The 72089-nt window shown below is 48.0% G+C and overlaps 1 pseudogene; it reads left to right on the top strand.

Annotated features, from left to right (window-relative positions):
- The first annotated feature begins 28777 nt into the window (after window positions 1-28777).
- Window positions 28778-29992, top strand: LOC144160746 (uncharacterized; annotated as a pseudogene).
- Window positions 29993-72089: the final 42097 nt, after the last annotated feature.

Here is a 72089-nt window from a genome sequence, read left to right on the forward strand (position 1 = left end):
TACAATGTGCTTGATTTTATCCCACTCTGCACAGGTCGCCTGCACAGGTCAACGACGTCTTCTATTTAGCTTGTGTATGTCTCGTTTTCTTGCTGGCCTCGCGTGCGTAGGAGTTGCTCAGCGTGAAGCTTGCGGACAGCGGGTCGAGCGAACGCTGCCAAGAATCGGGCCTTGAAATCCGACCAAGTTTGCGTATCGGTTGTATGGTTACGCAACCACATTCAGGCTAATTCGTCCAGATACAAGTCGACGTTGTTCAGCTTCGTGGCGCCATCTCATTTATTATGAACGCTCACCCTTTCGTAGGGGGACAACCAATCCTCTGCCTCGGTATCATCTTTGCCGCTTAAGTGGGGAGGTTCGCGTTGGGGCAGAACACAGGAGCACATGATGGGCGCGGGCGGCGGCGACGCCATTTCCTGGTCGAGTCCTCCAGCTGCGGGTGTAAGCACTCCCTTGCTGCGTAATTCCAGGTTGGGGTTCTTGTAAGGTGTACGACATCCACGAAAATATAGTGAGTTTATGGGCAGGAAGGTATAGCAAGGCCTTACTATCGCGTAGTCCAAACGCGTCCAAGCGAGCTCTCGGGTGTGGTCACCAGTCTCGCGCACAGCGCTCTCGAAAGGGCTGTCTAGCCCAGATCTCAGCAAACACCGAGTTGTGGTGGATTGTCCCATATCCAAGCACATACATTGTCTGACGCGAGACCTGCATGGCACACACCCATTTAAGGAAGTGGCCGTTATACCTTCATTACAAAATATATATATATAAATATATATATATATATATATATATATATATATATATATATATATATATATATATATATATATATATATATATATATATATATATATATATATTTATATATATTTATACCTATATATTTATAAAAAAGTTTCTGCGTTTTTGCAGTTAGTGGCAAGCCGGTATTCAGTGCTGACCATTGATTTCGGTGTTGGCAGGTGAGATAGTCACGCCACCGGTTTGCTTTCATTGCTTGTTCGTTCGCCGCTGACTGCACTGCCATGTCGTCGTGTGCAAAATGTTCTAATCTGGTAGCAGCTCACGGGAAATATCTGGCATGTTGTAAATGTGGCGAAAGCTTTCACCTTGGAAAGGCGTGCTCATCTGTTTCCGAGTCGTCGTTCTTGAAATTCAGCACCACTAAACAGGAAACGTCGTGCGGCCAGCCATATAGATCGGATTCGGGGGCTAGTGCGGACACAGACCCCCATTCCGGTGACAACTTTTTTGCAATGATAGCCTTGTGTCTTCTGTAGAGTGGCTGGCAAGAAAACTGGAGAACTTGTCGCTCAAGACTACAGTTGTAGAAATACAGGAATCAATCGACCATCTGTAGGCTAAGTATGACACAGCAGTTGCTATAATTATGCTAACAAGGCAGACATCGCCGTAGTCAATGTACAGGCACAGTCTGTAGCTACTGCAGTAGACGACCACGGAGAATCTTTGGATCGGTTGACGACCGAACTTAATCATTTAGAACAGTACACCCATCGATGCAACTTCGAAATTCATAGTCTCGCTTTTCACCCCAAAGAAAACTTGTCTTCTACTGTGTGCGAGCTAGCTCTGAAACGACCTAACTTCAGTGCAACTGATATCGAAGCCGTGCACCGTCTACCTAGTGGTCCTAATAAAATACCACCCGTTCTTGTGCAAGTGCACAAAGTTATACAAAAGAACAGTGGATCGGCGCGCAGATGAAGCTTCCTGAGCTGGCGGAAGAGGATACATTCCCTCGCCTTTACATCAACGAGAACCTGACTCGCGCTAATAAAGAGCTCTTCCGCTGGCTAGGTTCAAAGGTAAAGAAAAAGGGTTCAAGTTTATGTGGACTAGGAAAGGCAGGGTGCTCACTAGGAAAGAGGAAGTTCGCCCCATCGTTCGTATCTATTCAAAAGCGGACTTGACTTCATCGTATAAAAATGGATAAAGACCACTTCCTAGTTTCTAAACCTTTTTCTGCAGTCAAAGAGTTTTTTAAGTATCATAGTAGTTCAGTTAAACTTTGCCACGTCAATATTCGAACCATTAGAAAATACTGGGACCAGTTCTTGGCTTTAACTTTATCGTATAGGTCTTTCTATGATGTTTTTCTGTTAACCGAGATAAATGTTCCTTAAGACACCCTTCGCAACTACACACTTCCTGCTTATCAAGTTTACCATTACTTACGCCCCATTAGAAAAGGGGGAGGCATAGCTGTATTTATCAAAAACACGTGGTTGGTTTCACAAATAACATTTTTTTCACTCAAGCTGAAGTTTTCCTTTACTATCTCTTGTGTTGATAGCGGTGTACCACCCACCTTGCTGTAATAGGCGCATATTTCTGCAAAAATTAAATGTGGCCATTTCTTCCCTGTTGCCAGCTTACAACATATGTATTACAGGTGATATAAACGTTGACACATTACGCCCCAACTTGCCACTAACTGGGGATTATTTATATGTATTGTTCAAAATGAGGTCTAGACTGTGGATTTCCAAAGCTACCCGTGAAGACTTTTTGTCCAGTAAGCTCATGACTACTTGCTTAGACCACATCAACGTGCGCAGTCACGATTTTCAAGCCCTCTCTGCTGTAATTGAAACTAAACTTGCGGACCATTATTTTGGTGCATGCTCTTTCTCACCGAAGTCTTCACATGTGCGCAGAGTCGGGAGCAAAGCAACTATTTCAGTCATTGATCCGAGGGCACTTGACAGGGAAATCGCGCAGTACGACTGGCACACCTTTATATGTATTACATCTCCCAGTAACACGTACGAAAAGTTCGTAACCTTGCTTGAAGAATTCAAGAAAACTGCGACACGAATAGTTAAAATAAGGCAAACAAATTCTAATAAAAAATTAATGACAAAAGAAATCCTTGCCGCCATTAGAGAAAAAGATAAGCTTTGGGCCCGAGCAAAACGTGCCCCACAAAATGCAATTCTCAGAGCAAGCTTTAAAGAAAGTCGAAATAAGGTAAATGCGATGATACAGCTAGCTAAACGCAACCACACGCGGGATAAGTTTGAGGATGCGCGCTTCGATTCTAGAAAAACTTGGTTCTTAATTAACGGTATGAGAGGTTTTAATGTAGAATCCAGCAAGAACGAATACTTTTTTCCCAATTTTACTGGTCATGGTCTGAATATTGCCATTAGTGTCAACGACTGTTTTTCGCGGGTCCCAGGTGTTGCTCGAGCAACCCCTCGCATTTGTACGTTGCAGAATAACGTTGCTGATTCCGCTTATCTGCCCCCACTCCGTGAAGGTGGCCTCAAGTCAATTTTATTTGCGCTGAAAGCCAACCAGTCGCCTGCACATGATAGTTTTTCGATAAGTGTGCTGCACAGAAGTTTTGACCTCATTAAAGCTGTTCTTCTTTCCATTTTAAACCATATCATTAAGAGTGGCATCATTCTCATACAGTTGAAGAAGGCAGTAGTTTTTCCTTTGTTTAAGTCAGGTTCGCGAAATGAAATGGAAAACTATACACCTATCTCTGTTCTCTCTTGTATAGTTCAGATATTGGAGAAACACACTTTAAGTGTTATGACCAGTTTTTTATCGACACATGATGTTTTGTCCCCATCTCAGTATGGGTTTATTGGAGGCCGAGGTACTCAAACTTTGCTCGCGGATTTTTCTGATCTTTTAAACTATTCTTTCGATCGTAACCAGATTGCCTGTGGGTTATTTCTTGATGTCAGTCAAGCTTTCGATAGCGTTTGTCATACCCTCCTACTCGCCAAGGTACAAAGACTAGGTTTTCGGGGCAACTTTCTATGTCTACTTGAAAACTTCTTACTTGACAGAACTCAGGTTGTTCGAACTGGCAAACTTTCAAGTAATGTTTCTTTTCTTACGTCAGGTGTACCAAAAGGGGGTATACTGAGTCCTGTGCTGTTTAACATTTATGTTAACGACCTCGCTTCTGCTGCATCGTCTTCAATATTTCAACACGCCGATGACACGGTTCTTGTTTCTTATGCTTCTCATCATTCTGACGCCATAAACTCGCTTCAAGTTTCTGCAATAGAAACTACGAATTGGTTTACGGCTAATTCTACTGATGTTAATATAAAAAACACAGCTTATTTGCTTTCACAATCCGTTGAAAAAAGTTGACTTAACAAAATTTGTATTTCTACACACAGCGGCCTGCTTTTCTTGTTGTTGTATTCCTGTAAATTAGATCTCCACTGTGAAGTATTTAGGTCTGTATTTTGATAGCGACCTTTCTTGGAATTCCCACTTAGCTATCTGTGTAAAAAGAATTCGTGCTGTATCATTTTTGTTGTACAAATTAAGAACATTTCTTCCATTTTCGCTGGGAAAAAGTATTTTACATTCTCTTTGATATAGTGTGCTTAGGTACGGTATTACAGTATATGGTTACTGTGCTTTACGTAGGATAGAGATAGTCAATTCCAATTTGCGTTTTTTGCTGCGTACCTTTGCATATGACTTGTGTATTGAGAAAGAGGACAATGTATTCGAAACCTGGATGTTTCCCGATCTGCTTTCTCCTAAATGAAACGGTTATTTTAAAACATTTTTTGGACTAACACATTTAAAACTTGTTACACTTCCGCTCGGTCCCTGAGACCGAAGGAACGTTACGCAATCCCTCGTTGTGCCACGAGGTACGAGAAAAAAACACGTCGTTACTATGTGCCAGCTATATATTTAACACTTTGCCATCTCACTTTTTTGCGCATGCGCCGAAATATAAACTGAAAAAGTCTTCATGGCACATGCGTTAGAGCTTTCCAGAGATTTTGTGAATACCGCATGGTTATCTGTTCTTGGTTGGTACTCTGTGCTGTTATATATATACTTTTTTTTAACGCTTGCCGCCTGCGAGGCTCTGCCAGACAAGCCCGTTCCGGCTTAGGTAGGCCTGATTATGTACATGACTTTTGTTTGACTAATAATGATTATTATTAAATATTATATTATTAATATTATTAGTATATATTTAGAGGGGGAGAATGCGGCCTTTCCCAGCCATATCTAAAAAGCAGTGGCACTGCAATGAACTTCCGGGACTCGCGCTATCCCGGGTCGAGCTTTTGCGCGTGGTGAGGTGCGGAGGCTTCGTAGTATGCTTGAGCGCGAACACATATCGCTGTTGCACCTGCCGACTTTCGATCACAAACAGAGAGAGCACCAAGTGGTTACCACCGCTCCCCTCGTAGATGTTGTCAATTGCCTGCATCCAATTTCTCGGACCTTCCACCGAGATGGTGCTAATGGATACTGCTGTACGGCTTTATGGCGACATCGCGTTAGTCGAAACTAGCTCGTTTAAGAGGACGGTTTCGTGCGGTGTCGAGGACTCACTGGTTGTCTTCTTATCCCTCAGTGGCGTATTGCTCAAGTCGGGAAGAAGGTGACACATCCCAGCCAAGTTCTCCACAATGCCTTGTTTGGGAGGCTTTTGCCTTTACAGGCTTGGAGTATGTTGCAGATCTGTAGCCATGCGGATGAAATCCTGATGATGCAAATCAGGCGGATGCACGGTAAAGACTGCAGGATGAGCGGTGTCGCCCAGGTCGTTTATGACATACTGACTCGCAACACGAGACACCCTGGCGAACTCAGTCAACGAGCAGGCCGTCATGACGTGGCGGCCAGAGCCGTGGCGACAGGCACGCATTTTCATAAAGCGGGCGTCGTAGTTGGCTGAAGCCGCTGAACACAGTCACAAATGCTCCGCTCCAGCTTTCCCAGTTTCGGTGAAGGTCACCTTCATGATAGTGCCAAGGTCGAGCAGCATCGCGCAGGTGTTCTTGTGTAACAAACAACTTGGTGTCGTCGCTCCACGCGTGGTGAGTCGCAAGGCCGTCGATCAGCTTAAACCAAGAAAAAGCACCGTCCCTGAACAGCCGGAAGACCAGAACTGCCGTGTGGGCGGGCGATTGAAACGGGCTGGGAATGACATCGCGATGTTGCTGATACTTCTCTTTGAGGGCCTGTGCATTCCAAAAAGGGTGGCTCGCCATAGTCCGCAGAAGAGTCCAAAGTCCGCAGAGATCACAGCGCGTTCGGCGGAAGCCGCACCAAGTCTAGAAGACGTCAACAGGTGGGGCACGGCGCGGCGATGTCTCGTTCGCCTGGATACTGGGCTTTACTCCTGTTCGAAGCTCATGCTGGGACCCCGGCCTCACCGATGAAGTCGGGCAGCTGGCCTTTAAGGCGGGCTATGTCATGGCCACTGCTGAAGGCCGTCCCTGGGGCTCGATCGCCGCGAGGGAGGGCAGGTCCGGCGACTGGGTCGCCTCGGGGCTTGAAGAATTGTCGTTTGCGCCACTCGGAAGAAAGGAAGTTCTCTTCCAGAAACCTCAGTAAATTTCTATTTTTATTGTTAATGCATTTCTCGTGTGTCTCTGAAGAAAAGAAGAAAGGAAGAAGAAAGGAAGTCCTCTTCCTGAAACGCCAGTAAACTTATTCTTATTTTCTATGTCTTTCTCGATTGTCTCTCAGTCCGAATTTCACTTGGAACGCTGAAAAAGAGGTCGAGCAATGGCTGACGCATTATAGACGGGTGACTCGGTGCAACCTCTGGGATACCGCTGCACAACTGTCATACGTCGGCTTCTATAGATGGGACTTTTCTGGCTTCATTTCAGAACAGCGAAAGCAAGCTCAAAACCTGGGGCCATTTCGTCGAAGATATTTTATCATGCTTCGCGACTACGTCGGAAAGAAGAAGCGGGCTCAACAGACGGTGCCCTATCGCGCCCAAGGCTCTGGCAAGACGTGCACCACCTACACCTTAGAGGTGTTAAGGGTTTGCACACTCGTGGACCCGCAAATGTCTCAGACGATAAAGTGGATTACTTTTTAAAAAGTATTGCTGAACAGGTCTACAAGTTTCTAATAGGACGCGAAAAGTATGAATCGGCGTCAGATGTTGTCCAGCGTTGTTGCACCTTCCAGACGTTCAACAAGCGCGTATAACGCTGCAGGTGCGGGGCTTGGCTTATGTGAGTACCCGTGGCAAGCATTGATGTGAACACCCCGATGGACGTCGCTTTAACTATCTGGCACAGCTTCCGCGAGGAATCGCTGTGACACCACGACTCTCGCGCTGTACTGACGGCTTGGACGTTCGAGAAAGTTACGTGCTGCAAGATGTGCAGGCCCATACTCCATCGCCTTCAAATACTCATTCCCGTTATCCGAGCATTACGCCTCGCAATGAATGCCCACAGTGCCTTGAAAATTGCGACCCATCACGCTATAGTCCCGACGTTCAGCACTTCTCCCGGCGTCCTACACGTCAAACTTACGACCAACGTCCTCAGCGCCCAGCGTATGATCGCCGTTTTGATGGCGTCACCTTCCTGTTTTCTACAACTGTAGTTTGGAGGGCCACATTTGTCTCTAGTGCCGTCGTCGCCGCCAAGCGCCACAATACCAGCTAGCTGCCATATGGGACAGCCCGCATGTTACACATCCCCGCTAGGACACACGCCAGCCGCCAGCTTTGTTTTTCGAGGCACTGCCGCGGCGTGACTCGAGGATTCTTCGCAGATTAATGCCCCCCTCCCTCAGGGCAGCGGCGTCACAATCACCCCAGGGTTGGTTACCGCCTCCGGAAAACTAGGCAGCGCAGCCAATGGAGTTGTGTCTGGGGCACCACTTTCATGTGAAATGGCTCTTACTAGACAGCCTAACTTGGAACTACCTTGTTATGCATCTATGCTACAAAACACCGTGGAAGTATTAGTCGATGGCTCCCGAACAATAGCTTTGATCGATACGGGCGCAGCAGCGTCCATAATCAGCTATTCATTTATTCGTGTCTTGGCCGCAAGCCAGTGCGTCACTGGCACGAAATGGTAACATTTGGAGGTGTTGGTGGTGAGTCCCTGTGCCCACTTGGAATGTGCTCAGTCACCGTTTAGTTTGGTGACAACACATTCAGGGCACAATTTGCAATATTGCCACTGTCAACTAACTGATGGTATTGTCGGTCTGGCCTTTTTGAAGCGGTGTGGTGCCAGAGTTGAGTGTCGTGACGAGGAGATGTACTTGGACGGGGCAACACTACCTGCCCTCGTTCAGGATTCTTTTAGTGGTACCTCCCGCGCAGTGTGCATGTTGAGGGACACCATCATGCCGCGGCTTTAGCCGTATTTGAGGCAGCCGTTTGCGCGGAAACTGATATGAATAGAGTTGAAGCTTTTCTTGAGCCGATGCCCCTAAACTGTGCAAAGAAAAAGTATTGTTGGCTCGATCTGTTGTTTCGTAATCCAGGGAGGAACGTCGTGTCCACCATCAACTATTCGACCGAACCCACCATGCTTCCAAATGGGCTGAAACTTTCCGAAGTGATCGAATAGGTTTCAACCTCAGTGGCAGTTTTGACGGAAGCCATAAATCCGTCCACTGATCCTTGCCCGGTGGACCTAGCCGAATGGCAATGTATATTCGACGAATCCCTTTAAAAGCCCAAAAGTTCATTATTTTGTTTAAGCGTGTGAGACGTTTTTATGATCTAAAAGGACTTCCAACATCAAAAATATAAAGTCATAAAAAATTGGTTCACTAGGACGGACACTAGGACACACTGGGAAACACTGGGCACTGGCTGCCCGTATATCACTTGAACAAAAAAGCTATCGTAATCCCCATGATTTACAGTTGAAGTTAAGTCAAACACGTAAATTTTGTATTGCTATCATTCGTATTAACACAGAAATTGCGCAATTTCAGTTACCTGTCAATTGCCCATTGAGCCACAGGAGCTCGACGCGAATTGACACTCCTAAAATATGTATAATTTAGCTCATGGAAATGCGTGCTTCCCCCTCTTCTTTAATTTTGCAAGGTCCAGGATCTTTTGTCTGTCGATAGATGGTGTTAAACATCAAAAAAACCACAAAGTGTGAAAGAAAAATGTATCTTTTTTGTATCTCCAGAGCAACACAGGGCATCAAAGGGTTGACCAGAAAAAAACATTGCAACCTTGGTTTCAGTGCTTGCACGATACTGAGGCGCATTTGACTTCGGACGAAAACATCGATCTTCGTAAATACCGCCTGCACAGACCCGCCATTAAACCCGAACTGGGTCAGTCCAGCCAATACGGTAAAAGCCGTGCCGGATTTCACCATCTAAGCTCAGGAATATTATATTTTATTTATTTATTTTTTTATATTTATTTATTTTTTTTTATTATGTATTTATTTATTTATTTATTTATTACATATACCTACAAGGCCCATATGGCAATATTATAGGGGGGTTACAATCTTGATTCATAAATCAATCACAGAAAATGGGCAATACACAAAAAGGCAACATTACTTACAAATACAATGGCGGAGCATAATACACAACTGTTACATGTTACATCACAGAATTATCGATGGCAGTCTGAATATCAGATGCGGCCACTACTTCACTGGGTAGAGCATTCCAATCTTCGATCGTTGTATAAAAAATGAGTATTTAAAGACATCAATGCGGCACTGATACGGTCTATTTTTTCTTGGTTTGTCTCGCCTAGTAGTGATGTAATGAGGTTCTTTTATATTAACGTTTTTGTTAATTCCTGTTTTATCGCTTGGAATGTCAAATAAAAATTTTAACCTTAATACTTTCCTACGTGCTGCCAAAGTTTTCCATCCAAGTCCGTCAACAATACTCGAGCTTCTGACAGTGAAATTGTAATTGGTTGTGACAAAGCGTGCTGCTCGTTTTTGGACGCGCTGTAACTTATCAATATACTTATTAGTAAATGAATCCCATGATTGTCAAGCGTATCCTAGCACAGGCCTAATTTTAGTGACCTACAACATTTCCTTCAAACCTTTAAAGGCGTGCTTAAAGTTTCTCTAAAAAAATACAACAACCGGGACGCTTTCCCAGGAACTGTGTCCACATGCGCAAAACAATTCATAGTCGAAGAAAATGTGACACCCAGATATCTACCTTATCGCACATTTGCATGGCGGTTTTATTTATGCGGTATGAAGTAACTAACTTAGTTATCTTATTTGTAAATTTTACATGGTAGCACTTCTTTATATTCTATACATTTTCCATTTATCACAGCAACTAGTTAGAGCGTCCGGGTCAGTCTGCAAAATTTTAGCGTCATTTATGCACGTAACTAGAAGATATACCACACAGTGATCTGCGTACAGTCTAAAAGTAGTTTTAAGATATGCTGGCACGTCATTTATAAAGATTTGAAATACCAGTATTCTGAGCACACACCCCTGTGGTACGCCGCATAAAACTTCAACGGGGGAACACGTCGCGCCATTGACGACGACATGTTGTTCACACATATGTAGGTAGTCCTTGATCCGGCCGAGTAAACGGCCTGGAATTCCTAGTCCAGATAATCCTAGTCCTAGTCCTAGTCCTAGTCCAGACAGAGGTTGGTTATGCGACACCACATCAAACGCCTTTTTTAGGTCTAGAAATACCGCATTATGTGGGTGCTGTTGTTTATATGAAGTGTGGTGTCGTGGATAAATTCTGTTAATTAGGTTGTGCAAGATAATCCGTAGCGAAAGCTGTGCTGTATAGTTGCGAGGAAATCATTATCGTGGTGATGTTTCTTTAGGCCAGAATAAATTATATGCTCTAAAGATCTACATCAATGAACGATTGCAAGAGATGTTGCAGAAAAATTACGCCCACCTCCCCTCGCGGGAACCCTGTGTAGGTGCCACGCATCGTGGGTTTCTCTCGGCGTTTCCGTTGGGTTGATTCTCCCATCGCGTGAAACGTGCCATGAACGCGTACGATGCATTTCCGTCTACTACGGAGTTCCCGCGTCCCACGCACGTCGCTTTGCAGCCTCATCGTCGGTGGTGCTAGCAGTTGTGTTTTTGGGCTGGCCGGTGCTTGTTGCGCTTGCGCCGACCATCGCGATAGTAGGCTTGTTAGTCTCCATTCAAAGAAGCATTGGACATCGGAGCACCGGCGCTGGAACGACGGAGCGGTGCGGTGCAGGTACCGCGTTGTATACGGCGGCATAACGATGAGGGGAATGAGAGAGAGCAGCGCATGCGCATGCTTTAAGCAAGCGCTAGCACGCGCCGAGGCACGGCTGGCATTGCGAGGAGCGAGCGCTAACTCGCAGATAACGCTGAGGTAAGAACGGTGGAGAACGCATGCTCAGCTGGTGCGGACAACGACGACTCCGGATGGAAGGAGGGAAGCATGCATGCATGGACAAGGCGGGTGAATGAGATGCGTCGCATCTAATATCGTGATGCGAAGTCTGCAAGTCCATGGGCAGAGCCGGTGATGTTGGCCAGAAAGAAACACGGGTCATAACGCTTGTGCGGTTTCTGTCGGTGCCTCAAGGAAATTCCTAAAAAAAGACATCTACATACTTTCCTGCATAGATGATGCGAAATTGCTTGTCTTCATTCGGCTTCGTACTTTATCTTAAAATGACTTGCGATCACGCAACTGGCTAATTCCGCTGAACTCCGACCATAAAGAAAAAACAGCCTTTGTCACCCAATGGACATTTTGAACTTAATATTGTGCCGTGTTGACTCGGTAACCCTCCTGCCATTTTAACAATACAGCGCAAGAGAAACAAAGACTTAAGATGAGGCAAAAAGGTGGAGCGCTCTCTTCCAACTGAACTTTTATTACAGAAACAAGCCATATTTATACACACGCATGCACACACCTACAATAAAACATTCGACACGATAGGTAATCCTAATCAAATGTGCCAGAAACACGACATTCAAAACAGACCCCAATATCATTATCAGCCCACCAGGACTCAGTACGTGTGTGTTAATTGAGATGGCAAGCTAGGTTGCTCCGTTTCGCACTGTAGGCACTCAAGTTTCTTGGTTGACAGGGCTATGGAAGCAGCGCTGACACCATCTTCGCATAGCCTACTGATTTCCGCAGCCTCCGCAATTTCTCTTTTCAACTGGTCAAAATGAGGTTGAATGGCCTGGCATTCATCAAATGTTGTGGTGCATTTTTCGGTGGTGCCCTTGCAGTCTCGGCAGTGTATGTTTCCGGCACATTTGATATAGATTACATATCGTTTTGAATGGTTCATCGCCGGTGTGTGCATGCGTGTGTATAATTATGGCTTGTTTCTGTAATAAAAGTTTAGTTGGATGTCAGCGCTCATCTTGTGTGCCTCAGCTTGTCTTTGCTTCTGTTCGGCTTTATTGTTAAGATGAATCACCAAGTAGCCCAATACTACACCTCATGCCACGTTTGAGAATTTCATGGACACGGTACTTCGGTGCCTTGAGGGGGAAGTGTGCAAGTGCCACCTTGATGATGTTGTCATTTTTAGTGGCACATTTAGTGAACCGAACCCGCGCTTGGCTACTGTTTTGAATTATTTAAAAAATAGCGGAGTCACTTTGAACTTTAACAATTTCGATTTGGACACCACAAACAATGCGTCCGACCGGATACTTATAAGGTACAAAACGTTAGCTGCTTTAAAGAACCCACCTACGTAGAAGAACTTCGTAGCTTCTATAGAGTGTGCTCCTATTTCGTTCGTTTTATTCCTTTATTTGCTAACATATCGATCCCCTGAGAGGTCTTCTGCAGAAAAACGTTCAATTCGATTGCAAGGCCGAGCCTGCTCTCGTTTTTAGTCAATTGAAGCATCTTGTGACGTCTGGACCACTTCATCATTTTCTATCCCAGGCACCGACTCCAGTGTACACTAATGCGAGTGGGTTTGGAGTGGGGTACGTGCTTGCTCAGCGCCAAAATGATGGTGAGTATGTTATTGCTTACGCCAGGAGCACTCTGAGTATGTCGGAGCGGAATTATACTTTCACGGCGCGAGAGTGTCTGGCAGTAATTTTTGCACACAGGGATTTCGCTCCTATCTTCATGGGCATCGTTTTACCATCGTCACAAACCACCACTCACTACGCAAGCTCGTCAACATTCGTGATCCTTGAGAGCGGCTGGCAGGCTGGGCTCTCTGTATGCCGGAGTACTATTTCACCGTATCATACAAAAGCGGCCACGAGCATGCCGACGCTGACGGCCTTTCCCGGTGACCACTGAGATCAGTGGCCTCAGACGAAGACAACTTTGACGCGTATCTCGCCCGCGTATCGAACCGACATCATTCCCGGAGCCAGCTATATTAAAAAGCAAACAGTGCAAAGACAAAAGTTTGGACTCGGTTTTCGCTTTAGCCGATGAATCCAAGCCTACTGGCTTTGTGTGCGTCCGCGATGAGTTACTTTAGAAGAACTCTGTCACTGTCGGATCTCGTCACCTCCTTGTTATGCCACAAAGCCTCCGCAGCTCGGTCCTCAGTTTTGTTCATGACGAATTCACAACCGGCCACATGGGGCTCGTGTGCACTCTTCACCTCGCTCAACAACCGTTTGAGAGGCCGAACATGCGCAAGCCTATTCAGCGCTATGTCGTCACTTGTACCCAATGTCAACGGTGATAAATCCATCAACTGCTGCGGCAGGGCGACTCCGAGCTGTTGACCTGCCAAGACGTCCTTTGCGACAAGTTGGGATTGACTTGTTAGGACCTTCCCCCGCTCATCGCATCGAAATCGCTGAATCATTGCACGCGTGGATTGTCTCTCGCTATGCTTAGATGGCTGCTCTGTTTCTGCCCTAACGTGTTCCGTTTTCAATTCTTTTTCATGTTCCCGTGCCGTGTCTCATTTTTCTTCCGTCTGTAACGCTGGGGATTGCTGGGATGCCACATCTGGCGTCCGTGCGAGGACTGTTTATTAACGCAACCCGAAAAGCTAACGTCACCAGAAGGATGATTGGAGATTGCGAAGGTGACATGTATCTGGAAAACTAGTCGCACTTGGTTCCCAACTGGGCCTCAGGCACTCTGAGCTTCGTGAATGGGTGAGGGCAGAGCAAGATCATATGGGAGCTGAGAGGGTAGCGGAACGCAAGGCTACCAAAGCAGCTGCAGAACTGGGGCATGCAAACCTTCAGCTAAAGTTAAGACTGCCACAAACAATCCACAGGGCGACGAAGCGAGTGGATCAATGGCAGCACCGTTGCCTATCTCCACAAGACCCCGCAATTTCATTCGCCTGTTGACAACCGTCGGGACCATCTAGACGCCAACCTCATGATATTTGAGAGAAGAGCGCTCGCACAACTGTGGCCGAAAGATAAATGGCAGCTGGCCTCAGCATGTGTCTGACTGGAGACACCAACCCTGTCATCAGGAGAATGACGCCGGAGAATTCTCTGAATTACCACAAGGTTAAATTTACTATTCTCGGGCCATTGCGATTCACTGCTCAGGGCTATATTGACCAGATCCGCGATGTAAGGGCTGAAGACGGAGAAACTGGAGTACAGTTCGCTCTCGCCCGTCAGAATATTTTGATGGGTCGTTTGAAACGTCGGAGGTACCAAAGAAATTTCAAAGCATACGCGACAAAATGACTTTCGAGCATTTACTCAAGTGGTGCAGCCATAATCTTGTTGTGTTCATTACAAAAATAGACTGCCAGATGAACAACAAGCCGGCAGATGTTTGCTATCGGTTTCTGGAAACCCAGTCTCTAAAAAACTTGGAGAAATTCAAAGAAGAGCCTCCGACAAACTCAGGCTCAAATATTACTGTTATGACTGCAAAGAAAGGACCAGCTTGCTTTATTCATGGCAGATTCGGGCATCCTGTTCCCTAATGTCGCACGTGAGAAGGAGAAATTTATTGCTTTAAGTGTCGCAAAGCTGGCCATAAACTCGAAACTGCCAATTGAGGGAGCCCGCAGATAAAGTCAGCGCGTGCACCGTTGATATCAACCGTGCGTGCTGAATCCGGTTTCCTAGTTCCAGCGCCAGTTTCCGCAAAGACGCGGCCAGCGGGAAGCGTTACATTCCCTAGAAAGAAGCGAATCAGAGGGAAGCCAAAACCCTTTTCTTGTATTCTGACTTGGTTCTGGGTAGTATCCCCTGCGCTAGAGATCCAAATTTATACCGACCAGAACTGCATGCAACAATTACAGAAGATGTGATTACGAAGCTACGTGTACACCGCCATAAATACAGCTACACCAGACATAACATGCCACTCGGAGCAATCTCCGTTGTCAAGGCCGAAACTTAACAGCAAAGGACTGCAGATTCGCTGAGGCGACAAGAGAGGAGATGAAGACAAAGCAATGTGAAGATAGAACTCTGCGTAGTGCTTCAAAAGGGAAGGCAAGGGGATCGCATCTCGAAGGGGCAAAATGTCTGTGTTTTTGTCCGAGATAATGGCTTGCTGTACCGACAATGCCACCTCTCATCCAGACAAGAGTACAAGCAACTGCTAGTACCGAGGCCATGCCGAAATGCAGTGCTCCAGAAAGCCCATGGCAACATTCAACCCTGCCACAAAGTCATTCGAAAGGCATCAGAAACAATTCTCCATGAAATATTCTGGCCGATGATCTATGCTGAGATTAAAAGATTGGCAAATCTTGCACTGTTTGCAAGCGGAAGGTTCAAAATCGTGAAATTGGTGTTGTGCCTTTGTTGATTACGCCTGTGTGTGCGACAGCGTTTTCTTGCGGACTGACGGATCTGACAAGAATGTAGGAGCCGCCGTACGACAAGAGTTTCCACTACTATAGTTCTAACACCCATTCACTGGGCAGTACATAAAGGGAAGTGACCACGTTGGTGCCGGTTTCCTCAGTAGGGTGTGAACATCCGCGTGTTTTGTTTCCCCACCAGTGCGTCTTTCTTGTTGGTGTAGTAGTGAGGGTGTGAAAGTGTCTGTCTTCGCCAAGAACTGTCTAAAGTGGGGATACATGTGAGAAAGTATCGGTTGTTGAAGACAATTTTGTCAAATACGGCGGCCATTCTTCATTGTGGGGTCTATTTGCCACGAAGAAGGCAGAAGCAGATGAGGTGATAAAGATTATTCGGGCCAAGCGGACAGATGAGGTGTTCCAGCCTTGCCATGCGGTGGTCTTGAGAAAACGACAGGGCACAATACGGAGCAGAAAACGTTGCTCAACTATTGGGCGCGCGACCATGGTTCCCCTGCGACAGCCTGGAAGGAAACGGCCAGGGACACAACAGCCCGGACGAGTGACCTGCGACCGGACCACGCTCGACAAAGCTCCGCTGGCGTGCTGATGAAGCTCTAGACATCCTTCACAGCCCCGAGCAGCTCGCCTAACCTGTCAGACTGTTGAGGTTTTTCCAACTGGTCTTCCGTTTGAACGGACTCGTATTTTTTGAACAGTCTGTGTCGCTCACGCGCGACATTTTTATGCTCACGAAGTGACAAGTAGCTCACTTTTCTTGAATAGCCCAAACTGGCTAAAGTCGCATTAAAAATATTGGTCAAAAGTTCAGGAACCTATTTTTCGGCAAAGCCTTCATGTCTTCAGCTGACAGGCTGCAATGAAGATCACTATGCGCATGGTATACCTGTCGAGACGTTTACAGACTGCATAAGCTGCTCAGAAGGGTTGCATGGTCCAGGAAAAGTTGATTAAGAAGTTCCCAGTGCTCTAATAGACCGCTTTCTACCATCAAGATAAAAGGGTGGAATGTGTTAAAAAAACAGACTAAGTGAAGTGCTACCTTCCAGAAATGAAGTATAATAAACAAGCGCAAGTTCTGAAATCATTGACACAACGATGCTTGGCCGTTTATCGATGACAAGGTACTGCTTTGAGAACACAGCAGATTGTAATATTCCACCGTAAAGAAAGGAAGAAAAATCCCGAATACTCTTCCTTCAACATGTCGCTCACGAAAATAATTTTCGACTCTTCCCAGAAGGCTAATGAATGGTAAATTCAGAGACGTGTTAGTAGATATATAAGAAAGATTCTGCGCCACAAAGGCTCGATGAGAAAACTTTCGTGCACGCTTCTTCGAACAGTGTGTATCATTTCTTTGAGCTTCTCGCATGCCTGAAGGACGCCTTGATTACATTCCGAAGATACAAGGCAATGCTCGCCTTTGCTTTAAAGGCACCTGTTCCATTTGACTAACTGGCTGCGTCCAACCCATTTGATATAATCGCAGATCACTTTTCTTGGGCATTACTTATCAGAGACGAAAATGGTAAAGTTTATACCCTCCTCAATTCTTCTGTGGTCCTAGAAGCTATAGATTTGAAATTAATTTCAAGTAGGCCTGCGGAGGTATCTGTGCATTCGTTCAATATCTTTCTTTCTGAAACAGGCGTGCCAAGTGTCCTTTATTCTGACAACAAATGCACGTTCAACCACGCTAGCAAGGATTTTCGCTCCCTGTGCATGATTTTCTCTTGTCCCAAAATGTTCAACTTCAAAGCCGAACGGCGTATGCAGCATGCAGAGTACGCAGACTTTACGCCATGCGTGCGGCACATGACACGTAGGCGGCCGTCCCCCCAAAATCTATGGTGCTCGCTGCGTGCTTATGCCCGCTTTTAAAATTACTTGATATTTGTAGTTTGTCGAGTTTACAACTACTTGACATTTGTATTTTTTGTTTCCTAACACAGTTGCTTCTGTCCATTCTGGGCTTTTTTTCTTCTGGCGTTATATACTATAGTATACTTCGCGGTCTATCGAATTACCCACAGTTCCGTGCCGGCCTTGTTTTGTTAGCCTTCTCCCCTTTGTTATTATGTAATAATTTACGTTAAATATAGATCAAATGGCTGAAATCATCACTTTACTATTCTTTACCTCGGGCTATGTTTTCGTTGGCCACTCAATATATGGCATTTTCGTTAATCGATTTTGCGAACGCTGGTTTATATACAAAGTATATATTTATAATTTGCACTAAATATTTGTATTTATATATATTAATACCTTGCGCTGCATCTTTGTACTGAAATGATTTTGCGTTTCTATCAAGTTTGTAATTGACATTCGGGGCTTACATGCCATATTAGGAAAGACACCTGTCTTCTCAAAATTCGCGTAGCCTTTTCTGAAAGCACTTTGAACGTTTTGAAAGTGCTTTTAAATGAAGATTCTATCAGGCGTCAATCGTAATAGTTCATATGGTCAAAACTTATCTTTTATGCAGAAAACGTAATGATGTGTTCTGCCGAAATCTGCAGTGCAGCGTCCGTTGTTCTTTCACTGTTTTAAAAAAACAAGTGTTGCTCTGTCCTCTAGTAGTAATACATCCTACTCGGCTGACAAAGATCAGAATTTTGAAGTTAGCGCAAGACGTGGTTGCACCTATGGTCTTTGTTATCCCATACAAACTAATCACGTGCGAACTAGTGTTAACGTACAAACAAATCGTGCAGACACCATTGCCCGTGAATAGGACGCAAGTTTCACTTATTCTCAATAAAAAACGGCAGGGTGATGAAAATGGCCGTGAGGCACACAATTATTATCTCAGACGTGCTCGAGAAGTTTAAAATACTTCTCTGATCTTGCTATTTAGCAAAAAAACATAAATCCACCAATATTTCAATACAAACGTTGCGAAATGATAAGAAAGGGGATTGATTGTTGATCCAATTCCATGAAAGAGCTAGAGTTTTTGTCCCTAATGTCTTTCACATTGCATTTCGGCTTTGTTTTAGAATAGGTTGGCCATGCCTGAAGTTGCATTTTACAGTGCATCAGGCTCGTCTCTGTTGAACGTTTTAAAAACTTCTGTTTCTGATACGTAATACCTGCGTAATTTTTTAACAACTACGTTTGTTTACCATATAAAAATGGCGCTCGGAGAAAAGCAACAACTAAAAACCATGTTTGCTATAATGAATGTAACTCTCTTTTAAGCCTGTAATGCTAAGTAACAAGATTAATTGTGGGCGCGTTATTGGGGAGCAGAGCAATACCTCTGGTTAATGCATAGAATGGTGTGTACATATGGTCTGCTTCCTACAAAAAATATTTTTTCTTTACAGGCCATGTATGAGGTGAGTTTCTTCGCAAGTTCATTAGCATAAACGCAGAGCAAGGCACAGTGTGGCCAAAAAAATATCTATGGATCGATCACCAATGCAGCAACCCCACGTGGTTGAAGAAAGTTTTGGAACCAAATTATATTTTGCAACTTTGGAAGGATGCGACGTTGCTCAAAATACTGTAGCGACAAGACGTTGCACGGGTGGATTACAATTAGTTTATTGAGGCGAACTTGTGCCCACAACGTAAAACACCGACCGTTTCGAACGTCTCCCCAAGAGCGTCTCCTAGAAAACTAGCCCCGCCGCACGACCGCGCATTCCACGTGGCTTCGTGGAACGGCGCCGCGAGAGCGTGATCCCAATCACGTAGAAGGCCCACTGTGGGAAAACTCTCTTCGCGGCAATATTATAATCTGTATAAAAACGTTCCCAATTTACAACGAACACAATATCGTGTTTAGAAATAAAAGCCACGAAATATAGTTTTATACAAGTGCGTAAGCTAAGGAAGGCCTATTTGTTAGCGATCTGTGGTAAGGTGAAGGGAAAACGTGTGTGGCCAACTTCTACGACGGTCAGATGACTGGATCAGGCTTCTGATGAGAAGGAAGAAGAGGAAAAAAGAAGAAACGGGCTAACCGAAGCTGCCCGATCAGTGGTTCGCGCTCGGTTCTTGGACCTCCAGGCCGGCAAGCAGACCCGGCGTACCTCTCGTCCTGGTTCCTGAGGAGCGCTCATACAGCCCTGGTGCCCGGTTGCCTCGTGGAGTAAGCCCGAGGAACACCACCTCATCAGCAGTCTCGGCCAGTCACCGACGCTGACATCCGGGCCTGGACTTAGGTTGGTGAGACGCCGTGAGGACATCCTCAGAAGTCTTGTGTGTTGCGTAACTGCCGGTCTGTATGTGTTGGGTCCTGGGAACTATTCGCCGGTCTTTCATTTCGTGGTATTGTCTTCGTGTTAGAAATACAAGTGCTGGCAACGTGCAACGGAGCGAGTCGTAGGTCTAGTGAGATATACTAGTTGGACTCCTGATTATTACAAAAGTGGCGAGCCTGCCAGGATCCAGCTAGCATACTGACCGATACGACCTCAGTACCGTACAGAAAGACCACCATGGACCTTGAGAAGCTTACACCGCTAGGCGTCCTGTACGGCCTATCTCTGCATGAGCTTCGCGAGTGGGTTGAGAAAGAACGCGCCAACCAGCGCGCTGAAGGAGTCGCTCAACGGGAAGCAAATCGCGAGGAGGACCAAAGGCAGAAGGCCACGGACGAACGGCAGAAGGGTCCGGACGAGCGGCAGAAGGCTGCGTACGAAAGACGCAAATAGCTTCTGTTGCTGCAGCTCCGACTTCGGGAAACGCCGGCAACTGCAGGGACCCAGGGGAACGCCAGCCACGAGAACGGCGTTGGACCGGTCGGCGCGACACCCCCTGGGGCCATGGTCAATCCTCATAAGCTTTTCCCCATCTTCGAGAAGCGCCGCGATGCCCTACATGCATATCTACAGCGCTTTGAGCTGGTAGCTACTGCACAAGAATAGCCACCAGAGAAATGGGCCACGGCCATCAGCATGTGCCTCTCGTTGGAAGCTTTGACCGTCATAGGCCATCTGACAGCAGAAGAATCGCTGGATTACCCCGCAGTCAAAAAGGCTCTTTGCAGCGCTTCCGCTTCACTGCCCAGGGCTACCACGAGAAGTTCAGTGAAGCGCAAGCCGTGGACGGCGAGACTGGACGACAGCTGGCTGCCCGGCTCTCAGGATATTTTGACCATTGGATTGAGATGTCAGGTGTGCCGAAAACATTCGAAGGGCTCAGGGACCTCGTCATCTCCGAACAGTTCCTTCGAGGTTGACGCCATGCTCATTGTATTCCTGAAGGAGCGAGACTGCAAGACGCTGAGTTCTCTCGCGGACCATACCGACCACTTCCTGGAGGCCCAAAATATCACTAACCTTGGGAATGACAGTGAAGAGACAATCAGAGACGGAAGTGATGCCCAAAAGATGTCGCTAAAATGCTATTCATGCAGCCGCATCGGCCACACTGCCCCTGACTGTCACGTTCCTCTTTGAAACCCGCCAAAATGCAAGAATTGTGGCAAGTTAGGGCACAGCGCTAAAGATTGCAAAAACAAACCAACCGACCGGGAAAATTTTGTCTTGTGCGCCTTCACACGGTTTTCTCAGGGTCATCCAAACCGGGTCTCCACTGCTTTCTCTAGGAACGCACACGAAACCTCAGGCTTCCATAGCCGATGGGACTACAAGGCACCTCGATTTCTAGCGAACGGCCTACCAATTGTTGGAGGGCGTGTACTCGGGGAACCTGTACGTGTTCTAAAGGACACTGGCAGCAACACCGTTTTTGTTCGGCGCAGCCTCATTCCCGACAAGAGGTTTTGCGGAAAAACAAAGGAAGTCTTCTTTCTGGATGGGTCGGCGATACAGTTACTAGAGGCGAAGATTCACGTTGACACGCCCTACTTCACAGGTGAAGTCGACGCCATTTGGATGGCAAACCCCACGTACGATCTCGTCCTTGGTAACGTGCTGGAGTACGAGCAGCACTGAACTCAGATCCGTGCTGGGAGAGCACAAGCAGCCGGCACGAGAAACAGATTGGGCCTTTAAAAGAAAAAAAAGGCCACCAGACATTCCGGTGCTGATGTCTGCCATTGTCAAGTCGCAGAACAACAGTCTTTTTTTCAAGAAGCTAGGAGTTATGAAATCTCTTTCGAAGGATGAGATAGCTCAACAACAGGGCAGCGATCCTTCATTGAAATGGTGCCAGCGGAAAGTCGGCAAGCGAGTTTATGATCGCAAGGGCCACTAAAGCAACTTCTTACAGGAAGCCATATTCTGTACCGACAGTACCATCGAGTGATGGGTGAAAGGTATAGCCAGATTCTTGTGCCTAAGCCGCTCCGAGAATCGGTCATCCAAAGCTCGCACGAAGGTACCCCGGCCGATTATACCCGTGGACGGCAAACGATTAACCGGGTTCTAAGAGATGTTCTAAGAACCTCCCATGAATACGCCAACTAACCCTCGGCCCTCAGTCCCCAGCGGCTGCGAAGCAACTGACCACGGCGGCGGTCAGACCTGTGACGCTGCAGAGGGTGCTAAGAATCCCTGGATCCGGACAGGCCGCCAATGGAATCTGAACCTGGCAACGTTTAACGCGCGAACCTTATCTAGCGAAGCAAGTCTCGAGGTGTTGTTCGAGGAATTAGAGGGCAATAAATGGGATGTAATAGGGCTTAGCGAGGTTAGGAGGGCAGGCGAAGCCTTTACGGTGCTGAAAAATGGACACGTCCTATGTTACCGTGGTCTAGAGGACAGAAGAGAACTGGGAGTGGGATTTCTAGTCAATAAAAGCATAGCTGGCAACATAGACGAATACTATAGCATTAACAAAAGGGCAGCAGGTCTTGTAATTAGGCTAAATAAGAGGTACAAGCTCAAGGTGGTGCAGGGCTACGCGCCCACATCCAGCCACGACGACCAAATAGTGGAACGCTTCTATGAAGATGTGGAATCGGCAATGGCTCAAGTAAAAACACAGTATACCGTAGTTATGGGGGACTTCAATGCTAAAGTAGGCAATAATCAGGCTGGAGACAAGGCAGTTGGGAACTATGGTCTGGGCTGTAGAAATAGCAGGGGGGACCTACTAGTTGAGTTTTCAGAACGGAATAACCTACGCATAATGAATACCTTCTTCTGTAAACGGGAGAGTCGGAGGTGGACCTGGAGGAGCCCGAATGGGGATCACAAAAATGAAATAGACTTCATATTATGCGATAACCCTGGCGTCGTGCAGAATGTGGAAGTGCTCCGAAGGGTAAGGTGTAGTGACCACCGTATGGTAAGATCCCGAATTAGGCTAGATTTGAGGAGGGACCGCAACAAGCTAGTACGAAAGAAGCCGATAAATGAGCTAACAGTAAGACGTAAAGTAGAAGAATTCAGGATCGCGCTGCAGAACCGATATTCCGCTCTTAACGAGGAAGCCGAGTTTACGACGCAGGAAGCCAGCGACAACCTTACACGCATTATTACGGAGTGTGCAGTAGAAGTCGGGTGGCACTATGGCTAGACAGGATACTGGTAAACTTTCACAGGAGACGAAAGATCTAATCAGGAAACGGCGAACCATGAGAATCTCCACCGCAGCTCACAGAATAGAACTAGCGGAGCTCTCCAAGCTAATCAATAAGCGTAAGACAGCTGACATACGGAAGTATAATATGGAGAGGATCGAATACGCTGTAAAGAACGGAGGTAGCCTGAAAGCAGTGAAGAGACGTCTTGGCGTGGGGAAAAATCAGATGTATGCACTTAAGGATAAGCAAGGCAATGTCATCACAAATAGGCATAAAATAGTCACAGTGGCCGAGGAGTTCTATAGGGATCTGTACAGTAGTCAGGACATACAGGATAATGCCGAACGAGACAGTAGTTCACAGGAGATAGACATCCCACCAGTAACGACCGAAGAAGTAAGGAAAGCTTTGAAAGAAATGAAAGGGGGCAAAGCACCTGGTGAGGATCAGATAACAGCAGACCTCTTGAAGGATGGCGGAGAAATTGTACTTGAAAAACTGGCAAACCTGTATAAGCAATGCCTAATGACCGCAATGGTACCGGAATCTTGGAAGAACGCGAACATCATCCTAATACATAAGAAAGGCGACATGAAGGACTTGAAAAATTACAGGCCGATCAGCTTACTGTCAGTCGTCTACAAGGTATTTACCAAGGTAATCGCTAACCTAATTTCTGCAACCTTAGATTTCAGTCAACCTAAAGAACAAGCAGGGTTCCGTAAAGGTTATTCAACAATGGACCATATTCACACGATCAATCAGGTGATAGGGAAGTGCAGTGAGTATACTGAAACCCTATATATAGCCTTCATAGATTATGAGAAAGCATTTGACTCGGTCGAAACCCTAGCAGTCATTCAGGCATTACGGAACCTGGGGGTAGATGAGCATTATGTAAGAATACTAGAGGATATCTACAATGGGTCTACAGCTACGATCATCCTCCATAGGGAGAGCAGTAAAATACCTATAAGAAAGGGTGTCAGACAAGAAGACACAATCTCTCCAATGCTATTCACAGCATGTTTAAAAGAAGTATTCAGAACGTTGGATTGGGAACAGGTGGGAGTAAGGGTTAATGGAGAATACCTCAGTTACCTCAGATTTGCTGATGACGTTGCCTTGCTAAGTAACTCGGGGGACGAATTGCAAAGCATGCTTTCCGCACTGGGCGAACCGAGAAGAACCGTGGGACTGAAAATTAATATGCAGAAAACTAAAGTAATGATCAATAACCTCGGGAGAGCACAGCGGTTTGACATAGGTGGCGAGGCAGTGGCAGTGGTAAGCGAATATATCTACTTAGGCCAAGTTGTGACCCCAGATCGAAACCATGAGGCAGAGATAATTAGAAGGATCAGAATGGGGTGGGGTGCATATGGCAGACATTCTCAGATAATGAATAGCAGCCTACCATTGTCGCTGAAGAAGAAAGTGTATGACAGCTGCATCTTACCGGTACTCACCTACCGGGCAGAAACTTGGAGGCTCACTAAGAGGGTTCAACTTAAATTGAGAACGACTCAGCGGGCAATGGAGCGGAAAATGATAGTTGTAACATTAAGGGACAGGAAGAGAGCGGAGTGGGTCAGGGAGCAAACTGGTGTTAAAGACATATTAGTAGAAATTAAGAAGAAGAAAACTCCCACCTCCCCTCGCGGGAACCCCTGTGTAGATGCGACGCATAGGCGGAGCGGCGAAGGGAACGCGTTGTATAGCGCGCATAACGCTGAGGGGACTGCGTAAGCTGGTCCCAGTCGATGACGACGTTGGCGTACTTGTAAAGCGGCGTGGACTAGGTGTTTGAGCCAAGCGTGGATGTTGCTTCGCCGGAGAACGGCACACCGGTTATATGCGCAGCGCGTCCGAAGGAGAGGAAACCGCGGAAGAGAGAGTACTGCACATGCGCCGGCCCCAGCGCGTCTGCCGCGGCTATGACGCAACGTGCCGCGGCTATGACGCAACACAATCCAACACAATTCACTTTAATCCAATCCAATCCAAATCCAATCCAACCGAATCCAAGCCAAGCCAAGCCAATCCAATCCAATCAAATCAAATCAAATCCAATCCAATGCCCCTCGCGAGAGAGTGTTCGTTATCGGAGAGGAGAGGGGGTGACCTGCGGAGAGCGGCGGAGAGCGCAGCTCGCGCGGCGAGGAGAATGGCAGAGGGGTGGACAACGCCGACAACAACGACGACGACGCCGGAGGGACAAGGCGAGTGAATCAGATGCTCTGCATCTAAAATGGACGTGGACAGGACATGTAATGCGAAGGCAAGATAACCGCTGGTCATTAAGGGTAACAGAGTGGATCCCTAGAGAAGGCAAGCGTTGCAGGGGGCGGCAGAAAGTTAGATGGGCAGATGAGATAAAGAAGTTTGCGGGGATAAATTGGTCACAGTTGGCACAGGACCGAGGCAATTGGAGAATAATGGGAGAGGCCTTTGCCCTGCAGTGGGCGTAGATAGGCTGGTGATGATGATGATGAAGAGAGGTTTACTGGCATGACGCCAACGTTGACGTGCGGCGGTTCGTCGCATCTTGCACCACCTGCCAGCGAACATACTCACCAGAAAAATTACCGCATGGAGGTCGCGCAGGTGTATTACAAACTGGCTGGACCCATAATCAACGAACCCTTTAACAGGTTTTTTGGTGTAACTGAGAATAGTTGTTTTGACAACTTTCTTAAAAGGGGCTAATTGTGGTAAGGTGAACGGAAAGCGTGGGTGGCCAACTCCTACGATGGTCAGATGGCTGGATCAGTCTGTCTTAGCAGGAGGAAGAAGAGGAAAAAAGAAGAAACTGGCTAACCGAAGCTGCCTGATCAGTGGTTCGCGCTTGGTTCTTGGACCTCCAGGCCGGCAAGCAGATCCGGCGTACCAATCGTCTTGGTTCCTGAGGAGCGCTCATACAGCCCTGGTGCCCATTTTCCATGCGGCCTAGGCCCGAGGAACACCACCTCATCAGCAGTCTCGGCCAGTCCCGACGCTTACATCCGCGCCGGGACTGGGGTTGCTGAGACGCCGTGAGGACATTTTCAGACGACTTGTGTGTTGGGTAACTGCCCGTCTGTGTGTGTTGGGTCCTGGGAACTATTCGCCAGTGTTTCATTTCGTGGTATTGTCTTCGTGTTAGAAATAGAAGTGCTGGCAACGTGCCACGGAGCGGGTCGTATGTCTGGTGCGAGATACTAGTTGGACTCCTGATCATTACACCATCAACGCTAGACGATTATACCATGGTGCAATTTGAGAACATTTCCAAACAGTTGCCTTGTGAGGACCCCACTCCAACTTGACCTGAAAGAACTAGCTACAGAATACTCCCACGGATTATTATTTTTTGTTTGAACACATTGGTCGAATCACCTTCTCGTAAATCGAAATATGCTTGAGGTCCGCGCATCGCCATGTATTTCCTTCCGTATGTATATACGTGTTTTGCAATGTTTTTGCGAGGCAACGGGAGTGATCTGACTCCATACAAAAGGTTGTAAGGCGTCGTCAAAAGTTCCACGTTTCACACGCCAAATGGGGCTAAACAAAAGCTTGATTGAGACAGCTATTCATCTTTTAAATGCAGAGCATTTCAGTAATTTACGATGTTACCCGCGTTGGCGTCCGTAGTCCGCACCGCACCCCTCCCTACTATATAAAAAAAAGAAATACTGTCCGGCTCTAGGTTTCGACCCCTCGACCCTGCGGGCGGAACGCAATGTACAAGGTACTCGAACCACTGCGCCACAAAGCCGACACAGAATGCGAGGCTATGAACGCGCCTTATATCGTTGACTCATTCAAATTACTGCTGACGAGCGCTCTCTCGTCAGCAGTTGCCACAAGTGCAACAACATTAACGTAACGCAAACTACTTAACGTCGTGCGCCCCCGGAAATGCTCTGCATTTGATGGTGCCCCTCGCGAGGGGGATGTTTCAATGCGTCTTCCTACTGGCCAGTACACTCGTCGCCATCTTTCTGTCCATTTTTCATTCCTCAAATTAAGGTACTTCCGAAATCTGGGTCCTAGTTATTTTTCTGCGTCAAGACTTGCGCATTGAATCTACACGGCACCAGCGGAACGGGTTGGTCACTGCAACAGCAGATTTTCTCTGGAATTGGAGTCTGAAGAAAATCTCAGTGATGTCAGTGATTGTCAGTGTCAGTGATTGCCGCATTTTAAATAAAAAACAAGAGCGCGCCTGTTTTTTATCCCTCGTACGAACAACCGACAAGGCATCCAGCGTGCGACCGCGACTGGTGACTGCGAAGCTGATGGTGGCGCATTGCTGCCTGCCTAAGTTTTTATTGTAAGAACGTTTGTTGTATGTGACGAATATAGAAATGTCACAGTTGTTTAAACCGCAACGACAAGCCTTGTCAGTTCGAAATCAAAGTAATTACAGTAATGATAAACAACGCGAAGCAGTGATTTAGAGCAAAGAGGGTACCTATACAATTTTTGGTTGAAAAGTTTGGGAATGCAGTTCTCCAAAGGCAAAACCTTTCGAACAGTCCCCATTTTGGCTTCTAAAAATTTAGGTCGAAATACCGGTCATTTTTATTTCGACTATGGCTTCCCAACACACAGTGGCACTAAAGCATGGTTCTGGTTCTTACACTCTTTGTCGGCAGTGCAGCAAAATGCTCAAATTTCTTGACTTCAAATATGATCACCGCATCTGTCACCACACCGAGCACTCCACTTGCGTGCACGTTGAAGTATAGCGTAGGCAAGAGGCCTTCTGAAGGTGCAGATATTGGGGTTTAAAATTGTTTAGCGGACTTTTAGTTATTCTTTGTGTCCCCTCTTTTTCGGAAACGACGGAATATCGTGTGTCAGTGCAGGGATTATTACCGGGAGAGTATGCAGGTTCGAAGTTTCTGGCATTCCAGATCAGGAAGTTGTTCCTCCCAATTAAAAAGGGTCCAACATTATATGCTTGTATGCTCACATGCTAAGCCAAAAGTCGGCCCCTTTTGATAAATACGATCCAAAGTTATTGAGCGTGATCAGTATCGTCCCATTTATTGTGAAATCCATTTATTGTAGGTCCTTACCCTGCAAAGGTCGAAGCCGAGCCTTACGCATCGCTACCATGAATGGCGCTATAGAAGCGCGGATATTTTTGGCGGAGCGCTGGGTCGTAAGGCCTTGGGGCAATCTCAATCCTTCCACCTCAGCAAAAATGTGGCAGCATTTATTGGCAGAACGTCTTCTAAACTGTCACGTCTTCTAGGTAGGCCAGAGTCTGCGTGAACGCAGAAAGCCGGGACTATAGGACAGGTGGAGCGCGCCAACACTCTGTCATCAAGAAACACAGCATGAAGCATAACCACCCTGTTAACTGCCCAGCAGCACTATGCTGTTTTAGCGCATAGAGACTAGGAAAGTGTCCATCTTCTGGTGTTCATTATCTTTACACGTGCAGAAAGGCAGCAAATTGGGCGAGTTCGATAGCTTTCATGGTGGCAGTGCGAACGGAAACAACACACGAAGAGGAGAATAGACGACACAGGCGCTGTCTAGCAAGTGAAAGTTTATTGAAAGAACACGTGTTATTTAGGCAACCAAGAAGAGATTTGTAGTGTTGATCGTGTACACCAGATGGCCTTCTGAGTCATTGGACACACAATGGATGGCGCCACTGCGCTCGTGTGTATATAAACGACACTCGCTGATTAAACGGGGTTATTGTCAAAGATCGTACAGTGGTGTAGTGTGTTTACTTTTACGTGTCGCCGTGCCCGCTACACGACATTCTGGCGACGAGGATGTCTGCCACGGGAATTTCGCCACCGCCTCCGTTTCTTGCCACCCCCGGCACGCCCGATGTTTCATGGGCCCGATGGTTACGCCTCTTCGACAGGTTTCTGCTGGCGTCCGGAGCGACCGAGCTACCCGCACCCCGTCGACGAGCCCTCCTGCTTCACTGTCTTGGTACGGAAGGACAGCGCATTTTCGACGCGCTTCCGCCTAGTACGACGCAAACGAAGACAGAGCTAACGAGGGTTGCACCCGGTGTCACCCCACGCCAGATGCCGCCGCTGGAATCATCGGGAGCACTGCAGCTACTGGAACGCAAGACGGGACCACTGGAGCCCCGCGCCCACCCAACGATTACGACGTAGCCGTTGAGATGCTTTCGAAGCATTTCGCCGCCCCTTGCAACGTCCGCCTTCAACGCCATCGATTCCGGGAGCGTGGTCAACTGCAGGGTGAGCCCATCACTGATTTCGCCGTAGCGCTTCGCGAGTTACGAGTTCTTTGCAATTTCGCCACACAAGCGGACGAAAACCTGTGTGAACTTTTCGTAGCAGGCGTCACGTGCCCGCGGCTAGGAGAGCGATTGCTGCTGGAAGGCGATAACCTTATGTTCGATCATGCTGTCGAGGTAGCACGGCTTCGTGAGCAAACCCAGCGTGAATCCGAAGCCTTCGCTAATCCGGTGCAGCGCATTCAGCAGCAGTTGCAAGACAGCTCAGCCAGGCAGGGTCGACGAGATAACGGCGATAATGGCACACGCCTCCCGGGCCATCGCCACTTCAGCTCACGCGCGTACAGCGCACCTTCACCTGATGTGAATGCCGCCGCCGCTGTTGTCGCCGGGCCTAGAAATGCAAATGCCTGCGGAAACTGCGCCGCAACAGGTTGTTCGCCTTCGGAATGCCCCGCGCGTGGTCGCACATGTTTTGCCTGCGGACGCCGCGGCCACTTTAAGAGAGCATGTCGCAGCTACCGTCGTGGCTGAGAAGGGTATTCTGCAGAGGTCCATGAAATCGTTCTGGAAGATGATGCTGCCAGTGTCATTAGCATCTTGGCGGTCCGTACTTATAAGAATACAGGCGTCTACGTGGATGTCAACGTCGCGCCAGTTACTGCGACGACACGGGTGCATACCATGAACTTATTGGTTGACACAGGCTCGGCCGTGTTTATTATGAGTGAGCACCAATTCCAAGGCTTGTTCGCAAACGCAGTACAACTGACAAGTTCCCATCTTACATTGCTGGATTTTTCGCGCAGGAAGATTCCCGTTCTTGGATCATTTCACGCCCTAGTCACATACAAGGGGAAAGAAGTCATTGTAACTTTTTATGTTACGCCATGTGGTACATCTCTCCTTGGTCTGGATGCCATTCAACCCTTGGCCTTCGCATCATGGAAGAGGAATTGCGCTGCCTGCATATCTCCACGCAGGAATGCAGAGAGCTTCCAGCTATGAATTCAGGCCTTCCCAAAAGCAACACGCTTAAAAAACCCCTTGGCCCTCTCAAGTTTGGTATGCCGCCAACACTGTGGACCAAGTTTGGCCACTTGTTTTTGCCTAGCCTGGGACTTGTAAGAGGTGGGCAACACAAAGTTAAGATGAAAACCTCCATCGCAGCAGTCGCACAGAAGCTGAGGCCTCTACCATTTGCAGTCCGCCGGCCTGTCTCTGACGAGATTGAGAAGCTACTTGCTGCTGATGTCATTGAGAGAGTCAATGCTTCCGAGTGGGTATCCTCTATTGTAGCAGCCCGCAAAGCAGATGGTAGCGTTCGACTGTGTGTCGATCTCCGGGAACCCAACAAAGCTATAGTAGCAGACAACTTCCCTTTGCCTCATATGGAGGAGCTGCTTCATGCCCTCAATGAAGCACGCTTCTTTTCCAAGGTGGACCTGGCATCAGCCTACTACCAGGTTGTACTCCACCCAGACAGCAGAGACCTAAATTCATTTATAACGCAAGACGGCCTGTTTAGATTCTACAGGGTCTGCTTTGGGTTGGCATCGGCACCAGCTGCGTTTCAGCAGATCATGACGAAAATTCTTGGAGTTTGCCAAGGGGTCTTGTGCTACTTGGATGACATAATCATTTTTGGCAAGACGGAGAGCGAACACAGGCAAAACCTGGAGCAAGTGCTGGGACGAATAGCAGGAGCCGGGCTCAAGCTCAACGAAAAATGCGTCTTCAACACGTCGGAGCTGTCGTTCTTAGGATATCGCGTCAGCGCAGAGGGTATAGCATCGCTCCAGGCCAAGGTTGATGCAATCATTGATGCTCCTGCGCCTAAAGATGCAGCCACGCTACGTTCGCGGCTCCCTAAACAAGTCATGCCCGCACAGTGTTGCTGAAAGTATGGACGCGAAGGCTGGCCGCTTGACAAGTTATGGGTTTCCTCGGGAACTTGTTGCCTCTGTCGCTGAAATCATCATCAAGAAGGTTAAGGCGGGTACCTGTCCTCCAACAGGAGGCACCGCCAGCTAACCCAGGTTTCGGTGGGTAGCAGTACCGTATGTTCACCAGCTCACGCCCCGCTCGAAAAAAAGCGGACGAAAAATGCGGTGTTTATTTACTGGCTACTGCTACTGGAAGCTGATGCGGATGTGCCCAGCCGTCAATTAGAAGAAGAGGCAAGGCTGCACAATAAAGCACGCCACCAGGTTTGTCACCTGTAAATTAGGGTTGTTTAGTGTATTCCTTTGTCCTGCGGCAAATGCTATGTAGGGCAGACGGTGCGCTGCATAAATGACCGTCTGAGGGAGCATCGAGCTGCAGTTTCATCGCTTGCCGCGGGTGGTCACTCGGCCGACCATTGCAAGCGGTGTCCTCGTTGTGTCCCAGCATTTGGTGCCACACGTGTATTAGGCAGCGGGCGCGACCGAGTGAAACGAGAGATTTCTGGGGCCTTCCATATTCACAGCGAGGCAGATAATTGTATCAGCGCGCCTTCTATCGCTCTTACGAAAAAAGAGCAAAGCTTCCTACAAGGGTACATGCGCGGGGCATAGCTTTACCGTGTGCTTGGAAGCACAGGAAAAAAATTACAGTGACATAAATATCCCAGAAATAGATGTGAAAAATAGCCCCGCTGGTAACGTAGTGGTTATCGCACCCGACCGGTATTCTGGAGGTCGTGGGTTTGGATCCCACCTGGCGGGCATTTTTTCTCCACTTTCTTTCTTCCCTAATTCTTTATCTGTTTCACTGATCTACCAAATCGTCCTCTTCGCTTTCGAGGTTTTCTTGACTGCCAACCCTTATTTCGGTCTTATTTCAACGAGTCTCTCATTTGCTATTCTGATTCTCTACATGCATAGCGAGGGCCTCGGTTCTGGCAGTCTTGTTGCCATAGGGAGCTTAAGACAATTCACGCTGGTGGACCACTCTCGACATGTCGTAGACACTTGAGTCACGGCCGGGGGGTTCAAAAAGAAGGTCCCCTTTATCCCGAGAAGTCGGAATGGCGCTGGCTACCACCCCCAAACACGCGAAAAAATTAAATTGACATAAATACCACAGAAAGTGGAGTAGAAAAATAGCCCCGCTGGTAGCGTAGTGGTTATCGCACCAGACCGGTATTCCGGAGGTCGCGGGTTCGGATCTCACCTGGTGGGCATTTTTCCTCCACTTTCTTTCCAAATTCTCTATCATTTTCACTTTCCTACAATATCCTCCCCTTTGACTTCAGAGGTTTTCTTGACTGCCAACCGTTATTTCTGTCTTATTTCAACGAGCCTCTCATTTCCTATTCTGATTCGCTACATGCATAGCGAGGGCCTCTGTTCTGGCAGTCTTTGTGGCATAGGCAGCTTAAGAGGGTTCAACGCCGGTCGACCACTCTCGACATGTCGTAGACCCTCGAGTCACGGCCTGGGGGTTAAAAACGAAGGTCCCCTGCACCCCGAGAAGTCGGAGTGGCGCTGGCTACCACCCCCAAGCACAGGAAAAAATTGCATTGATATAAATACCTCAGAAAGTGGAAGGAAAAATAGCACCGCTGGTAGCGTAGTGGTTATCCCACCAGACCATTATTCTGGAGGTCCTTGGTTCGGATCCCACCTGGCGGGGCATTTTTTCTCCACTTTCCAAATTCTTTATCTGTTTCACTGACTCACTGACCTAACATATCCTCTCCTTTGCTCTCCGAGGTTTTCTTGACTGCCAACCCTTATTTGTGTCTTATATATATATATATACAGTGGGGTTTATTGGCAGGAAGGTATAGCAAGACCTTACTATCGCGTAGTCCAAACGCGTCCAAGCCAGCTCTCGGGTGTGGACACCAGTATCGCGCACAGCGCTCTCGATAGGGCTGTCTAGCCCAGATTCAAGCACACACCCAGTTGTGGTGGATTGTCCCATATCCAAGCACATACATCGTCTGACGCGCGACGTGCACGGCACACACCCATTTAAGGAAGTGGCCGTGATATCTTCATTACAATCACCCCCGGCAAAGAGGGGTGCCATCCTGGCGGCTCAGGGCGATGCGACGACGAGGGGGTCATATTAGGGCTTCATACGCTGGACGTGCACTGTTTCGCGCCCTCAGCGACGAAGATCGGTCGTGGCAGCGATCGGCTAAACTACGTAATTGACGGGGGACGTTTTCTCAGGAACTCTGTAGGATCCATGGTAGTTAGCTTGGAGTTTCGGCGGAAGACCAGACGTCTTGGACGGGATCCACAGCCACACGAGAGATCCGGTGGCATAGGTAGGCGAGGTGGCTGAAGCGTCATGACGAGATTTTTGGCGCCCTTCATTCGCAGCAGTGAAGGATCGAGCCAGCTGAAGGCACTCTTCGGCATGCTTAGCTATCTCGGAAATGGGCCTGCACTCGGAGGCGTCGGGTCGGTAGTGCAGGATGGTGTCTAGGGTGCGAGAAGGCTCACACCCATAAAACAGAAAGAAGGGCGAGAAGCCCGTCGTCGTCTGTGTCGCCGTATTATACGCATACTTGACAAATGGCAGAACTAAGTCCCAGTTTGAATGATCCGAAGAAACATACATTGAAAGCATGTCGGCAAGCGTGCGGTTAAATATTTCGGTCAACCGATTGGTTTGCGCGTGATATGCTGTAGTTTTTCTGTGAACGACATTGGCACTGGGTCAGCAGGGCTTCTATTACGTCCGACAAAAAGACGCGTCCTCTGTAGCTCAAAAGCTTCCTTGGTGCACGGTGGCGTGAAACAAACCTCTGAGAGAGGAATTGTGACACGTCATGGGCTGTAACGGTGGGGAGTGCGGCTGTTTCCGCATACGTGGTCAGTTGATCCACTGCAACAATAGTCCAACGGTTGCCTGCAGTTGTGTTTGGGAGGGGCCCGTAGATGTCGATTACAACCCGATCGAAAGGGCTTGGGGGCTTCGTAGTGGCTCCAGAGGTCCTGTAGGATGTTGCGGCGGAGACTTGCGTCACTGGCATTCGGGACACGAGCGGATGTACTTCGTAACAAACGTGTACATCCCGCGCCAATAGTAACGGATGCGCAGCCGCTGATATGTTTTTAGGACGCCAGCGTGGGCGCATTGCACATCAACCTGGTAGGACGAACAGATGGCAGAACGCAAATGACGGGGAATAACTAGCAGCCATTTGCAGCCCTCGGCGATATAGTTGCGCCAATACAGGAGGTCGTCACGAACAACACAGTGTGAGGCCTGGCGACGCAGTGCACAGGACGCCAAAACAGTGGACGGAATCGACAGGTAGTGCAGTATGGACGCGATCCATGGGTCTTTTCGCTGCTCGGCGGCCATGTAGTGTATGTCAAGTGACGCCAGGGCGCAGTCTGTCGAGGAAATGTAGTCATTTTCCGACTCGACGGGACATCGAGAAAAGTCATCAGCGTCAGTGTGTCTGCTGCCGGACCGATACACAACGCGAATGTCGTACTCTTGGGGGCGAAGAGCCCATTGACCAACTCTGCCGGACGGGTCTTTCAGTGACGAAAGCCAACACAGCGCGTGATGGTCCGTGACAACGTTAAAGGGGCGTCCATAAAGGAAGGTGCGGAATTTGTGAATCGCCCAAATGATCGCCAAACATTCTTTTTCTGTGACTGAGTAATTTCTTTCCGCCTTTGTGAGAGTACGGCTTGCTTAAGAAATTACGCGCTCCTGGGCGCCTTCTCTGCGTTGTGCGAGCACATCGCCGAGACCGACACCACTGACATCAGTGTGTACCTCAGTTGGCAGGAGGGGGTCGAAATGTCGCAGTATTGGGGGCGACGTAAGCAAACGCCGTAGAGACACGAAAGCTTCTTCACAGGCAGGCGACCAGTCGACAGGGTCTTTACTGGATCCACTGAGGAGTTTCGTCAAAGGTTCGATGATGGTGGCAAAGTTCCGTACGAAAGGCCGGAAATAGGAACATAATCCGACGAAAGTTCGTACGTCTTTAATCGTGGTTGGTGTTGGAAATTGGGCGACTGCGCGAAGCTTCTCCGAGTCGGGAAAGATGCCATCTTTTGATACGACATGACCCAAATTGGTCAGTTTGCGAGCAGCAAAGCGGCACTTTTTCAAGCTGAGCTGCAACCCAGCAGACGTGAGGAATGTCAAGACCTGTTCTAGGCGCTCTGGCTGAGTGGTAAAATCTGGCGAAAACACGACACTGACGGACACAGCGGCACCAGTATCGACAAGCGCTAATGCAGCTACACCTTCAACAGTCAGTTCAATAACATTGGCGGGTGAGGAACGACGACTTCGGTATTTAGACGTCGTTGCAGTTCTTGCCTCGAGAACTGCAGCCGTCAGTTTCCTTCGATGGGTGGATTCTGGCGAGGGCGCATGGGGGAAAGGGAACGGGTACGCGGGACGAGGAGCAGCGGCGCGAAAAGGGCGGTTTGTCCGCAGGGCATGAACTCGGTGTCGCGCTCGTGTCAACTCGAGCGAAGTACTGCTGCGGTCCATAGTTGAGCGCTGGATGTGGGACGTCGTTACAAAACAATGACCGCCGGCGGCACAACCAGGCCACGTGTCCCGGAGTACAACATGCGTAGCAAATGGGGCGGTTGTCGGGAGTGCGCCAGGGGTTCGGTGATTGAGGTGGCAGTCGGTTATACGCCCTCGTCCGCAGATCTGTCGTGCGGTAGTAAGGCTGGAAAACGTCTGGTTGCAGCTGTCGGACGATTGCAGCATAACTTAATGGTATCGTTACAGGAGAGGCAAGAGGTGAGGCCACCAGTGGCGCAAGGGGCACTGCCACTTGGGGTTCGAGAGATGCCGCTACGGATGGCGCAAAGGACACCGTGAAGGCGAAGCAAACGGGGCTGCTACGGCGGAAGTCACAGGCGCGGGCACAGGCGTCGGTTGGCCGATTGAAAGAAGCGTCTCGGCAACGTGCTCTCGGGCTAGGCGGCGTGCATTCGCAGGCAAAGGACACGCAGGCTCAGAAGCACTGGGGAGCAGGGACAGCTGCCGCGTAACTTCGCGCACGAACTGCTCAATGTGGGGCAAAAGGCACGAAAGGTCAGGAGGTAAGGTTAAGGACAATCGCGACCCTCGAGATAAGTCATCATTCGCCGACCGACGCTGGCGTGTGAAAACGCGATGCTTTCGCAGTTCGTCATAGCTTAGGCACAAATTTATAACCTCACTCACAGTCTGCGGGTTCTTTACCAGCAGCATCAGGAAGGCATAGTCTTCAATGCCCTTTACAATGTGCTTGATTTTATCCCACTCTGCACAGGTCGCCTGCACAGGTCAACGACGTCTTCTATATAGCTTGTGTATGTCTCGTTTTCTTGCTGGGCTCGCGTGTGTAGGCGTTGCTCAGCGTGAAGCTTGCGGACAGCGGGTCGAGCGAACGCAGCAAAGAATCGGGCCTTGAAATCCGACCAAGTTCGCGCATCGGTTGTATGGTTACGGAACCATATTCAGGCTAATTCGTCCAGATACAAGTCGACGTTGTTCAGCTTCGTGGCGCCATCTCATTTATTATGAACGCTCACCCTTTCGTAGGAGGACAACCAATCCTCTGCCTCGGTATCATCTTTGCCGCTTAAGTGGGGAGGTTCGCGTTGGGGCAGAACACAGGAGCACATGATGGGCACGGGCGGCGGCGACGCCATTTCCTGGTCGATTCCTCCAGCTGCGGGTGTAAGCACTCCCTTGCTGCGTAATTCCAGGTTGGGGATCTTGTAAGGTGTACGACATCCACGAAAATATAGTGGGTTTATGGGCAGGAAGGTAAAGCAAGGCCTTACTATAGCGTAGTCCAAACGCGTCCAAGCGAGCTCTCGGGTGTGGGCACCAGTCTCGCGCACAGCGCTCTCGATAGGGCTGTCTAGCCCAGATTCAAGCACACACCGAGTTGTGGTGGATTGTCCCATATCCAAGCACATACATTGTCTGACGCGAGACCTGCATGGCACACACCCATTTAAGGAAGTGGCCGTTATACCTTCATTACAAAATATATATATATATTGTAACAGAGATAGTGGCCGTTAGAAGGCGCACCAGTGTGGCTAAATGGGTGTGCGCTGAACTGAGACCGAGGCTGACTGTTTGGTGGCGTCAATCCCCCAACTGGGTCTATGTGCGAGGCTCAGTCACCGGAGCAGCCCCATACCTGCGCGTGGACGCCCGAGCTAGCTTGGCCTCTGGTACAACCAGCCCCCGTTACCACGCTCTAGCCGTTTGCTAATAAACCCCATTATAATATATATATATATATATGTATATATATATATATATATATATATATATTTATATATATTTATACCTATATATTTATAAAAAAGTTTCTGCGTTTTTGCAGTTAGTGGCAAGCCGGTATTCAGTGCTGACCATTGATTTCGCTGTTGGCAGGTGAGATAGTCACGCCACCGGTTTGCTTTCATTGCTTGTTCGTTCGCCGCTGACTGCACTGCCATGTCGTCGTGTGCAAAATGTTCTAATCTGGTAGCAGCTCACGGGAAATATCTGGCATGTTGTAAATGTGGCGAAAGCTTTCACCTCGGAAAGGCGTGCTCATCTGTTTCCGAGTCGTCGTTCTTGAAATTCAGCACCACTAAACAGGAAACGTCGTGCGGCCAGCCATATAGATCGGATTCGGGGGCTAGTGCGGACACAGACCCCCATTCCGGTGACAACTTTTTTGCAATGATAGCCTTGTGTCTTCTGTAGAGTGGCTGGCAAGAAAACTGGAGAACTTGTCGCTCAAGACTACAGTTGTAGAAATACAGGAATCAATCGACCATCTGTAGGCTAAGTATGACACAGCAGTTGCTATAATTATGCTAACAAGGCAGACATCGCCGTAGTCAATGTACAGGCACAGTCTGTAGCTACTGCAGTAGACGACCACGGAGAATCTTTGGATCGGTTGACGACCGAACTTAATCATTTAGAACAGTACACCCATCGATGCAACTTCGAAATTCATAGTCTCGCTTTTCACCCCAAAGAAAACTTGTCTTCTACTGTGTGCGAGCTAGCTCTGAAACGACCTAACTTCAGTGCAACTGATATCGAAGCCGTGCACCGTCTACCTAGTGGTCCTAATAAAATACCACCCGTTCTTGTGCAAGTGCACAAAGTTATACAAAAGAACAGTGGATCGGCGCGCAGATGAAGCTTCCTGAGCTGGCGGAAGAGGATACATTCCCTCGCCTTTACATCAACGAGAACCTGACTCGCGCTAATAAAGAGCTCTTCCGCTGGCTAGGTTCAAAGGTAAAGAAAAAGGGTTCAAGTTTATGTGGACTAGGAAAGGCAGGGTGCTCACTAGGAAAGAGGAAGTTCGCCCCATCGTTCGTATCTATTCAAAAGCGGACTTGACTTCATCGTATAAAAATGGATAAAGACCACTTCCTAGTTTCTAAACCTTTTTCTGCAGTCAAAGAGTTTTTTAAGTATCATAGTAGTTCAGTTAAACTTTGCCACGTCAATATTCGAACCATTAGAAAATACTGGGACCAGTTCTTGGCTTTAACTTTATCGTATAGGTCTTTCTATGATGTTTTTCTGTTAACCGAGATAAATGTTCCTTAAGACACCCTTCGCAACTACACACTTCCTGCTTATCAAGTTTACCATTACTTACGCCCCATTAGAAAAGGGGGAGGCATAGCTGTATTTATCAAAAACACGTGGTTGGTTTCACAAATAACATTTTTTTCACTCAAGCTGAAGTTTTCCTTTACTATCTCTTGTGTTGATAGCGGTGTACCACCCACCTTGCTGTAATAGGCGCATATTTCTGCAAAAATTAAATGTGGCCATTTCATCCCTGTTGCCAGCTTACAACATATGTATTACAGGTGATATAAACGTTGACACATTACGCCCCAACTTGCCACTAACTGGGGATTATTTATATGTATTGTTCAAAATGAGGTCTAGACTGTGGATTTCCAAAGCTACCCGTGAAGAATTTTTGTCCAGTAAGCTCATGACTACTTGCTTAGACCACATCAACGTGCGCATTCACGATTTTCAAGCCCTCTCTGCTGTAATTGAAACTAAACTTGCGGACCATTATTTTGGTGCATGCTCTTTCTCACCGAAGTCTTCACATGTGCGCAGAGTCGGGAGCAAAGCAACTATTTCAGTCATTGATCCGAGGGCACTTGATAGGGAAATCGCGCAGTACGACTGGCACACCTTTATATGTATTACATCTTCCAGTAACACGTACGAAAAGTTCGTAACCTTGCTTGAAGAATTCAAGAAAACTGCGACACGAATAGTTAAGGTAAGGCAAACACATTCTAATAAAAAATTTATGACAAAAGAAATCCTTGCCGCCACTAGAGAAAAAGATAAGCTTTGGGCCCGAGCAAAACGTGCCCCGCAAAATGCAATTCTCAGAGCAAGCTTTAAAGAAAGTCGAAAGAAGGTAAATGCGATGATACAGCTAGCTAAACGCAACCACACGCGGGATACGTTTGAGGATGCGCGCTTCGATTCTAGAAAAACTTGGTTCTTAATTAACGGTATGAGAGGTTTTAATGTAGAATCCAGCAAGAACGAATACTTTTTTCCCAATTTTACTGGTCATGGTCTGAATATTGCCAATAGTGTCAACGACTGTTTTTCGCGGGTCCCAGGTGTTGCTCGAGCAACCCCTCGCATTTGTACGTTGCAGAATAACGTTGCTGATTCCGCTTATCTGCCCCCACTCCGTGAAGGTGGCCTCAAGTCAATTTTATTTCCGCTGAAAGCCAACCAGTCGCCTGCACATGATAGTTTTTCGATAAGTGTGCTGCACAGAAGTTTTGACCTCATTAAAGCTGTTCTTCTTTCCATTTTAAACCATATCATTAAGAGTGGCATCATTCTCATACAGTTGAAGAAGGCAGTAGTTTTTCCTTTGTTTAAGTCAGGTTCGCGAAATCAAATTGAAAACTATACACCTATCTCTGTTCTCTCTTGTATAGTTCAGATATTGGAGAAACACACTTTAAGTGTTATGACCAGTTTTTTATCGACACATGATGTTTTGTCCCCATCTCAGTATTGGTTTATTGGAGGCCGAGGTACTCAAACTTTGCTCGCGGATTTTTCTGATCTTTTAAACTATTCTTTTGATCGTAACCAGATTGCATGTGGGTTATTTCTTGATGTCAGTAAAGCTTTCGATAGCGTTTGTCATACCCTCCTACTCGCCAAGGTACAAAGACTAGGTTTTCGGGGCAACTTTCTATGTCTACTTGAAAACTTCTTACTTGACAGAACTCAGGTTGTTCGAACTGGTAAACTTTCAAGTAATGTTTCTTTTCTTACGTCAGGTGTACCAAAAGGGGGTATACTGAGTCCTGTGCTGTTTAACATTTTGTTAACGACCTCGCTTCTGCTGCATCGTCTTCAATATTTCAACACGCCGATGACACGGTTCTTGTTTCTTATGCTTCTCATCATTCTGACGCCATAAACTCGCTTCAAGTTTCTGCAATAGAAACTACGAATTGGTTTACGGCTAATTCTACTGATGTTAATATAAAAAACACAGCTTATTTGCTTTCACAATCCGTTGAAAAAAGTTGACTTAACAAAATCTGTATTTCTACACACAGCGGCCTGCTTTTCTTGTTGTTGTATTCCTGTAAATTAGATGTCCACTGTGAAGTATTTAGGTCTGTATTTTGATAGCGACCTTTCTTGGAATTCCCACTTAGCTTATCTGTGAAAAAGAATTCGTGCTGTATCATTTTTGTTGTACAAATTAAGAACATTTCTTCCATTTTCGCTGGGAAAACGTATTCTACATTCTCTTTGATATAGTGTGCTTAGGTACGGTATTACAGTATATGGTTACTGTGCTTTACGTAGGATAGAGATAGTCAATTCCAATTTGCGTTTTTTGCTGCGTACCTTTGCATATGACTTGTGTTTTGAGAAAGAGGACAATGTATTCGAAACCTGGATGTTTCCCGATCTGCTTTCTCCTAAACGAAACGGTTATTTTAAAACATTTTTTGGACTAACACATTCAAAACTTGTTACACTTCCGCTCGGTCCCTGAGACCGAAGGAACGTTACGCAATTCCTCGTTGTTCCACGAGGTACGGGAAAAGAACACGTCGTTACTATGTGCCAGCTATATATTTAACACTTTGCCATCTCACTTTTTTGCGCATGCGTCGAAATATAAACTGAAAAAGTCTTTACGGCACATGCGTTAGAGCTTTCCAGAGATTTTGTGAATACCGCATGGTTATCTGTTCTTGGTTGGTACTCTGTGCTGTTATATATATACTTTTTTTTAACGCTTGCTGCCTGCGAGGCTCTGCCAGACAAGCCCGTTCCGGCTTAGGTAGGCCTGATTATGTACATGACTTTTGTTTGACTAATAATGATTATTATTAAATATTATATTATTATTATTATTAATATATATTTATGAGGGGGAGAATGCGGCCTTTCCCAGCCATATCTAAAAAGCAGTGGCACTGCAATGAACTTCCGGGACTCGCGCTATCCCGGGTCGAGCTTTTGCGTGCGGTGAGGTGCGGAGGCTTCGTAGTATGCATGAGCGCGAACACATATCGCTGTTGCACCTGCCGACTTTCGATCACAAACAGAGAGAGCACCAAGTGGTTACCACCGCTCCCCTCGTAGATGTTGTCAATTGCCTGCATCCAATTTCACGGACCTTCACCGAGATGGTGCTAATGGATACTGCTGTACGGCTTTATGGCGACATCGCGTTAGTCGAAACTAGCTCGTTTAAGAGGACGGTTTCGTGCGGTGTAGAGGACTCACTGGTTGTCTTCTTATCCCTCAGTGGCATATTGCTCAAGTCGGGAAGAAGGTGACACATCCCAGCCAAATTCTCACCAATGCCTTGTTTGGGAGGCTTTTGCCTTTACAGGCTTGGAGTATGTTGCAGATCTGTAGCCATGCGGATGAAATCCTGATGATGCAAATCAGGCGGATGCACGGTTAAGACTGCAGGATGAGCGGTGTCGCCCAGGCCGTTTATGACATACTGACTCGCAACACGAGACACCCTGGCGAACTCAGTCAGCGAGCAGGCCGTCATGACGTGGCGGCTAGAGCCGTGGCCACGGGCGCGCATTTTCATAAAGCGGGCGTCGTAGTTGGCTGAAGCCGCTGAACACAGTCAGAAATGCTCCGCTCCAGCTTTCCCAGTTTCGGTGAAGGTCACCTTCATGATAGTGCCAAGGTCGAGCAGCATCGCGCAGGTGTTCTTGTGTAACAAACAACTTGGTGTCGTCGCTCCACGCGTGGTGAGTCGCAAGGCCGTCGATCAGCTTAAACCAAGAAAAAGCACCGTCCCTGAACAGCTGGAAGACCAGGACTGCCATGTGTGCGGGCGATTGAAACGGGCTGGGAATGACATCGCGATGTTGCTGATACTTCTCTTTGAGGGCCTGTGCATTCCAAAAAGGGTGGCTCGCCATAGTCCGCAGAAGAGTCCAAAGTCCGCAGAGATCACAGCGCGTTCGGCGGAAGCCGCACCAAGTCTAGAAGACGTCAACAGGTGGGGCACGGCGCGGCGATGTCTCGTTCGTCGGGATACTGGGCTTTACTCCTGTTCGAAGCTCATGCTGGGACCCCGGCCTCACCGATGAAGTCGGGCAGCTGGCCTTTAAGGCGGGCTATGTCATGGCCACTGCTCAAGGCCGTCCCTGGGGCTCGATCGCCACGAGGGAGGGCAGGTCCGGCGACTGGGTCGCCTCGGGGCTTGAAGAATTGTCGTTTGCGCCACTCGGAAGAAAGGAAGTTCTCTTCCAGAAACATCAGTAAATTTCTATTTTTATTGTTAATGCATTTCTCGTGTGTCTCTGAAGAAAAGAAGAAAGGAAGAAGAAAGGAAGTCCTCTTCCTGAAACGCCAGTAAACTTATTGTTATTTTCTATGTCTTTCTCGTGTGTCTCTCAGTCCGAATTTCACTTGGAACGCTGAAAAAGAGGTCGAGCAATGGCTGACGCATTATAGACGGGTGACTCGGTGCAACCTCTGGGATACCGCTGCACAACTGTCATACGTCGGCTTCTATAGATGGGACTTTTCTGGCTTCATTTCAGAACAGCGAAAGCAAGCTCAAAACCTGGGGCCATTTCGTCGAAGATATTTTATCATGCTTCGCGACTACGTCGGAAAGAAGAAGCGGGCTCAACAGACGGTGCCCTATCGCGCCCAAGGCTCTGGCAAGACGTGCACCACCTACACCTTAGAGGTGTTAAGGGTTTGCACACTCGTGGACCCGCAAATGTCTCAGACGATAAAGTGGATTACTTCTTAAAAAGTATTGCTGAACAGGTCTACAAGTTTCTAATAGGACGCGAAAAGTATGAATCGGCGTCAGATGTTGTCCAGCGTTGTTGCACCTTCCAGACGTTCAACAAGCACGTATAACGCTGCAGGTGCGGGGCTTGGCTTATGTGAGTACTGTGGCAAGCATTGATGTGAACACCCCGATGGACGTCGCATTAACTATCCGGCACAGCTTCCGCGAGGAATCGCTGTGACACCACGACCCTCGGCGCTGTACTGACGGCTTGGACGTTCGAGAAAGTTACGTGCTGCAAGATGGGCAGGCCCATACTCCATCGCCTTCAAATACTCATTCCCGTTATCCGAGCATTACGCCTCGCAATGAATGCCCACAGTGCCTTGAAAATTGCGACCCATCACGCTATAGTCCCGACGTTCAGCACTTCTCCCGGCGTCCTACACGTCAAACTTACGACCAACGTCCTCAGCGCCCAGCGTATGATCGCCGTTTTGATGGCGTCACCTTCCTGTTTTCTACAACTGTAGTTTGGAGGGCCACATGTGTCTCTAGTGCCGTCGTCGCCGCCAAGCGCCACAATACCAGCTAGCTGCCATATGGGACAGCCCGCATGTTACACATCCCCGCTAGGACACACGCCAGCCGCCAGCTTTGTTTTTTGAGGCACTGCCGCGGCGTGACTCGCGGATTCTTCGCAGATTAATGCCCCCCTCCCTCAGGACAGCGGCGTCACAATCACCCCAGGGTTGGTTACCGCCTCCGGAAAACTAGGCAGCGCAGCCAATGGAGTTGTGGCTGGGGCACCACTTTCATGTGAAATGGCTCTTACTAGACAGCCTAACTTGGAACTACCTTGTTATGCATCTATCCTACAAAACACCGTGGAAGTATTAGTCGATGGCTCCCGAACAATAGCTTTGATCGATACGGGCGCAGCAGCGTCCATAATCAGCTATTCATTTATTCGTGTCTTGGCCGCAAGCCAGTGCGTCACTGGGACGAAATGGTAACCTTTGGAGGTGTTGGTGGTGAGTCCCTGTGCCCACTTGGAATGTGCTCAGTCACCGTTTAGTTTGGTGACAACACATTCAGGGCACAATTTGCAATATTGCCGCTTTCAACTAACTGATGGTATTGTAGGTCTGGCCTTTTTGAAGCGGTGTGGTGCCAGAGTTGAGTGTCGTGACGAGGAGATGTACTTGGACGGGGCAACACTACCTGCCCTCGTTCAGGATTCTTTTAGTGATACCTCCCGCGCAGTCTGCATGTTGAGGGACACCATCATGCCGGCGGCTTTAGCCGCATTTGAGGCCGCCGTTTGCGCGGAAACTGATATGAATAGAGTTGAAGCTTTTCTTGAGCCGATGCCCCTAAACTGTGCAAAGAAAAAGTATTGTTGCCTCGATCTGTTGTTTCGTAATCCAGGGAGGAACGTCGTGTCCACCATCAACTATTCGACTGAACCCACCATGCTTCCACATGGGCTGAAACTTTCCGAAGTGATCGAATAGGTTTCAACCTCAGTGGCAGTTTTGACGGAAGCCATAAATCCGTCCACTGATCCTTGCCCGGTGGACCTAGCCGAATGGCATCGTATATTCGACGAATCCCTTTAAAAGCCCAAAAGTTCATTATTTGGTTTAAGCGTGTGAGACGTTTTTATGATCTAAAAGGACTTCCAACATCAAAAATATAAAGTCATAAAAAATCGGTTTACTAGGACGGACACTAGGACACACTGGGAAACACTGGGCACTGGCTGCCCGTATATCACTTGAACAAAAAAGCTATCGTAATCCCCATGATTTACAGTTGAAGTTAAGTCAAACACGTAAATTTTGTATTGCTATCATTCGTAATAACACAGAAATTGCGCAATTTCAGTTACCTGTCAATTGCCCATTGAGCCACAGGAGCTCGATGCGAGTTGACACTCCTAAAATATGTTTAATTTAGAACATGGAAATGCGTGCTTCCCCCTCTTCTTTAATTTTGCAAGGTCCAGGATCTTTTGTCTGTCGATAGATGGTGTTAAACGTAAAAAAAACCACAAAGTGTGAAAGAAAAATGTATCTGTTTTGTATCTCCAGAGCAACACAGGGCATCAAAGGGTTGACCAGAAAAAAACATTGCAACCTTGGTTGCAGTGCTTGCACGATACTGAGGCGCATTTGACTTCGGACGAAAACATCGATCTTCGTAAATACCGCCTGCACAGACCCGCCATTAAACCCGAACTGGGTCAGTCCAGCCAATACGGTAAAAGCCGTGCCGGATTTCACCATCTAAGCTCAGGAATATTATATTTTGTTTATTTATTTTTTTTATATTTATTTATTTATTTATTTATTTATTTATTACATATACCTACAAGGCCCATATGGCAATATTATAGGGGGGTTACAATCTTGATTAATAAATCAATCACAGAAAATGGGCAATACACAAAAAGGCAACATTACTTACAAATACAATGGCGGAGCATAATACACAACTGTTACATGTTACATCCCAAAATTATCGATGGCAGTGTGAATATCAGATGCGGCCACTACTTCACTGGGTAGAGCATTCCAATCTTCGATCGTTGTATAAAAAAATGAGTATTTAAAGACACCAATGCGGCACTGATACGGTCTATTTTTTCTTGGGTTGTCTCGCCTAGTAGTGATGTAATGAGGTTCTTTTATATTAGCGTTTTTGTTAATTTCTGTTTTATCGCTTGGAATGTCAAATAAAAATTTTAGCCTTAATACTTTCCTACGTGCTGCCAAAGTTTTCCATCCAAGTCCGTCAGCAATACTCGAGCTTCTGACAGTGAAATTGTAATTGGTTGTGACAAAGCGTGCTGCTCGTTTTTGGACGCGCTGTAACTTATCAATATACTTATTAGTAAATGAATCCCATGATTGTCAAGCGTATCCTAGCACAGGCCTAATTTTAGTGACCTTCAACATTTCCTTCAAACCTTTAAAGGCGTGCTTAAAGTTTCTCTAAAAAAATACAACAACCGGGACGCTTTCCCAGGAACTGTGTCCACATGCGCAAAACAATTCATAGTCGAAGAAAATGTGACACCCAGATATCTACCTTATCGCACATTTGCATGGCGGTTTTATTTATGCGGTATGAAGTAACTAACTTAGTTATCTTATTTGTAAATTTTACATGGTAGCACTTCTTTATATTCAATACATTTTCCATTTATCACAGCAACTAGTTAAAGCGTCCGGGTCAGTCTGCAAAATTTTAGCGTCATTTATGCACGTAACTAGAAGATATAACACACAGTGATCTGCGTACAGTCTAACAGTAGTTTTAAGATATGCTGGCACGTCATTTATAAAGATTTGAAATAACAGTATTCTGAGCACACACCCCTGTGGTACGCCGCATAAAACTTAAACGGGGGAACACGACACGCCATTGACGACGACATGTTGTTCACACATATGTAGGTAGTGCTTGATCCGGCCGAGTAAACGGCCTGGAATTCCTAGTCCAGATAATCCTAGTCCTAGTCCTAGTCCTAGTCCAGACAAGCGTAGGTTATGCGACACCACATCAAACGCCTTTTTTAGGTCTAGAAATACCGCATTATGTGGGTGCTGTTGTTTATATGAAGTGTGGTGTCGTGGATAAATTCTGTTAATTAGGTTGTGCAAGATAATCCGTAGCGAAAGCTGTGCTGTATAGTTGCGAGGAAATCATTATCGTGGTGATGTTTCTTTAGGCCAGAATAAATTATATGCTCTAAAGATCTACAGCAATGAACGATTGCAAGAGATGTTGCAGAAAAATTACGCCCACCTCCCCTCGCGGGAACCCTGTGTAGGTGCCACGCATCGTGGGTTTCTCTCGGCGTTTCCGTTGGGTTGATTCTCCCATCGCGTGAAACGTGCCATGAACGCGTACGATGCATTTCCGTCTACTACGGAGTTCCCGCGTCCCGCGCACGTCGCTTTGCAGCCTCATCGTCGGTGGTGCTAGCAGTTGTGTTTTTGGGCTGGCCGGTGCTTGTTGCGCTTGCGCCGACCATCGCGATAGTAGGCTTGTTAGTCTCCATTCAAAGAAGCATTAGACGTCGGAGCACCGGCGCTGGAACGACGGAGCGGTGCGGTGCAGGTACCGCGTTGTATACGGCGGCATAACGATGAGGGGAATGAGAGAGAGCAGCGCATGCGCATGCTTTAACCGAGCGCTAGCACGCGCCGAGGCACAGCTGGCATTGCGAGGAGCGAGCGCTAAGTCGCAGATAACGCTGCGGTAAGAACGGTGGAGAACGCATGCTCAGCTGGTGCGGACAACGACGACTCCGGATGGATGGAGGGAAGCATGCATGCATGGACAAGGCGGGTGAATGAGATGCGTCGCATCTAATATCGTGATGCGAAGTCTGCAAGTCCATGGGCAGAGCCGGTGATGTTGGCCAGAAAGAAACACGGGTCATAACGCTTGTGCGGTTTCTGTCGGTGCCTCAAGGAAATTCCTAAAAAAAGACATCTACCCACTTTCCTGCATAGATGATGCGAAATTGCTTGTCTTCATTCGGCTTCGTACTTTATCTTAAAATGACTTGCGATCACGCAACTGGCTAATTCCGCTGAACTCCGACCATAAAGAAAAAACAGCCTTTGTCACCCGATGGACATTTTGAACTTAATATTGTGCCGTGTTGACTCGGTAACCCTCCTGCCATTTTAACAATACAGCGCAAGAGAAACAAAGACTTAAGCTGAGGCAAAAAGGTGGAGCGCTCTCTTCCAACTGAACTTTTATTACAGAAACAAGCCATATTTATACACACGCATGCACACACCTACAAAAAAACAGTCGACACGATAGGTAATCCTAATCAAATGTGCCAGAAACACGACATTCAAAACAGACCCCAATATCATTATCAGCCCACCAGGACTCAGTACGTGTGTGTTAATTGAGATGGCAAGCTAGGTTGCTCCGTTTCGCACTGTAGGCACTCAAGTTTCTTGGTTGACAGGGCTATGGAAGCAGCGCTGACACCATCTTCGCATAGCCTACTGATTTCCGCAGCCTCCGCAATTTCTCTTTTCAACTGGTCAAAATGAGGTTGAATGGCCTGGCATTCATCAAATGTTCTGGTGCATTTTTCGGTGGTGCCCTTGCAGTCTCGGCAGTGTATGTTTCCGGCACATTTGATATAGATTACATATCGTTTTGAATGGTTCATCGCCGGTGTGTGCATGCGTGTGTATAATTATGGCTTGTTTCTGTAATAAAAGTTTAGTTGGATGTCAGCGCTCATCTTGTGTGCCTCAGCTTGTATTTGCTTCTGTTCGGCTTTATTGTTAAGATGAATCACCAAGTAGCCCAATACTACACCTCATGCCACGTTTGAGAATTTCATGGACACGGTACTTCGGGGCCTTGAGGGGGAAGTGTGCAAGTGCCACCTTGATGATGTTGTCATTTTTAGTGGCACATTTAGTGAACCGAACCCGCGCTTGGCTACTGTTTTGAATTATTTAAAAACTAGCGGAGTCACTTTGAACTTTAACAATTTCGATTTGGACACCACAAACAATGCGTCCGACCGGATACTTATAAGGTACAAAACGTTAGCTGCTTTAAAGAACCCACCTACGTAGAAGAACTTCGTAGCTTCTATAGAGTGTGCTCCTATTTCGTTCGTTTTATTCCTTTATTTGCTAACATATCGATCCCCTGAGAGGTCTTCTGCAGAAAAACGTTCAATTCGATTGCAAGGCCGAGTCTGCTCTCGTTTTTAGTCAATTGAAGCATCTTGTGACGTCTGGACCACTTCATCATTTTCTATCCCAGGCGCCGACTCCAGTGTACACTAATGCGAGTGGGTTTGGAGTGGGGTACGTGCTTGCTCAGCGCCAAAATGATGGTGAGTATGTTATTGCTTACGCCAGGAGCACTCTGAGTATGTCGGAGCGGAATTATACTTTCACGGCGCGAGAGTGTCTGGCAGTAATTTTTGCACACAGGGATTTCGCTCCTATCTTCATGGGCATCGTTTTACCATCGTCACAAACCACCACTCACTACGCAAGCTCGTCAACATTCGTGATCCTTGAGGGCGGCTGGCAGGCTGGGCTCTCTGTATGCCGGAGTACTATTTCACCGTATCATACAAAAGCGGCCACGAGCATGCCGACGCTGACGGCCTTTCCCGGTGACCACTGAGATCAGTGGCCTCAGACGAAGACAACTTTGACGCGTATCTCGCCCGCTTATCGAACCGACATCATTCCCGGAGCCAGCTATATTAAAAAGCAAACAGTGCAAAGACAAAAGTTTGGACTCGGTTTTCGCTTTACCGATGAATCCAAGCCTACTGGCTTTGTGTGCGTCCGCGATGAGTTACTTTAGAAGAACTCTGTGACTGCCGGATCTCGTCACCTCCTTGTTATGCCACAAAGCCTCCGCAGCTCGGTCCTCAGTTTTGTTCATGACGAATTCACAACCGGCCACATGGGGCTCGTGTGCACTCTTCACCTCGCTCAACAACCGTTTGAGAGGCCGAACATGCGCAAGCCTATTCAGCGCTATGTCGTCACTTGTACCCAATGTCAACGGTGATAAATCCATCAACTGCTGCGGCAGGGCGACTCCGATCTGTTGACCTGCCAAAACGTCCTTTGCGACAAGTTGGGATTGACTTGTTAGGACCTTCCCCCGCTCATCGCATCGAAATCGCTGAATCATTGCACGCGTGGATTGTCTCTCGCTATGCTGAGATGGCTGCTCTGTTTCTGCCCTAACGTGTTCCGTTTTCAATTCTTTTTCATGTTCCCGTGCCGTGTCTCATTTTTCTTCCGTCTGTAACGCTGGGTATTGCTGGGATGCCACATCTGGCGTCCGTGCGAGGACTGTTTATTAACGCAACCCGAAAAGCTAACGCCACCAGAAGGATGATTGGAGATTGCGAAGGTGACATGTATCTGGAAAACTAGTCGCACTTGGTTCCCAACTGGACCTCAGGCACTCTGAGCTTCGTGAATGGGTGAGGGCAGAGCAAGATCATATGGGAGCTGAGAGGGTAGCGGAACGCAAGGCTACCAAAGCAGCTGCAGAACTGGGGCATGCAAACCTTCAGCTAAAGTTAAGACTGCCACAAACAATCCACAGGGCGACGAAGCGAGTGGATCAATGGCAGCACCGTTGCCTATCTCCACAAGACCCCGCAATTTCATTCGCCTGTTGACAACCGTCGGGACCATCTAGACGCCAACCTCATGATATTTGAGAGAAGAGCGCTCGCACAACTGTGGCCGAAAGATAAATGGCAGCTGGCCTCAGCATGTGTCTGACTGGAGACACCAACCCTGTCATCAGGAGAATGACGCCGGAGAATTCTCTGAATTACCACAAGGTTAAATTTACTATTCTCGGGCCATTGCGATTCACTGCTCAGGGCTATATTGACCAGTCCCGCCATGTAAGGGCCGAAGACGGAGAAACTGGAGTACAGTTCGCTCTCGCCCGTCAGAATATTTTGATGGGTCGTTTGAAACGTCGGAGGTACCAAAGAAATTTCAAAGCATACGCGACAAAATGACTTTCGAGCATTTACTCAAGTGGTGCAGCCATAATCTTGTTGTGTTCATTACAAAAATAGACTGCCAGATGAACAACGAGCCGGCAGATGTTTGCTATCGGTTTCTGGAAATCCAGTCTCTAAAAAACTTGGAGAAATTCAAAGAAGAGCCTCCGACAAACTCAGGCTCAAATATTACTGTTATGACTGCAAAGAAAGGACCAGCTTGCTTTATTCATGGCAGATTCGGGCATCCTGTTCCCTAATGTCGCACGTGGGAAGGAGAAATTTATTGCTTTAAGTGTCGCAAAGCTGGCCATAAACTCGAAACTGCCAATTGAGGGAGCCCGCAGATAAAGTTAGCGCGTGCACCGTTGATATCAACCGTGCGTGCCGAATCCGGTTTCCTTGTTCCAGCGCCAGTTTCCGCAAAGACGCGGCCAGCGGGAAGCGTTACATTCCCCAGAAAGAAGCGAATCAGAAGGAAGCCAAAACCCTTTTCTTGTATTCTGACTTGGTTCTGGGTAGTATCCCCTGCGCTAGAGATCCAAATTTATACCGACCAGAACTGCATGCAACAATTACAGAAGATGTGATTACGACGCTACGTGTACACCGCCATAAATACAGCTACACCAGACATAACATGCCACTCGGAGCAATCTCCGTTGTCAAGGCCGAAACTTAACAGCAAAGGACTGCAGATTCGCTGAGGCGACAAGAGAGGAGATGAAGACAAAGCAATGTGAAGATAGAACTCTGCGTAGTGCTTCAAAAGGGAAGGCAAGGGGATCGCATCTCGAAGGGGCAAAATGTCTGTGTTTTTGTCCGAGATAATGGCTTGCTGTACCGACAATGCCACCTCTCATCCAGACAAGAGTACAAGCAACTGCTACTACCGAGGCCATGCCGAAATGCAGTGCTCGAGAAAGCCCATGGCAACATTCAACCCTGCCACAAAGTCATTCGAAAGGCATCAGAAACAATTCTCCATTAAATATTCTGGCCGATGATCTATGCTGAGATTAAAAGATTGGCAAATCTTGCACTGTTTGCAAGCGGAAGGTTCAAAATCGTGAAATTGGTGTTGTGCCTTTGTTGATTACGCCTGTGTGTGCGACAGCGTTTTCTTGCGGACTGACGGATCTGACAAGAATGTAGGAGCCGCCGTACGACAAGAGTTTCCACTACTATAGTTCTAACACCCATTCACTGGGCAGTACATAAAGGGAAGTGACCACGTTGGTGCCGGTTTCCTCAGTAGGGTGTGAACATCCGCGTGTTTTGTTTCCCCACCAGTTAGTCTTTCTTGTTGGTGGAGTAGTGAGGGTGTGAAAGTGTCTGTCTTCGCCAAGAACTGTCTAAAGTGGGGATACATGTGAGAAAGTATCGGTTGTTGAAGACAATTTTGTCAAATACGGCGGCCATTCTTCATTGTGGGGTCTATTTGCCACGAAGAAGGCAGAAGCAGATGAGGTGATAAAGATTATTCGGGCCAAGCGGACAGATGAGGTGTTCCAGCCTTGCCATGCGGTGGTCTTGAGAAAACGACAGGGCACAATACGGAGCAGAAAACGTTGCTCAACTATTGGGCGCGCGACCATGGTTCCCCTGCGACAGCCTGGAAGGAAACGGCCAGGGACACAACAGCCCGGACGAGTGACCTGCGACCGGACCACGCTCGACAAAGCTCCGCTGGCGTGCTGATGAAGCTCTAGACATCCTTCACAGTCCCGAGCAGCTCGCCTAACCTGTCAGACTGTTGAGGTTTTTCCAACTGGTCTTCCGTTTGAACGGACTCGTATTTTTTGAACAGTCTGTGTCGCTCACGCGCGACATTTTTATGCTCACGAAGTGACAAGTAGCTCACTTTTCTTGAATAGCCCAAACTGGCTAAAGTCGCATTAAAAATATTGGTCAAAAGTTCAGGAACCTATTTTTCGGCAAAGCCTTCATGTCTTCAGCTGACTGGCTGCAATGAAGATCACTATGCGCATGGTATACCTGTCGAGACGTTTACAGACTGCATAAGCTGCTCAGAAGGGTTGCATGGTCCAGGAAAAGTTGATTAAGAAGTTCCGAGTGCTCTAATAGACCGCTTTCTACCATCAAGATAAAAGGGTGGAATGTGTTAAAAAAACAGACTAAGTGAAGTGCTACCTTCCAGAAATGAAGTATAATAAACAAGCGCAAGTTCTGAAATCATTGACACAACGATGCTTGGACGTTTATCGATGACAAGGTACTGCTTTGAGAACACAGCAGATTGTAATATTCCACCGTAAAGAAAGGAAGAAAAATCCCGAATACTCTTCCTTCAACATGTCGCTCACGAAAATAATTTTCGACTCTGTTCCCAGAAGGCTAATGAATGGTAAATTCAGAGACGTGTTAGTAGATATATAAGAAAGATTCTGCGCCACAAAGGCTCGATGAGAAAACTTTCTTGCACGCTTCTTCGAACAGTGTGTATCATTTCTTTGAGCTTCTCGCATGCCTGAAGGACGCCTTGATTACATTCCGAAGATACAAGGCAATGCTCGCCTTTGCTTTAAAGGCACCTGTTCCATTTGACTAACTGGCTACGTCCAACCCATTTGATATAATCGCAGATCACTTTTTTTGGGCATTACTTATCAGAGACGAAAATGGTAAAGTTTATACCCTCCTCAATTCTTCTGTGGTCCTAGAAGCTATAGATTTGAAATTAATTTCAAGTAGGCCTGCGGAGGTATCTGTGCATTCGTTCCCTATCTTTCTTTCTCAAACAGGCGTGCCAAGTGTCCTTTATTCTGACAACAAATGCACGTTCAACCACGCTAGCAAGGATTTTCGCTCCCTGTGCATGATTTTCTCTTTTCTCAAAATGTTCAACTTCAAAGCCGAACGGCGTATGCAGCATGCAGAGTACGCAGACTTACTCCATGTATGTGGCACATGACAGGTAGGTGGCTGTCCCGCCGAAATCTATGGTGCTTGCTGCGTGCTCATAGCCCTTTTAAAATTACTGAATATATATTAGTTTGTCGCGTTTGAAACTACTTGACATTTTCATTTTTTGTTTCCATACACAGTTGCTTCTGGCCATCCTGGCCTTCATTCGTTCTGGCTTTCTTTCACTATGGCATACTTCCCGGTCTATCGTATTACCCACAGTTCTTTACTGGCGTTATGTTTTTCTTGTCTTCTCCCCTTTGTTATCAGGTTTTAATTTACGTGAAACATAGGTGCTATTCTTTGAAAAGTTCTTTGAAAGCTGAAAGCATGAAGCGTTTTCTGCGCGGGGAAGCGCTCCGCACAATCGCCAGCCGTGAATGCCCGTACGGCGCACGAAACGGCTCGCACCCCGCATGCCGCTGCAGCCACCGCTCTTCGCTACCGACCAGAATCAAGGCCGTCGCGCAACGCAAGTGTACGTGCGAAAGAGTGGATGAATAGCGTGGTGCAAAATTGTGCTAGGGATTGTCATCCAAGGTGGTTTTGAAAGAGATGATCGGATTTGTATCGCGATGGGGAGCGCCGACCGGCCCCGGAGCTCGTCGACGGCAGCAAATGAACCTGACCGAGCACGAGATGCGGCGAGAGGCCGAGGGATGGCGTTACCTGCACGCAAGAATGAACACAGTACCAATGCCTAGGATGACTATCAACGTGAAAATAAGGTTCCACACGCGAGAGCGGGAATGATAGTGCGGTGAAAAAGTGCGTTAAGGATAGTCATTTGCAATTGTAGAGGTAGCAGCGACCAAATATCGGCCTCGGTGCTAAGCCCAAGGTTCCCAACATCCGGGGCGACCCGTGCAACCTATCTGGCTGAAGCTGTTTGGGAAGGCGTTTTTCTAAATTTTGTCGTGGACCAGCGTGCTGCGTTTTGGTTCCTCTTCCTTTCGGGGGACCACCAGCGTTCGGTTCCCCTATTCTAAAACTGCTTTTGTGCAATGACACGTTTCGCTGACCGGCCGTGCAGAGACCCGGCACCAGCACCTCCACGCGACGCGGCTACAGGCGGCGGCGCCTTCGCTAGCTGCTGCCTGTGCGCATCGGAGGCCGCTGCACACAGCTTGTTACCGCCTTTTCGAATGTAAAAACAAAGTCACACATGCGAAGAAGGGGATGATGGTGTGTCGAAAAACTGTGCCACGAATTGTGACTGGCACTGGTGGTGAAAGCGGTAAACCAATATCTGCAAAACTTCCCTGCACCCGAGAAACAGAAGTCGGCCATGAGTCGTCGGGGGAGAACCCTTTTCTAAAGCTCGCCGCCAGCGAACTTGTTGCTTTTATACTTCCCTCAGGCTCTCACACTCTAAGGAATAAAGATTGTGTGAACCCTCCATTCACCAGAGGTCCTTCTGGCCCACATCTAAACGAGAACAGAATTAGATCTTCAGGCCAAACAGTCACCGCCGTGCCGGTACTTCCGAATATGACGTCATCTGCAACCGACCAATTGCGAAAGGCAGCCAGGGCTCTCGCCGTGCCCCCGGGGCAGGGGTCGTTTATTTTGACGAAAGAAGATAGTTTGGGTGTATTCACACATAAAATAAACATGTTTTTCGAATTCGGCGTCAAGAAAACCACAAAGTAATGCACCAAACACAATTTTTTGAAAAGCTTTTCCCAAGCCCTTTAAGCTGCGCACACAGCCGCTACACATGCCGTGGGCGGAGAGCACAGCGACGCGAGAGGTCGCGTGACGCTATCACGTGGCATTCAGCAAGAACGCAGGGGGGAAATTGGCAGATCTGCTTGGTGAGTGCACTGCTTGTCTTACCCGTTTCTACGTGGGTTCGTAGCTCAATCGGTAAGACAACGGGCTTACGTTTCGTTACTATATTAGTTCCAGGTTCGATTTCTGGGGTGCCAGCAGCTTCTTTCATTTGTTTGCAGGAATTTACCGATGACACCAACGGTTGCGAAACAACCCTTGGGGGTAGATGTAAAAAGCTTTGCTTTAAAACGTGACCTGAGCCACTTATATTCTCATTGCGGCGCATGCAGACCTGACTATGTCCCTGTGTTTGCGAGCACAGCCATCCTTTCCCCACATAAGAATGCGCAAACGCGAGAAATTGTAGAAGCCAGCCACACCATAAAAGATGGTTCCGATTGCATCAGTCATGCCGCTGACGCCCTGCATAATCGAGAAGTCGCATTATTAGATCACATTGAGCGCCATTTCGGTGCCTCTTCTGGGCATGCGTGTTGGGGGTAGGAGGGGGGTCTTAATCCATGTATGATGTGGTTATATGTGGTGATTTTTCGCCATTCGTGCGCCTGAAAGTTCGTTTTGTGAATTTGTTGTTATGTTTTTTTTGTTGTTTTTTCTGATGAGGGCGCCGAGAACTGTGACGCATTGTGGGTGTGGCGACCGGGCGCCTGGGCATTTAAAGCTTTGAATTGTGCAAGAATGAACTAGTTGCGAGTCTGTGCTCGTGCTGTCTTCATGTGTTCTTGTCCCCGCTAATTTGTGCGCAGTTTATTTGGCGAGATAGTTTTCCTCGTCTGCAGGGTTCACACGAGGGCGCATCGAGGAAATGGAACGGCGGGGTGGGAAAGGAGAACGATTTCCAGAAAAGGGAAACCGTCGGGTGAATACGAATCAGGCGTTGAGCCAGAAGGAACGGACGCTGAGTGGGGCTGGGCACGCCACAGGCGGCGCTCGAGGAACGTCACACGTCGGAAGCTGTCGGCGTCGGCAGAAAAGTGCGACATGACGGGAACGTTACAGACGAAACATACGGGGTGATTATCGGGCGTGTGCCATGACTGGGGGACTTGAGCTGCCGCACGAGGTTATGGGAGCACCCGCGGACTTGTGGCGTACTGCTGCGGCTGAAATGTTGCGGGCGGTGGCGGCGCGCAAATAGCAGCATACGTGTAAGGCCTTGCCACAGGTGAAGTGAAGGGTGCTGCCATAGGCGAAAAGAGAGGCGCCGCCACAGGTGCAGCTGCGGGCGTGGCCATGGGCGAGTCGAGGTGAGCAGTAACATCCGGGACCAGGTGCGCACTAGAGGATGTAGGCTGGCGGTCTGACGGCAGCGCTTCGGCGACTCGCTCTTGAATTACGCGGCGCACCATCGTAGGCTAGGGGCATGAAGGCGTGGATGTCCATGGCTGAAGGTTAAGTAGACGCGCAACCTCCTCGTGCCCGATTTGTTCAATGTGTGGAAGAAGAGGCGCAAGATCAGATGAGATTTCAAACGCTGAAAGTGAGGCCCGATGCAGTTCGTCATTCGGGAAGCACTGGCAGGAAGAAATGCGCTGCTTCCTGAAATCGTCGTAGCTAAGACACCATTTGATGACGTCTCCAACTGACTGCGGGTCATGGCTGAGCAACAACTGGAACGCGCCGTCCTCGATGCCTTTCGAGACGTGCTTGATCTTCTCGGACTCGAGCATAGCAGGATTTACGCGCCTACAGAGGTCGACAACGTCCTCAATATAGCTCGTGTAGGTTTCGTCGGCAAGCTGCGCGCGCCCACGTAAGCTCTGTTCAGCCTTAAGCTTGCGGACGGCGGGGCGACCGCACACTTCTAAGAATCTCGTTTTGAAGGCAGACCAAGTTGTCATGTCGGCATCGTTGTTGAGGGACCACCGCTCGGTTATTTCAGCAAGGCTAAAGCCGTCGTTAGCGCGCTTCGTCGGGTCATCCCAGCGGTTGTGGGCACTCACTCTTTCGAAGGATGACAGCCAGTCTTCTGCGTCATGATCGTCGGTGCCGGAGAACACTGCAGGGTCGCGTTGAGGAAGAGTCTGGAGCACATGATGGGTTCATGCTGAGTTTTTCCTCTGGCACATACCCGTTCGGTTGTACAGGGGAGATTCGCGCACACGAACCGCAAGTTATGTTGTCTTGTTGGGGACTAGAATTTCCAGTACAATCTATATGTATTTATATATATACATATATAAAATGCACCCCACGTTATGCTTTGACGTCACGTTCGGCATGTTTTGGATTGTTGCATTTGTTGTCATGGCTACAGTCAGCCTTGGGTAATATGCAAATGGCAGCGCCCATTGACGCGGCGTACTCACTTGCGGCTAGATTTACAAGAATAGGGCGTGGAAAAGAAGCACTTTGCGCCGCACCGCTGCTCTCTCAAGCGTAATTACATATAATTGTGTTGTTATGGTGGTACTTTGCGTTTTCGGTGCTACACACGCCACGGAAATCGCTTTCATCGCTACGTCGAGGCGTCGTGCAGCCCCGTCAAAATGCTTCCTAGTTTTCCGTTCCCGAGTTTACACCAACGCTACGGAAGTAGCTCTTGTTGCAGCGCCGAAGCGTTTAAGCCAGCCGACACCGCACTCAATCCGCTACGCAGTCTTCAGTTTTCATCGGTGCGAATGCCGAGGCCCAGGCGTACGAACAGATTGGTATCAAACTCTTACATGTCATAGTATATTGGGCGAGCGAGAAAAAGGAAACTGTATACTTCTCAAATGTGGTTAGTGCTTTTTGGTTTTAGCTGCTGCGTGTTAGCTCAATCGAGCAAGATGGAATTGCAGCGAAAGGACTACTTGACGAAGGCATTCACGAACAAATTCTTCGCTGTTAACAGTTACATTTATGTAGCCGAATGATATACATTCACGCATATAAACGTGCCTTACACCCAGGCATAATTTAGCAAAGCGCCTTCACTAGACTATCTGGCAGGTGCGACGTACGCGCAGTGTGTCATGTGGCTTCTGAACGTCGTTGCTGCATCACAGAATGTTGTGCTGCTCGTGGTGGAAAAAGTGCTCAAACAAGTACATATCGATTCCTTCTTCAACCAAAATAAACTTCTGTCAATTTTCGTTTCTTTTTTCTTTTGCTGAGCGGTATCTTGCACTTTTTCTTTCAATTAACTTGCAACCCTTGCTTTCTTTTGAGCTAAGAACAAAATTTTGTTCACTGTGAACAAGCCAGACAAGTGGTTGAAAAAGAAATTTTTATTTGGACGATTCTGACTTTGAAGAAAATGTCACCAGTTGAGAAAATTTCATGTAAAATACATGCCAAAAACATCTCCATTCTGTATGGCACAAAAAATTCAAATAGGAAAACGTTCATGGTTCTTATTACAGTACTTTGTTGGGCTACTTAGTTTGAACAGAATACGCTGAAACTAGCACGCTGACGGGACAACAAAAAATACTGGACTGCGACCGGCAGTTTTCTCTTTTGCTATCCTGTCTTCGTGCTGTTTTTAGTATGTAATGTTTAATCGTACGGAAAGGGCACCGTCATGAATATAGTATGTTACCCCTCGCTGAGCGCAATTACGCAACATGAGCATTCATCATTGCTGACAGAGAGCATGCAGGAAGAGATATGATTAAGCACCTTTTGAAATCTAATGTTGCATACTCAATATAGAAGAAAATTAGTGATATAAGCATTTTTCTGTGTATTTTCATCATTCACGCTCTTGCAGGTTTTACACGAAAATCTTGCAACCTGGGCAGACCAAGCACAACCAGGAAAAGGCACAGTTGGAGTTGCGGATCTCTTCATGGCGTGTTTGGTCAATGAGCGACGGGATTCCGAGACCCTTGCGATCGGTCGCCAAGGCATCTTACTGCCTGGGCCGCACCTCTTATACGTGTGCAAGTGGCTTCAGGTTACTACTGTGTCATCCCGTTCCAGCTGAAGTCCGGATTTTGGCGCCCTATTGGTTCCTCGCTCCAGTTTAGAGCCCTTCCCCGCTTTCACCTGGCCCTGATGTTCATGCCTGTCTGGAGCGCGAATTGTTCCTGGGTGGCTCCCACCGGCTCGTGGCTGCCTACATCATGCAGTACCTTGCTGAGCCTTGGTATCGTCACCCTCGACGACTGCCATGAACGATCGCACTGTACACGTGAGCAAGCAATGTGATTTGTGCCTCTGGCACCAGCCTGCTACACAGACAACAGTAACAGGCTCCACTTCATGAGCATTCTTTCATTCACCAATAGTGCCTTTATTGCGTCATTGTCTAACATGCCTTCATGTGTTGGGAAATGCAAAAAAGTTATGCAAATGTATACAGATGACGGTATCATTGTCAAGACTGCACCTGAGCCCTTGGTAAAAGTTTACATGGGTGAAGAAGCTGTGAATGCAGCTAAAATGATATATAGCTGCATAGTCCATAGCTACACATTTCATAGTCGACTGCGCACTGCAAGAAATGTGCTAAACTAACACTATAAATATACAAAATAAGAAACTTGTATTCAAAATTATTAGGGGAGACTAAGCGAAATAAGAAAAGGAGTAAACAAGGAAATACATTGTATTATGCAAGTCAAATGATAGTATTGTTGCCGATGCGATTCCACATTTAGTGGGAATGCATCCTTTTTTTTTACACAAAGCATCTCTCGTTTTGGCATTTTATGCACATCAAAGTTGTGCCACTGACATTAGGCAAGCTGGTATTGGTATTAGTGGGTTTTAGCATCAGCTACATCGTCAATAATACTTTAGCTAAGTGAATGCCTACGCTTAGCCCTTCTTGGTGCTGTGGTCCTTGGCCGACCAGCAGGAACCCTGGCCGACCCCCTGTGGAGGCCAGGTCGGGGCCTTGCCAGGCTTGTCGGCTGTACTTTGAATTTTATTCCCCGTCGTTTGGCTGGTTTGGTTAGTGTTTTCAGTCCCATAAGAAAGTGATGAGCTGCGTCGGTGTTACTGACAGTGCTGAGGCTTGCTTCAACGCTGTCTAGCAAAGTAGTATAGGCCGCACTGGTAAAGGATTGTCCTCCAAGTCCATGGATGCGTTGCATATGGGACCCGATGGCCTTGTACTTCTTGTCAAGATCCTGCAAAAGTTTTTTTCTCATTATGAGTAAAAACTAAATGCAATTTCACTCAGTTTGAAAGACCTGGACTTGGGTGATTCACTCAGTTCCATCCGATCGCGAAAGATGATTTTGATACCTAAGAAACACCACAAAACTTGAAAACCTTCAAATTTTCTCTACAGTGACCACATTTGGGCAGGAGTGACGCTATAGAGGCCAGCACTAAAATTATGCTTATCAGTGGATTAACTGCACATTAGTGCTGAAAGGACTCAATGGAACGAAACTAGAGACCCTAATACAATCGCCGAGTAATATTTCTTGGCAGTGGTTTAGCTGGGCAGCCGCCAATCGTACAGACGAGATTCAGTGATGTTGAAGAGGTATTGCTGGGAAGTCACTACAGGTTCATATGTTTTCCTTAATATCTTAAAGGCTAAATGTACACAAATTTCACATTTTGAAAATCTTATGTCTCTGGTGTCTGTCAAAAATGACTGCAAGATGCAAAGTACGAAAGCCAAAGTGCGCGTATGCAGAGTGCAAACACGCATAAAATGTTTGAGATTTAGAAAGCAAAATTGAAAAGAGTGCGACTTTTATGGCCCGGCTAAAGTGACGTTGCAGCCGGCGAGCAGGCTGGCCGGAGCATACCTGCACACAATGCTTTGCGCTCAAGAGCAGCTGTAGAAAAAACGCGCGCTCAATGGAGCTCATCCAGTTTTCCTGTGTCGCCCGAGGAACAAGCACTCGGCCACCCACAATTTGACTTCCGTTTCAGGGCTGTTCGCGCGATCTGTCGGCACGTGCAGTGTCATGTGCGGCAGAGCTATTGTAAATGCTTCTATTAACAGGGCATTTAGCAGGGCTGCCAGTGATGTCAAAGTTGGTTTGATGTATGTACTGCATGGTAAAGAAAAATTTGGCTTAGCTAAAATATGAGTGCAGTTGGTTTTGAAATATTTTTTCACAGGTCGTGATGCCACTAGTCACTTTTGCATCACTAGTCGTGATGCCAAAGGTCGGTCTTGCCAATAACCTACGGGTTAAAGTCGAGTAACAGCATGTTTTGTGTAATCAGGGCATCACTGCCCACCATACTTATGCCATTGTGATTTCAAGAGGGATCATCATCATCATCATAATCACCAGCCTAATCCAATGAGCAACTTCGTGTCTACCATCAACTATTCGACCGAACCCACCATGCTTCCACATGGGCTGAACCTTGCCGAAGTGATCGAATATGTTTCAACCTACGCGGCAGTTTTGTCGGAAGCCATAAATCCGTCCACTGAACCTTGGCCGGTGGACCTAGCCGAATGGCAACCTATTATCCACGAATCCCTTTGAATGCCCAAAACGTCAATATTTGGCTTAAGCGTGTGAGACGTTTTTACGGTCTAAAAGGACTTCCAACATCACAAATATAAAGTCATAAAAATTTGGTTCATTACGACGGATACTAGGACACACTGGGAAACACTGGGCACTGGCTGCCCGCATATCACTTGAAGAAAAAAGCTATAGTGATCCCCTTGATTTATGGTTCACGTGAAGACAAACACGTAAATTTTGTATTGCTCTCGTTTGTAATAATACAGAAAATGTGCAATTTCTGTTACCTGTCACATGCCCATTGAGCCACTGGGGCTCAATGCGAGTTGACACTCGTAAACAATATTTATTTTAGCACATGGAAATGCGTGCTTCTCCCTCTTCTTTAATTTGGAAGGTCCGAAATCTTTTTTCTGTCGATAGATGGTGTTAAACGTCGAAAAAACCACAAAGTGCGAAAGAAAAAAATATCTGTTTTTGTTGCTCCAGAGCAACACTGGGCATCAAAGTGTTGACCAGAAAATACATCGCGCGTTGGTTTCAGTGCTAGCACGATACTGAGGCGCATTTGACTCCGGACGAAAACATCACTCTTCGTAAATACCGCCAGCACAGACCCGCCATTAATCCCGTACTGGGTAAGTCCAGCCAATACGGTAAAATCCCTACCGCATTTCACCATCTGGGCGCCGGTTTATCAATGAACGATTGCAAGAGATGTTGTAGAATATCGCAATGCGCAGTCTTCAAGTCCGTGGGCAGAGCCGGTGATGTTGGCCAGAAAGAAACACGCGTCATGACGCTTCTGCGGTGACTGCCGGCGCCTCGACGAAATTCCTAAAAAGTCGTCTACCCACTTTCCCGCATAGATGATGCGAAATCGCTTGTCCTCGATCGGCTTCGTACTTCTCTTCAGTTGACTTTCGATCATGCAACTGGCCAATTCCCGCAAACCCCGACCCAAAATAAAAGCAGCCTTTGTCACCCCATCGACTCTTTGAACATGATATTGTGCCGTTTGGGCTCTTTAACCCTCCTGCCACCTTAAGAGTACAGCGCAACCAGAACATAGACTTAAGCTGAGGCACACAGGATGAGCGCTGACTTATAACTAAACTTTTATTACAGAAACAAGCCATATTTATGCACACGCATGCACACCCCCACGATGAAACGTTCGACACGATAGGTAATCTCTAACAAATGTGCCGGAAACACGACATTTAAAAGAGCCCCATAATGATTATCAGCCTGCCCACACTCAGCCCGTATGTGTACATTGCGGTAGTAAGCTACGTTGCTTCGTTTCGCACGTGTAGATACACAAGTTCCTTTGTGGACAGGGCTATGGAAGGAGCGCTGACACAATCTTCGCCTAGCCTACTGAGTTACGCAGCCTCCGCAATTGCCCTTGTCAACTGGTCACAATCAAGCTGAAGGGCCTGGCATTCGTCAAATTTTAAGGCGCATTTCTCGGTGGTGCCCTTGAGGCCCCGGCAGTGTAGGTTTCTGGCACATTTGATATAGATTACATATCGTTTTGAATGGTTCATCGTCGGTGTGTGCATGCGTGTGTATAATTATGGCTTGTTTCTGTTATAAAAGTTCAGTTGGATATCCGCGCTAGTCTTTTGTGACTCAGCTTGTCTTTGCTTCTGTTGAGCTGCATTGTTAAGATGAATCACCAAGTAGCCCAATACCACACCTCCTGCCAAGCTTGACAATTTCATGGACACGGTACTTCGCGGCCTTGAGGGGGAAGTGTGCAAGTGCCACCTTGATGATGTCATTTTTAGTGGCACATTTAGTGAACCGAACCCGCGCTTGGCTACTGTTTTGGATTATTTAGAAAATAGCGGAGTTATCTTGAACTTTAAAAATTTCGATTTAACAGCAACTTCTTGTGTCAGTACACGTTCTTTATAAACAATGCGTCCGACCGGATCCTCATAAGGTACAAGCCATTAGCTGCTTTAAAGAACCCACCTATGTAGAGGAACTTCGCAGCTTCTATATAGTGTGCTCCTATTTTCTTCGTTTTATAGCTGGATGTGGTAATATACCGATCCTCTGACAGGTCTTCTACAGAAAAACATTCAAATCGATTGGAGTACCGAGCCTCCTCTCGCTTTTAGTCAGTTGAAGCATCTTGTGACGTTCGGCCCAATTGATCGCCATCGGATCCCAAGAGCCTACTCCAGTGTAAATCAATGCGAGTGGGTTTGGAGTAGGGTACGTGCTTGTTCAGCGCCACAATGACGGCGAGTATGTTATTCCTTACGCCAGGAGCACTCTGAGTAAGTCGGAGTGGAATTATACTGTCACGGCGCGAGAGTGTCTGGCAAAAATGTTTGCACACAGGGATTTCCCTCCTATCTTCATGGGCCCCGTTTTACCATCGTCACAGACCACAACTCACTACCCAAGCTCGTCAACATTCGTGATCCTTGAGGGCGGCTGGCTGGCTGGGCTCTCTGTTTGCCGGAGTACTATTTCACCGTATCATACAAAAGTCGCCACAACCATGCCGACGCTGGCCGTCTACCCCGGCGGTCACTTAGATCAATGGCCTCAGACGAAGAAAACTCTGACGCGTATCTCGCCTCCACACCGAACTGACATCATTCCCTGAGCAATCAGTGCAAAGACAAAAGTTTGGACTCGGGTTTCGCTTTAGCGGATGAATCGAAACCTGCTTGCTTTGTGTGCGTCCGCGATGAGTTACTTTACAAGAACTCTGTGACTGTCGAATCTCGTCATCTCCTTATTATGCCACAAAGCCTGCGCAGCTCGGTCCTCAGTTTTGTTCATGACGGATTCACATCCGGCCACATGGGGCTCGTGTGCACTCTTCACATCGCTCAACAACGGTTTCAGAGGCCGAACATGCGCAAGCCTATTCAGAGCTATGTCGTCAGTTGTATCCAAAGTCAACCGTGATGAATCCAACAACTGCTGCGGCAGGGCTACTTCTACCAGTTCACCCACCAAGAAGTCTTTTGTGACAAGTTGGGATTGACTTGTTAAGACCTTCCCCCGCTCACCGCATCGAAATAGCTGAATCATTGCACGCGTGGATTGTCTCTCGCTATGCTGCGACGGCTGCTCTACTATTTGCCACTGCAACAGAGATGGGCGTTTTTATGCTTCGTTACATTTCTACGCCATGGACCACCTTAAGTCATAATCAGTGACCGTGGACGTTAGTTTACAGCATCCATTTATGAAGAGTTGCTTCGCCTTTGTTCTGTATAATTTCTCCATGCTACGCCTTACCAGCTTCAAACGAATCCTTCAACAAAAACAAACGCGAGGTTAGCGAGCATGCTATCGATGTATGTCGGCTCGGACCACAAGAAATTGGTCGATTCGCCCCCATTTATCACATACACATACAATACGGGGAAGCACGAAACAACCGGCTACAGCCCATTCTTTGTCCATTACGCCTAACGATCCGGAAGCTGTCTCGATGTCATGTTCTTTTCCTTCAACCTTCACGACACTTCTTTAGCCTGGTCGCTCTGCCTTGCCAAAAAGCACGTCGGCTTGCCCGCCTACGAATCCTGGCCTCTCAGAAGCGCTGTAAGCAGCATTACGACTGTCGTCTACGTGATGTTACATATGCACATGTTTATTTAGTGTGGCTCTGGACACAGCTGTGTAAGTGCGTACATGTGAAATGCTTCTGGCCCATTACATAGGTCTATTTGTTGTCGCATCCCTTGTCTTGCGACTGACTTCGACTGGCCGACAAAGGAAAAGATCGCAAGTAGCCCATGTTACCCGGCTCAAACGATGTGGACACCGCTACACAAGAAGACTTGCCCTAGGTGGAGTCAGCTTAATGCGGAACATCTCCCCCGGAAATGCATAACATTTCTCATGTCTGCGACGGAGGGAATGTTACGCAAGCCTTAAGCGACGTACTTTTGCCGATGCGCGCATGACATTTCAACGGCCAATCATTTGAACAAGCTGAATAGAGGAATTGTTGGACACGATTGCTCTTCGGCTTGTCACCACCATCCACGTATCTCTCTACCGTCTATGCTCGTCATACACCTTCCAACCTCACTGTAACTGAATCTATCTAGTTACAGTCATATATAATTTTATATGTATATATATTGTAACGGTGAAAGTGAGCACAGGGGTTTGTAGCAATATAGAAAAGAACTTTATTTAAAGGGCGAACTTGTGCCCGTAAGTCTGCTGTCACCGCTAGCTACAGCGTCCACCGAAAACTGCTCCTTCGTCTTTCTCTTCGCCTTTTTCTCAGCTGCTGGCTTCAACGTCCTCACTTCGAATACTGGGTGTGGGCCGCTTGGTCTGGGTGGCAATGATGATAATAATGCCGTGGTATTACTCCCCCTCCCGGAAACGGCATCGACCCGATGCCGGATGGATGTTCCTTGCTATTGCAGCCTAACCTGTCTGGGAAACGTAGTAGCTGAAAAGCGCCGTCTCAGTGTGCAAATACGTAAAGGCAACCAGATACGTTCAGTCAGGCTGGACTTGGTCTGAGCGAAAGTAATAGGGCTTCATGCTTGCCACATGTACGATCTCTGGGGTAGCCCGCCGTCTCGATGAGCACACTGCTGTTGCCTTGGGTTCTACCTCGTAGTTTACATCAGATACGCGACGAAGGACTTGATAAGGGCCGAAATATCGGCGGAGAAGCTTTTCCGAAAGCCCACGGCGACGGACGGGTGTCCACACCCAAACAAGGTCTCCAGCTAGATATTCAGGATTGCGTCGTCCCTGGTTGTATCTTTGGGCATCGACTGTTTATTGCCTTAGAATGCGGAGTCGGGCAAGCTGACGAGCTTCTTCAGCGCGCTGCGTGATATCTTCAAAGGCATTGTCGGCAACGTCGGTGTGATCTACGGGAAGCATAGCGTCCAGTGTAGTGGTCACCGGGCGTCCGTAAACAAGTTGAAACGGGGTGAGTCGAGTTGTTTCGTGCGTAGCCGAATTATAAGCGAAGGTAGCGTAAGGTAGAATTTCGTCCCAATTCCTGGGTTCTAAATCGACGTACATGGACAACATATCGGTTATGGTCCTGTTGAGGCGCTCCGTGAGCCCGTTAGTTTGAGGGTGATATGCCGTGCTTTTACGATGCTCGCAGTTAGTTAGCCTAATAACGTTTTCCGTGAAGGAAGCCGTGAAGGCGGTGCCCCGGGCCGTAATTACAGTGGTAGGTGCGCCGTGTCGCAGAACGATGTTCTCAACGAAGAATTTGGCGACTTCTAAGGCGGTTCCCCGAGAGAGAGCCTTTGTTTCGGCATATCGTGTTAAGTAGTCCGTGGCTACAATAATCCATTTGTTTCCCAGAGATGATGTTGGAAATGGCCCAAGTAGATCCATTCCAACCATCCTGAATGGCGCGTCGGAGGGATCAACTGGGTGAAGCATTCGGGGTGGTTTTACGGAAGGTGTCTTCTTGCGCTGGCAATCGCGGCACGTCCTTACGTAATGTCTTATCGATTGAAGAAGGTTCGGCCAAAAGTACCTCTGGTGGATCTGCGCAAATGTGGGACTCACGCCGAGATGGCCGGCTGAAGGCTCATCGTGACAGGCTTGCAGGATTTCCGCCCGTAGCACAGTTGGCACGACAAGAAGACATTTCTGTTGGCTATCATAGCTCCTTTTGTACAGGACATTGTTCCGCAGCCAGTACGCGGCTGCATTCCTAAGGAAAGGACGCCGCGCGGTGGAGTTCCTGCCGCGCAGATGCTCGATGAGTGGCTGTAGCTCGGCGTCCTGCATCTGGTAGTCAGCCATGTCAGTGGTGCGGAGCACTCCGAGAAACGGGATGTCCTCGTCTGATTCCCGTGTGTCGGATGAAATCGGCGCCCGCGATAAACAGTCTGCATCGGTATGTTTCCTTCCCAAATTGTATACGACAGTAACGTCATACTCCTGGAGGTGTAGGCTCCAACGAGCGAGTCGTCCATATGGGTCCTTCAGGCTGGCCAGCCAACATAAGGAGTGGTGATCGCTTACCGCCCTGAAAGGGCGACCGTACAGGTAGGGGCGGAATTTGGTTATGGCCCAGATCACCGCTAGGCATTCCTTTTCCGTTGCAGAGTAATTCGTCTCGGCTTTTGAAAGCGTGCGACTAGCGTATGCGATAACTTTTTCTGTCCCCTGCTGCCATTGGACTAGGATAGCGCCAATTCCAACATTGCTGGCATCAGCTCGGATTTCTGTCTCGCTAGAGTCGTCGAAGTGGGCCAAGATGGCTGCGTTCTGAAGGCGGGTACGTAGCTCATCGAATGCCGCTTGCTGCTCCCCTGTGCAAATGAACGGCACATCGTTTTTGGTAAGGCGCGTTAATGGTTCGGCAATCTTGGAGAAACCTTCCACGAAACGTCTATAATACGCGCAAAGGCCTAAGAAGCGCCGTATCGCCTTCTTGTAGGTGGGCAGTGGAAAGCAGCGCACAGCGCTGTTTTGTCGGGATGGGGTTCGACGCTGTTAGCGCTGACAACGTGTCCAAGAAATTTTAGTTCTTTGAATCCGAGATGGAATTTTTCAGGCTTCATAGGTAGATCTGCAGAGCGGAGAGCTTCCAGAACGCATCTGAGTAGAAGAAGGTGCTCCTCAAATGAACTGGAAAAAACGACCACGTCGTCTAAGTAAACCAGACACGTCTGTCACTTAAGCCCCGCGAGTACAGTGTCCATCATCCGTTGGAAGGTTGCAGGGGCGGAACACAAGCCAAACGGGAGGACTTTAAACTTGTAGAGGCCGTCAGCTGTTACGAACGCCGTCTTTTCGCGATCTCGCTCATCTACCTCTATTTGCCAATAACCAGATTTCAAATCTAAGGACGAGAAGAATTTAGCATCACGGAGGCGGTCTAACGTGTCGTCAATTCGAGGAAGCGGGTAGACGTCTTCTTTTGTCACGCTGTTCAATTTGCGGTATTCAACGCAAAACCGAAGCGTATTGTCTTTTTTCTTTACTAACTACAGGACAGGCCCACGCGCTCTTAGACGGTTGAATAACATCATCATGGAGCATCTGCTTCACCTGACTCTTGATGATTTCCCTTTCCTTTGGCGCCACCCTGTAAGGTTGCTGGCGCACTGGCCTGACAGATTCATACGTGAAGATGCGATGCTTCGCGATGGATGTCCGGTGCACTTTAGATGACGTCGCAAAGCAGTCGGAGAATTCTTGGACGAGGGACTTCAAGGCCTCCTTTTGAGGGGTCGAGAGTTCGGGGTTGGTCTCAACGGGTATGCACAGAGTCGCTGCCAGTGGATCAGATGGCGTCGTTTCCAGAGCGCTCACGTGCGTTACTTCAGCGATCTCTTCAATGAACCCGATGGCGGTGCCTTTTGCGAGGCGCCGACGCTCGTTGGCAAAATTAGTGAGCAACACATGCGTACCTCCGCGTTGTAGCCTCACTAATCCTCTTGCTATGCAGATGCCCTTCTCTATGAGCAACCGGATGTTACCTTCGGCAATAGCAGCGCAATCGTGGAATGCATCGCTTTTAACATTCACGAGCACGCTAGTGCGAGCTGGTAGCGTGACATCGTCGTCAACGATGCGCAACACCTTGTCACGCTCGTCTTCCACATGACTGGCAATAGCTCCTTTCGTAGAAAAGCTAATTTTAGATTGCTCCAAGTCGATAATTGCTCCGTTGGTCAACAGGAAGTCCATGCCTAGAATTAGGTCTCTCGAGCACTCCGGAAGCACAATGAATGCATTGACATAGGTGAAGCCGTGAATCTTGATTCGGGCAGTGCACCTACCGACGGGAGTAATCAAGTGGCCTCCAGCTGTACGAAGTTGAAGGCCAGACCAGGGGGTCAGAACTTTCTTTAAAGTAGCGGCGAGAGTTTGACTCATAACAGAATGGTCCGCGTCAGTGTCAGCCAAGGCAGTCGTCTCGCGGCCGTCGATGTCCACACGTACGTCATACGATACCGGTTCGGCGTAACAGCGAGTGGGACTAAGATGACCATTTTCTTGTCGTCGTCGTCGTGGTCTTCGCAGTGGAGGATGTTGGCGGTTAGCGACGTCAGCGGCCTCACCTCCGGAAGTCGCTGCCCTCAGTTTTCCCGGTTCTCGGGGCTACCAGGGCGACGGCTGGTAGAACCTGGCGCGACACGTGAACTCAGGGATCTGCGTCGAGTGGGAGGAGACGGTGACCGGGGCTCACGGCGTATGGCAGGAAACGTGTTCTGACGTCCGGCGATGTACTCCTCGTTCTCCCGGGGTCGTTCTCTGTATTTTGGGCACGGTGTGTTCGGCGAAAATCCCCTCAATCCAGCCCGACGGTATGCACAGGTGCGGTAAACGTGCCCTGCTTCCCCACAGTGGAAGCAGAGAGGCCTGCGGTCGGGGGCACGCCATACGTCGCTCTTCCGGGGTGTTACATCCATCTGGTAAGGCACGTCGCGGGGTCCCAAATGTAGCTTAGGCTGCGGCGAGACGGGGACGATCGCGGGCGGAGAGAAGTAGGCAGGGTTCCTCAAGGTAGCCGCGTACGAAATGCGTGGCTCCTGTCGCGCCATGTCTGCTTGCTCCGATGTCCTCACAGCTTGGCTGATTTCCTCTCTCACTATTTCGGCGATGGACACCGAAGCAGGTGACGTTTCCCGGTTGAAGGCGGTGGAGCTCCTCTCTGACTATTTGCCTCGCGATCTCGCGGAGCCCAGGCATTCCGAGCTGAGCTACGTTTGACACGGTGGGTCCTTCGCGGTGGTATTGCCGGGCCCGTTGCCGAAGCGCCCTCTCGATCGCCGTAGCCTCCTTAATAAATTCGGAAACGGTTAATGGTGGATTCCGTACTAGACCGGCAAAGATTTCTTCCTTGACCCCTCGCATGAGGTGCCGCACTTTCTTGTCCTCAGCCATGTCGGGGTCTGCCCGCCTGAATAGACGAGACATGTCTTCGGCGTATGTCGTGACGCTCTCATTAGGACGCTGACTTCTGGATTGAAGCGCAGCCTCCGCCGTTTCTTTGCGGTCACCGGTCACGTAAGCCGCAAGTATCCGCCGGGGAAACTCCCCCCAGGACGTCATCTTGGCCTCGTAGTTCTCGAACCACGTTCATGCGCCTTCCTCCAGAGCGTAGTACACATTATGTAGCTTGCGCTCCTCGTTCCATTCGTTGAACGCGGCGACGCGCTCGAACTGGTCCCGCCAGTCCTCCACATCTTCAAAGCTCTCCCCAAAGAAGATCTTCGGCGTCCGTGGCTGATGAACCACGTACTGAATGGAAGGTGTAGGTGGAGGAGGTGCATCCTCGACGCCGGTGTTTCGCCCCGTCATCTTCCGATTCCGGTCAGCCAAGGGCCCGCACTCCGCAGGCAATCCGCGTAGGCGTCGGCTGATCCGCTCGCTAACTGGTGTACTTTCGGTACCTGGCGTCCTTGTAGTCGGCATCCTGGTAGGACCGGGTATCATGTACCCAGCAACTCCACCACTTGTAGCGGTGAAAGTGAGCACTGGGGTTTGTAGCAATAAAGAAAAGCACTTTATTTAGAGAGCGAACTTGTGCCCGTAAGTCTGCTGTCACCGCTAGCTACAGCGTCTACCGATAACTGCTCCTTCGTCTTTCTCTTCGCCTTTTTCTCAGCTGCTGGCTTCAACGTCCTCACTTCGAATACTGGGTGTGGGCCGCTGGGTCTGTCTGGCAATGATGATAATAATGCCGTGGCAATATATAAATATTGTGAGCATCCTTGGGCAATCTACCGGCACCGGTTGGCACAGTCGGTCTTGGTGTGGGATCATCGGACTGCCATCAGTGCTTCCTCCTCATCTGTACATTATCATCGTCATTAGCGAACGTGCTCCAGCACTTCGTCCTCATCTCTGTGAATACTCATCATCATGTACTGGGGCGTTCGCTGCTCGAGCCTGGGAATAAACGGTCGCCCCGAACATCGGCCTCTCCGGTTAACCTTGTCCT

Source organism: Haemaphysalis longicornis, unplaced genomic scaffold (genome assembly GCF_048455015.1).
Source record: "Haemaphysalis longicornis isolate Haplotype H1 unplaced genomic scaffold, Haemaphysalis longicornis Haplotype H1 scaffold_11, whole genome shotgun sequence".
In the NCBI taxonomy this organism is placed as follows: Eukaryota; Metazoa; Arthropoda; class Arachnida; order Ixodida; family Ixodidae; genus Haemaphysalis; species Haemaphysalis longicornis.